The sequence below is a fragment of the Heterocephalus glaber genome, unplaced genomic scaffold, assembly GCF_053883595.1.
Source record: "Heterocephalus glaber isolate CG9 unplaced genomic scaffold, H.glaber_assembly_v1.0 deba00001429, whole genome shotgun sequence".
NCBI classification, from domain to species: Eukaryota; Metazoa; Chordata; class Mammalia; order Rodentia; family Bathyergidae; genus Heterocephalus; species Heterocephalus glaber.
In genome coordinates, this window is record NW_028258294.1 from 25731073 (window position 1) to 25796201 (window position 65129).

Below are 65129 nucleotides of genomic sequence, written 5' to 3' on the forward strand. Positions count from 1 at the left end.
TTAAGTTCCTAATGCTAAACTTATTTATTCTTTATAATGAAAGAAGAAATTTGACAAAAAATATCAATATAATTTACCATGATATTATTAACCTTTATCTCTCTATAAGAATTTCTCCATGCCTTTATTCTTTTCTACTCTCCTGCTCCCTCCTGTTTCTTCAATGTCCCATCCCCCCATGTGCTCCTCACTCTCTCTTCTCTCTCTCCACCCTGCTTTCTTTCTTCCCTTTAATCTTTCCTCTTTCCTATTCGCTTCCTGCATAGTTCCTGTTTATATAATTAAATTCATTTGTATCTGATACATAAAATTATTGAAAGTATACATATTAACGAGATACCCTATAATATTTCAGTGTATGTGCAGATTATATAAGTTAAGCCAGATTAAAACATATGTATCTCCTAAACCACTTACCATTTATTTATGGTGAAAACTTTCCAAATCCTTTCTTCTAGGTTTTTGAGATATGTAGAACATTATTTTCTACAGTTATGCTATTCTGCAATAACACACTAGAACTTCTGGCTCCTATTTCACTATCATTTTAGTACTGCACAATTTAGTACTGATCAATCTCTCTCCATTCATCACTGCCTCTATTCTCTTCAGCCTCCGTAACCACCATTCTACTTTCCATTTATGAGATTAGTTTTTTAGATTCTTCATGAATCTACATTAATCATGTGGTATTTGTCTTTCTGTGCCTGACTTACACCCCTTAACATAATGATCTCCAATTCTATCCACAAATCTATTCATAAACTCCAACTGAGGTCTACTATTTTTGATTGTTGGTTGTTGTTGTTGCTGTGGTTATTGTAAATATAGCTAGTTATCTCTGTAGAATGTGGGATCATAGTTCTCCAAGACTGAAGAAGAACTCTTCGCTTGGATTTCAGTGGAAAAGGAGACCTTTTTTTCAGAATCATGACTTTCATCAGTTATCACACAGAGTAACACAGGACCAGGAAGTATGTTAAACTGAGCACAAGCTTTTGAAAGCAGCACATGTGCTCTGTGATTACCAGCAGTAGCTGCTGAAGGCACAGGTGAAAATCTTTGAAAGTAGCTGACATCCCAAGAAATCAAAGCTAGAACATCTGATAACAACTTTTTAAACCTGTATTCTTTTATTTGAATTATTTGACCCTTTGATTGAGTTCGGTCATCATACCTATGTAATATTTTTCTCTTATTTTGCATGGTGCTATCTATCTTGCTACTATGCAAAAATAATGAATAATAATTAAGGAGATTAATGTGGCAAAGCTTTTAATTGTCAGTATTATTTATATAAATCCAATACAGTGCACATGAAGGTCACTGTGGCTGTATGGTAGTGTTTCAAATGTGTAGACTAGGGTTATTAGTGATATTTAAATGTTGTTATGATAGTAACTCAACATTCACATATAGAATGCAATTTAGAATTTGAGTGCTTCCATCGCTTAGTGACAAAGGATTCAAGTCAGATGCCACTTCTCAGAATCCCTGTTCTGATTTCAGACCTCTGCAACTTATAGAAAGCTCTTATCAGCCATCTGCCCTCTCACCTTAGCTCTGGGAGTTATTGTTTGATGAGAGATGCCTGCCAGCATTTCTTTCTCTTAATTTGTGTCTCTTCTGCTCCTCACTACCCTGGCTACAGAATCTTTATTTACTCATCCTAACTTACCACCAGTTCTTCAACACCCACCATTTAAATCAATATCCTGCTCTTGACATTCAGAAGATCCAGGCTATGGCAATTCAGCACTCTTCTACCTTTTTTGAAAAGCTATTATCTCTGTCAGGAGCTTCAGTTGTCTACTTTGGTACTCAAAAGCTGAGCACTGAATTCTTCCCTTTTGAAGTTTCACAAGGGAGTATGTGTGGCTAGTCTTGTCAGTCACCAAGACTAGATTGGAAGGGATTGTGCAAGTGACATCAGAAGACAAAGCAACTGGTGCTCAGTACACTATCCTCTTTTATATGCATATTCGAGTCCTTCTCCAAATACCAAATGAACACATACACACACACACACACACACACACACACACAATGCTACCCCCAAAAACAGGTTTTCTAAGCTTACTTTGTCCTTCTCAAAAAGGAAAAGGAAAGGAACTAATACTTACTAAGTGCCTGCTCTATGTGCCAGGCCCTTTTCTAGTGGCTTTTATATACATTACCTCTTATTTTTGCCAAGGATGAGAAAAGAACTTCTTTGCATGTTGTCCATTAGTACACTGTTGCTAAATTTTCTCTTCCCTAACCATGGAAAAGAATTCTAACATTTACCAGAATGTTTCTGAGCCATAGCTGCTAATAACTTGCCTTCCGTTTATCATTTCCATTGGCCTTTTTCAAATTTCCACCTGGAATTGGGGACAGGCAGAAGTTATTCCAAGAGGATTAACTGACCCTTTGGCCAGGTGATTTGGAAGAGAGCAGAGCACCCCAGCATCACACCAGAGCTGACCCTCTAGTGTGAGGTCAGTATGGTTTCAGGTTAGACTCTCGAGCTACCTCAGAGTTATGAACATAACCTTAATTACAAAATTAATAAAATTATTAAGAATGTCCTCTGGCCCTTATGTTTTATGTTTTTAATTCATTCAAGACATATTTCCTATTATGCACTAGAATGCAAAGTTCATTGTTTATACAGTAACTTCCTTTCACAAGTTTTTAGACTTTTGTGACAGTCCCAGGTGTATATACTTCATATAAAAACAAACCATTGACCAAAAACTTAAGTTTAAATTTTCAAAATTTTTATTAGTACATGTTTGCTATATAAAATCATTGCATTTATCTTGGTGAGTTTGCACATGTACATAACACATCTTAATTCTTTTTATTTCTCCTTCCCCTCCCCTCTCGGATCTCATGGTCTTCTTCCCATATGCAAAAGATCTTCCTATTTCCTACTACCCTTTCAGGTGGTACCTTGGTCCACTAAAAAAAAATGTATACACACTTCAGGAAAAGAAAAATAACATGATGCTTTTCCAATAGATGGTGTTACCCTCCTATGCAGGGGCCTTCAGAATGTCGTATATTGCCGAAACCCACTACACTGCCGACCATTAGAGAAGAAATTGAAAATGCCTGTGCATCAATTTTAATAACCAAGGTTACCCAAGCAGCAGTTCGCTGTACTGTAAATGTCTGGAAGATAATGGCCACTGATTTGAGCCCCTTTTGTAATTGTAGAGTCTAAAGGTAATTTGTATTAATCTCATGATGTGTCTATAAATCTAGTATTAAAATATTTATAAAAGTTTTTCTTTTCCTGAAGTGTGTATACACTTTTTGTCAGACTCTGTATATATAATTAAATCTGTTCCTCTAGGGAAAGTAACCATAACTGATACAATGAGAGATATAGGTCTAGATCAGTGGTGTCAAGCCTAAGGCATGCGTGGTATTTGTTTTTCTTTTAAGACAAATGATGTTAATATATGAGTTGTTTTTTTCTAAACTAAAATTTCAGTATTCAGGTTTAATTTCAGTGTTGGCCCTTTTCACTAAGTAAGTGAGTTTTATGTTGCAGCTGGGGCACTCCTCTCTAAAAGGTTCGCCATCCCTGGTCTAGATTCAATCTCCTGCATATATGTAGCCAGTTTTCCTAGCACCATTTGTTAAAGAGGCTATCTTTCTTCCAGTGTATATTTTTGGCCCCTTTGTCAAAGATCAGATAGTTGAATGTGCTTGGGGTTGTTTCTGCATCTTCTGTTCCACTGAGCTGCATGTTTGATTTTTGCACCAATACCATTCTGTTTTTATCACTGTAGCTTTGTGATATAACTTGAAATCCAGGATTGTGATGCCTTCTGCTTTGCCGTTGTTGCCCAGGATTACATTGCTGTTCTGGGTCTCCTTTGGTTCTATATGAATTTTAGGATTTTTTTTGTAGTTCTGTGAGGAATGCTGTATTTTGATTGGGATTACATTAACTCTATCAGTTTTGGTAGTAGGCCCATTTAAACAAAAACTTCAAACAACTAATTCTTTTCATCACTGCCTTCCAAGATACACCAAAGTTCTTTTTCCACTGAATTTTTTCTCCTTCTGACTTAGTTTTTTAATTAAAAACTAGATGAATTGCCAGTTTTTCTAATATAATATGATAAAGTCCCAGCCTGTCTTGAACCCTTTGTACACTCGGAAGCATTCAGGTCAGACATTGGAGATCAGTAAGCTGAAGTGTCCATCTTACCTTTTAGTCAGCAGAGATGAAAAGAGCATTGCCTTTTCTGGGGGAGATTTCATGAGACTTTCCTTAGTTTCTCATTTGAATATCCTATGATGCCTTCTTCTAATATCTTTCTAAGTGAATGAATGAATAAGAGCTAACATTAGTGAAAACAAAAGATGGGATTGATGTTTATTAATGTTTCTGATAACATTTTAATCTGAGGTTTAGAATTACAGATGCTTCCTTATATTTATCTTTTTTGCTTAAATTCTTTTATTGGTACATTTTAGGTATACAATACATTCACATTTATCATTGGGTGTTTGTACTTGTACATGACGTATCTTGGTTCTTATTGTTTCCCCATTACCTGTGTACCCTTCACCCCCTGCCCCCTCCCTATTTACAAAGACTTTGTTTCCATTTTTTCCTTTTCTCATAGTTTTTCCTTTCCCCTCTTTCCTTTCCCCTTCCCCTCCTACTTTCCCTACTCCATTGGACCTTTTGTTCCTATTTCAAATGATCAATTATTCATTTTAATTGTTTTAATCCTTATTTACACTTTCAGTTTCTCACATCAGAAAAACTATTTGGTATTTTCACATGTGTGTCCTATTTATTTCATTTAAGAGTATCGCCTCAGTATGCATCCATTTAGCTACAAATTTTTGTAGTTTCTCATTCTTTATGACTGAGTAGTACTCCATTTTATTAAAAAATTACATCTTCTTTATCCAGTTTCCAGTTGATGGGCACTTGGGCTGTTTCCAAGCTTTAGCTATTACAAACTGTGCCACTATAAACATGGGTGCACATATATTGCTGTAGTATGATTCTTTTAGTTCTTTGGGGAAGATATCCAGCAGGGGAATAGCTGGGTCAAATGGAACCTCTAGTCCTAGTTCTTTGAGATATCTCTATACTGATTTCCACAGTGGCTGCACCAGTTTGCATTCCTGCCAACAATGGAGAAAGGTTCCTTTCTCCACACCCCCGCCAGCATCAGTTATTGGTTGATTTCTTGATAGCAGCCATTCTTTCTGGGGTGAGGTGGAATCTCAGTGTTGTTTTCATCTGCATCTCTCAAATGACCAGTGATGTTGAACATTTTTTCATATGTTTATTTGCTTCTTTTACTTCTTTGTCTGAGAAATGTCTGTTCATTTCAGATGACTATTTTTGAATTGGGTCCTTGAATTTGAGGGTCTGATTTTTTTCAGTTCTTTATATATTCTAGATAGTAGTGCTTTGTCTGAGGTACAGCTACTGAAAATTTTTTCCCATATTGTAGGTTGTCTCTTCACACTATTGGTGGTTTCTCTTTTTATGCAGAAGCTTTTTAGTAAGAAGAGATCCCACTTGTTGATTCTTTGTGCTAGTTCCCATGCTACTGAGGTTTTGTTCATAAAGTCTTTTCCTATGCCAATGTCTTCAAGAGTTCTACCTAACTTATCTTCCAGCAAGTGTTTCTGTTTTAATATTTAGATCTTTAATCCACTTCAATCTTAGTGCATGGTGATAGATATGGGTCTAGTTTTAATCTTTGGCAGGTTGAAATCCAGTTTTTCCAACACCATTTATTAAATAGGCTATCGTTCCTCCAATGTGGGTGGTTGGCTCCTTTGTCAAAGATGAGGTGGCTGAGTATGTCTGGAGTTGTTTCTGCATCTTCTAATCTATTCCACTGATCCTCGGTTCTGTTTCTTTGCCAGTACCATGCTGCTTTTAATCACAGTAGCTTTGCAGTATAGTTTCAAGTTGGGGACTGTGATATCTCCTGCCATGTCTCTGTTGCCTAGAATTGCTTTTGCTATTCTGAGTCTCTTCTTGTTCCAAATGAATTTTTGAATTGTTTTCTCTAGTTCTGTGAAATATATTGTTGGAATTTCAATCAGCATTACATTAAATCTATCTAGTAGTTTTGGAAGTATGGCTATTTTCACCATATTGGTTCTTCCTACCCAGGAGCAAGGGATGTCTTTCCATTTTCTTATATCCTCTTCAATCTCTTTTTTCAGAGTGCTGTAATTTTCAGTGTAGAGGTCTTTTGCTTCCTTTGTTAAATTGATTCCTAGATATTTCATTTTTTTGGATGCAATTGTAAAAGGAATTGTTTCCCTAATTTTTACTTCCTTATATTTAAAACAAATGTCAGTCAACAAAGAGTTGTTGCTCTGCTTTGAGAAACTTGTGGGATTCTATTAATCATGGTTAATGATTTTTAACTTCCTTAATGATGCAAGGAAATAATTTTCTTAGAAATCTATACCATAATTAAAATAGTCTCTTGTGTACTCATGCTAAGCAACTATAAAAACATCTTCCTACTTTCAAATCTTGTGCAGTGATGCTCTGTTTTACTGTGGAAAGTCTTATAAAAGTATGTCATCATCACCCAAAACTTTCAGTATGAGTTTGTGACTACGAAATAATGAGACTGACTTTCCATTTTGTCACTTTATAATCATATTTTCTAAATTGCTTCTAGACTTCATAAATTAATAGTGAACATCAAGCAACTTAGAGCAGAGGAGTAGGAAGACATAAAATATAAAGCCAGAATCAGTCAAACTGGGGAAGTTACAGTCTAGTGTGCTAAGGAAGCCACAGAGATTTAGAAATAAAAGATCCTGGTTTAATTTCTGGTTCAGCCTCTTAAATCCTGGGTTATGTTGCTTATTTAGATTTTTTGTTTTATTATTTTGTTTTGGTTTTGGATGGGGGCAGTTGTTTTGGTTTTTGGTTTTGGTTTGTTTTTTCCCCTTGTGAAATAGAAACAATAGGAATAAAAGTGTGTGGGAGTAAGAGTTCACTCATTAATGAATTAACTCCTTTATATACGAGACAGCATTTAGCATTATTCCAGCCACATAGATGGTACACAATAAACTTTCCATCCTTTTTATCTCCATTTTTACATCTCTTCTTTCCTTTCCTGAAACATATGTAGAGTTTAAGAGTTACAACAATGTTTTATTTCAATCCAGAGAGATAGTCTTAACAGAACAACAGAGCTCCTGGCAAGTGGTCGGATTGTTGGAACCAGGTGTCTGAATGAATGGTGACATCCTACTTGAGAGAGGGCCAGGCCAAGTCAAGCCACCAGTCTGGCGTGTCGGCATGAGTTCTATTCCTAGGAGATAACCTGGCAGAACACGGGCAGGGCCTCAGTTTAAAGAACACAGTGATATTAGATAGAAATCACAATTCTGTGGACAAGGATCAGGGAAGAATGGCAAGAATGTTTTAAAGCATTTGAAATAAAGTAGGTTTTAAGCACAAAAAGAACCTCAGCTATGAGAATTCCAGAAAATGGAGAAATTAGAGAAAGAGTTTGGACCCCAACTATGGGAGCTAAAATATCCCAATAAGACCTGACTGGTGACTGGGTGCACAACACCAAGTCACACAATGAGAGCAGGACTGAGCCTGCAGGTGGAATTCAATGGAGTGGAAACGACATAGGCCTGAAAAATATTTGTTCAGATGCTATTAGAAGCCTTCCAAACAGATTTAAATAGAAGTATTGTATCCTGAGATCATATTGTGAAAAATGAAAGATAACAGTGAACCAGCGCTTGGTGTGGAAATGTATCAGTCATATTTTAACAAAATAAGTGAAGAAACATTTTAATTTTCACGGAAGGAGAGGATAAGTTGCATAACAAAGGATAGCAAAGAGGGGTTCTTGGAAGAAAGTGGGGATTTGGAGCTATTTGGGAAGCATAACAGAGATATGAAGTAAGTAGTAGTTTTTAAATGTGAAATGTAGGTTGAAAAAAGTGTAAGATTAAATAACAACAGATTTTAACTAATTTGTGTAAGAAGGACAAAAGGTTTGATCATTAGGAAAAGATCTAAAAATTAAGGTAATTCAGACATCAAATAGCATAATATATGATAAATTGAGTATAGCACAACCACAAAAGAATTCAACTTTAATTTTTTCTAGGTCTGATAGCAACCCTGCATTTTTTTTACAGCAGCTGCCATCCTCACATCCTTCACATTAACTCTTTAGAAAGAGACATTTTGGCAGGGAGATGAAAATAATAAATAATACATTCTACAGGGCAGGAGATTTAGCTCAGTGGTTCTGGCGCCTACCTCACAAGTGCAAGGTCCCGAGTTCAATCCCGGGTACCTAATAATAATAACAATAATGATAATAATACATTATGCATATCTCTGATCTCAAAAATACTAGCTCAATCACATTCTAGGCTAACTTTGCACTCATTACTACAAAAACTGATGCAAGAGCTATGCGTGTTTATGTACTAATTGTTTAGGAAAAATGTATTTATGAAAATGATAATCAATTTGTAGTAGAAGTAGTATGCCTGTGTTGAAAAATAACTTTTGAAATGACTGTTTAAAGAAGGTAAGCAATTTCTTGGTGAAAGGATTTTTATTCTGTTTTACTTTAGCCAAGTATGTGAAATAAATTCTGTTCAAATCTACTGGGGCTTCCCACTTGGACTTCATAAATAAGTATGTGAGCAGAATGTTTGTCTGGATCAAGAAGAAAAAAGCATTAAACTGAAATTTGAAGACAAAAGTTTTCAACATAAGCCCCATAAACTTAAAAGTATGATTTTTGTCAACTCATTTAACCTCTCCTTTCTCTAATGTCTTCATCCTACCACTCTGGTCCTCTGCAAACTCAAATTTAACAGCTTGTGCCTAAACCATCCACTTGACCCTGGCATATAACTGATATATTGAACATTTTCTATGAATTCAGAGAAATTGTTAAGCTTTCCATTTGCAACTTGTTGAAAATAGAAATCCCATAAATTAAGATATAAATGTATTAACTCTTTTACACTCTATTAAACATGTAAATAATGACTTTGATTTTTATTATATATAGTATATCAAAATTTTGTGAAATGATTATGCCCAGAATAAAAGCTAGGACCTAAATAAATTAAATAAGGGGATATTGCTTTCAATTATAAAAGTCCATAGAAACCTATTAAAGTACATGAATTGATTTTATATTATTTTTTAAAGCATGATAGACTTGCAACTGTTGACAGATAAGTGCAGTAGGTAGAACCCATACTTATATCTTGCACAGTTTCTTTTTGTTTCCTTTCTGTAAGCATAACTTTTTAGTTTATACCTTCAAATACACAAAGAAAGAGAGAAAGACTCCAGACATTTCAATAACATTTTTGAAAGATTAAAAAAATAGAATAAATGATAAATAACAACAAAGGAAAAAAAACTGAAACCTCAGGGCTTGTAGAAGATAATGCAAAAGACTAACCCACCCAGGAAAGCAGAAATTGGGACTGGAAATAGGAAGAATGACTATAAGTCTGGAGAAGTAGATCTCAGAGTCCAGTTTGTATAACTGGGCAACTTGACCTCCCCAACTCCAGCTGAAGATAGGCTGTTCATTCTCTAGAGATCTTGAAATCGGAAGGTCTTATGCCAGCAACCCAGGCATGGTTGAGGATTGAGATAAAAGCAAGATTCAGGGGAAAGTTTGCATCCCTTCCTCTGCTCTCAGAATTCTGCCAGCCAGGTTTGTACCAGCCAACCAAGAGAAAAGATATGCAAATCCAGACTCTTCTGCTTTCCTAAGAAATAACTGCATCTCTGCCTAGTCAACCTGAAGGAGCCCCCCTCTCTACCCACTGTGCCTTCTTTCCTTTTTTGCAGTTCCTCATTTTCAAAGGTGACAGCAGGCATTTAAAGAAAATCTCTAGAAATAATATTTTTGCTTATAAAAAAAAGAAACAAAGCTACCAGGCAAAGAGGAGGAAACATTTTTAATTAAAAATCATAATTATCTAGGTATAGTAGCACACACATTATAAGCCTAGCACTCTGGGAGGCTGAAGCAGAAGGATTTGAGCCCTGCCTGGGCAACTTAGTAATTTAGTAAGACCTTGTCTCAAAATTTTAAAAAAGTACTGAGGATGTAATTACTCCTCAAGATCATTGTAAACCGTGAATTGTAAACATGTTTTAATAAAACAAAATAAAAATTTAAATAATAGATGTAGTTTGTAATTTAATAACTTATAGAACTTGTATAAATTAATGTCTTAGAACAGAGTCAATTAAAAAAATCACACATTAGTGGTTAAAGAAAAGAAAAGAGGGCGCTGAGGATTTATCTTAGAGCAAGGGTCCTGGGTTTGATCTGAGTCCCAGGGAAAAACAATCTACAAAGATAAAAACTTCTGAAAATAAAGGAATGTCCTAACTAATAAAGAAAAGAAAAGCTGAAACATAATATTGAGGAAATCTCCCAAAAAGGAGAATAGAGGAACAAAGAGAACAAAGAAAATGTGAGAAAGTTAGAGGATCCGCTTGGGATATCCAAAAAGAAAACAAAAGAACTAAAAGAAATTATCACCTTGTTAATACAAAAAAAAAAAAAAATCACAGAATAAAGAACACACAACTTTGAAAATTGAAAGAACCTACAAATGTCCAGTACAATAAAAGCTGAAAATAAGAAATGAATCCTAAAAGTTTTGAGTAGCAAAATATGAGCCACATGAAAAGAATTGGGGATTAGAATGTTCCCAAGCATCGTATAGTGACTCTGAAGGCAAAAACTTGGAAGAAATGGTTTGAAATTCTGAGGGAAGTTATTTCCAAATTAGAATTTTACATTAAACTAAATACTAATCAAGTATACATGTAGAAAAATAATCTTGTTAGACTTGTGATTTTTCAAATGTTTTACTTTTCCTTACACCTTTTGTCAAGATGCTGGTAGAGAGCTAGTAATTTCTCAAAGTGTGATTTTTAAAGTAACTAGTCAAAACAATATTTGAAAAAGTTCATATTTTCAAGTTAATTATACTCCTAGAGCAACATATTAAAGTATCCATTTTATTCTTTTTCTACTACCAACAGTATTATACCTCAAGTTTTTGATGTTCAAATTAGCATTGCTATTTCAGTAAAACGGAACATTTTCCACATCTGTTAACCACTTAGATATATTTCATGGTATATCACTTTTTTGCTGAATTTTGTATTAGATGGACTTTCATATCTTTTTGTGAACAATCACCATGCACTCTAACTGTTATAGGATTTGTTTTTCAGTACTGTGGTTTGAACTCAGAGCCTTCACACTGAGCTACATCTCCAGCCACCTGGTCCCCCTTTTTTATTTTGAAATAGGTCTTACTAACTACTGGGGCAGGGTTCAAATTTGTGATCCTCCTGTCTAAGCCTCCCAGAGTGTGCCACTCCATCTGGCAATAAATACCAGGTTGTTGTGTTTTCTTATTAATTTAAGATTTCATTGATTTGGGGTTTTCCAGATGGATGCATCCATGTATATTTCAGTGTTCTGAATAACATCAATTGACTTCTTTTGGAAAAGTAACCGGCTTGCACATTTTCTGAGAAGCTGTATAAGAAAGAACATGAATTTATTTAGGATGTTCCTGACATGTACTCGAAGATATTTTAGTCCTTTTCACACCTGAAGGTCTATCTTTTTTTATACCAAATATTATTTTGTTTTTCCTTTTTCAGGAATCTGTTTTTGTCTCATTATTAACTTTTGTTTCTCTATACTTAGACATTAATATTTCACTAGGCTATGTCTAAATAAACCAGCACCTGAACAACAAAAAGGTATATTCAAAAGTTTCTGAACTAACCAGCCCTGGTGATGCAAACCTGTAATCCTAGCTCTCAGAAAAACTAAGGCAGGAGGATCACAAGTTGAAGCCTAGCCTGGGCAATTTAGCAACTTAGCAAGACCCTCTCTCAAAATAAAAATAAAAATTTCCTGAGGATCTTGCTCAATGTGAAGGCCCAGGGTTCAATCCCCAGTACAGCCAAAAAGAAAAAAAATAGTATAGCCACAGAATGGAATGCAGTATTAATTTATGAAACCGCTCTTCTTGAACTTCTTTGTTCTCCCCACACTCTCTTAAATATTGACATGGCAAATCCCCTAGTCACAGAAACTCTCTTAGCAACAGAGATTTCTTACCTACCCTATGCCTGTAATTCAAGCTGATTTTCTTTCTAATCTATTTACAATTTCAGCAAACTTCCTAACCCCCATGGTAGACTCTAGAAAATCCTGTTTCAGGAGTAGTGAACAGATTTGGTTGGTTTCTCTCTTTTTCACTCCCTCTCATTGCCCAGCACATTGCACAATGTCTGGCACACATTATGGTAATAAATATTTCTTAACTAGAGAATGAGCCAATGCTAACTTACTTCCTGTATCACAATATTGAACATGACTATTGAAAGATTTTAATGGTGAATAGTTTCCACTTCTGCTCTCTAGAAGCTCTAGTTTTTTCTGAGGAAATCTCTAAGGACGTATCAACTAAGGTCATTTATCACAATTCTTTAGGTGAATAGGAAACATCATCAATTAGAAACTAACATCTTATGAGTTAGTTATTCATTCCAGAAGCCATCAGTATAAACCAAGAAACCAGTAGTATAGCACTATGGTTAAACGTTCTGACACTGAATTGGGTACAAATTGCATTTCTGCCACTTACTCGCATAAATTTTTTAACTACAATATACCTCAGTTTACTCTTCTGTAAACTGTAGTAATATTTATTTCAGAGCGTTGTTGAGAGCAGGCCAGTGCTAGGGTAAAGAAAGCTAATAGATATATGAAAAATTGCCTCAAACCTCTTCGGATACTATTTTCAAAAGCAAAACAAAACAAAATTTTTAAAAACTGAAGATAAGTACTGTTGAGGATTTGGAGCAATCAGAACCCTTGTTCACTAATTTTGAGACTGTAAAATGGTATAACCACTGTATTAGTCATCTTTCCTGTCACTCAGACAAAATACCCCACAACTACAACTTAAAGAGCAGAGATTTAATTGGGGGACTCTGTCCTAGGCAATCTGGCTCCAAGACAGAAATATCATGGTGGGAGGGCATGGAAGAGCACAGATGTTCAGTTCATGGCAGCTTGATAGCAGCACTAGAGAGAAAGGAAGTCAGGGACTAGACATGGTACCCAGTGTCACACCGTAGTGATCCACCCAGACACACCCAGCAGTGTGCTTTACTAATCTTGAAGTGGCTCCCAAGGCAATCAAGTTGACAACTAAGCTTCACCATCACAACCATTATAGAAAATAATATAGAAATTCCTCAAAAGCAAAAATAGAATTACTATGAAATCCACCAATCCAATTTCAAGTATTTATCAAAAGAATTGAAATTATGATCTCCAAAAGATTTTCATACTCCCATGTATATTGCATCAACATTTGTAATAGTTAAGATGTGGAAACCTGCATGGATAAAGAACTTGTGTTGTACAGTATACATGCAATGAAATATTGTTCAGCTTTGAAAAGAAAGGAAAACCCACCATACCGAAGAGCATGGATGATCTTTAGGACGTTATGTTAAGAGAAGTAAGACAGTAACAAAATGACAGATACTCCATGATTATGCTTATAGGTGGTATCTGAAGTATTCAACTTCACAGGTGCAGAGAGAACAATAATAGTTTCCAGGGGCTTGAGGGAGGGAAAATGGAGAGTTGCTGTACAATGCAAAATAAAGATGTTCCAGAGATCTGCTTATAATAGTTAGCAATAGTATATTGTATAGTTGAAAATTTGTTCAGAGGATAGATCTCATATTGTGTATTTTGTTTTTTGGTACCGGGGATCAAACTCGGGACCCTGTGCTTGCAAGGCAGGCAGTGGAACCACTGAGCTAAATCCCAGGCCCTCATATTGTGTTTTTACCATAATAGAAAAAGTAAACCCCAATGGGTCATAAATCTAAATGTAAAAGTTCTAAAACTGTTGAATAAAAATCATAAGAGTAAATCTTCATAACTTTGAGTTAGGCAAGGCTTTCTTACATACATACTAAAAGGTATTTTGTCGGAGTGAAATGAAATGACCCAATTTTAAAATTGGCAAAATATCTAAATAGACATTTTTCCAAAAAAGATATACACATGGCAAAAATCATGTGAAAATACATTCAGTATCATTTGCCAACAAGGAAATTCAAGTGAAAAGCATAATGAGACAGTATTTTACATCCTCTAAGATGCCTATAATCAAAAAGATTGAAGATAATAAATATTGTCAAAAATATGGAGAGTTTAGATTTGTGTTTGTGGCGATATAAAATCTTCAGTCACTTTGGAAAATAATCTAATAGTTCCTAAAAATGTTGAACACAGAGCTCTCATTGAAATTGACATAACAATTTCACAGCTAGGTATCACCAAGAGAATGAAAACATATGTCCACATGGATGGTCATAAACATTATTTATACAAGTTATAAATTGGAAAAACTCAATATATATCAATTGATTAATGGATAAATAAAATATAGTATATCCTTTCAATGGAATATCATTCAACAATGAAAAATAAGTCCTGATAGATGCCACAAAATGGTTATTATGATTCAGATCTGGATTCTACTCTCAAAGCCTGTGTGTTGACAGCTTGAACCCCAGGGTGGTTCTACTGGAAAGTGGATGTGGGGTTAGGAGGGAGGTCATGCCTTAGTCATTTGGGGCATCCTCCTGAAGGGGACTGTGGAACCCTGGCTCATTCTCTTCCTCTTTCCTGGCATGAGATGATCAGTTTGCTCTACCACATGCTCCCCATCATTGCTGCTTGGCTCACCCACTAAATTCCAAAAACAATAGGTCCACCCAGTCTTGGAGTAGGACCTTCAAAATGATGAGTCAAATAAACATTTTGCCTTCCTAATTAGCTCAGGTACTCAGATATTTCTCTATAGTGTTAGAAAACTAACACAATGGATGAACTTTGAGAACACTATGCTAGGAATAAAGGCTAAGAATAAAGGACCATTTAAGGCCTCATTTTATTTATATAAAATATCTAGAATAGGCAGATCTGTATGGAAAGAAAATAGATCAGTGGTTGCCTAGGGCTTGAGAGTTTGAGGGGAAATGAAGAATGAATAAAGAGTTTTGGGAAGGTGATAAAAAATATTTTGAAATTGATGGTGATGTTTGTCTAACTCTGGGAATATAATAAAGGCCATTGAATTGTACACATGAAACAGTTGGACCATGCTGTCCATGAATTAAATCTCAACAAGGCTATTAGACAATTTAAGAAGGCACTCATTTTCAGGGCCATAAAAGTGTAGGATCAGCAGAAGACATCTTCTCAACCCTCAGACTGAGCACACGCCTTTATATTTTCTGCTTTTAGTTACTTCACTCTAGTCTTGGCCCTGTGCAAATTAATGAAATATTACAAGAGCGCCACTGTCACAAATAGATAGATCAACTAGACAAAAAATAAGTAATGAAATACTAGAACTCAATCGAACTCTTGAACAAATGAACTTAACAGATGTTTACAGAGTCTTCAACCCCACAAAATCAGAATACATATTCTTCTCAGCTGCACATGGGTCATTCTCAAAAATAGACCACAAACTCACTCATAGAACATGTTTAAGTAAGTGCAAAGGAATTGAAGTTATCCCCTGTATATTATCAGACAAGTGCGATGAAATTGGAGATCCATAGCAAAAGAAACTCAAAAAAATTCATAAATACGTGGAAATTGAACAACACACTTCTGAATAACCAATGGATCACAGAGGAAATTAAAGAAGAAATCAGACAGTTCCTTCCATTAAATGACAATGACAATACATCATATTGGAATCTATGGGACACAAAGAAAGCAGTCTTATGAGGGAAATTCATACCAGTGAATACGCATATTAGGAAAACAGAATGAGTCCAATTAAACAACCTGATGCTGAACCTCAAGCTTCTAGAAAAAGAAGAGCAGGACAACCCCAAAGCTCATACAAGGGAGGAAATTATAAAGATCAGAGCAGAAATCAATGCAATGGAAACTAAGAGAACGATACAAAAAATCAATGAAGCCAAGAGTTGGTTGTTTGAAAGAATCAACAAAATTGACAAACCCTTAGCCAACAGTATCAGAAAAAGGAAAGAAAAGGCCCAAATCCATGCAATTAGGAATGAAAAGGGTGAAATGACAACAGACCCAGCAGAAATCCAGGTGATCATCAATACCTACTTCCAGAACCTATACGCCAATAAGATGGACAACACAGAAGAAATGGACAGATTCCTAGATACATATGAATTACCAAAGTTGAAGGAAGAAGACCTAAAAATTCTGAACAACCCAATATCAACCAATGAAATTGAAAATGTAATTAAAAACTTATCAACTAAGAAAAGCCCAGGCCCTGATGGCTTCACTGCTGAATTCTACAAGACATTTAGAGAGGAACTGCTGCCACTACTGTTTAAACTCTTCAATGAAATTGAAAGGGAAGTAATACTCCCTAATTCATTTCTGGAAGCAAGCATCACCTTGATCCCCAAAGCAGAGAAAGACCCAACCGAAAAGGAGAACTATAGGCCAATCTCACTAATGAACGTAGATGCAAAAATCCTTAATAAGATACTGGCAAACAGAATGCAGAAGATCATCAAGAAGATCATACACCCTGATCAAGTGGGATTCATCCCAGAGATCCAGGGATGGTTCAATATACATAAATCAATCAATGTAATACACTGTATCAATAGAGCCAAGGGCAAAAACCATATGATTATCTCCATAGATACAGAAAAAGCATTTGACAAAATCCAATATGCATTTATGATAAAAACCCTACAAAAAATTGGAATAGATGGTCTCTACCTCAAACTGATAGAAGCCATCTATGAAAAACCAACAGCTAATATCATACTAAATGGTCAAAAACTGAAATCCTTCACACTAAAAGCAGGAACAAGACAAGGATGTCCACTATCACCACTCTTGTTCAATATAGTTCTGGAAACATTAGCCATTGCAATTAGACAAGAGAAAGAAATAAAAGGAATAAAGATAGGAAATGAAGAAGTCAAATTGTCATTATTTGCAGATGACATGATACTCTATATAGAAGATCCCAAGAACTCCACCAAAAGTCTTCTACACTTAATAACCAAATTTAGTCAAGTAGCTGGTTACAAGGTCAATACACAAAAATCTATAGCTTTCCTCTACACCAATGACAGACTCACTGAGAGAGAAATAGGGCAAATAATTCCTTTCACAATAGCATCCAAAAAAATGAAATACTAGGAATCAACCTAACAAAAGAAATCAAAGACCTCTTCTCTGAAAACTATGGCACTCTGAAAAGAGAGATTGAAGATGATATCAGAAAATGGACAGACATCCCCTGCTCCTGGGTGGGAAGGATTAATATAGTGAAAATGGCCATACTTTCAAAACTGCTATATAGATTCAATGCAATTCCAATTGAGATCCCAGCAGCATACTTCATGGACCTTGAGAAAACAATCCAAAAATTCATTGGGAACAAGAAGAGACCCAGAATAGCAAAAGCAATTCTAGGTAACAAAGACATGGCAGGGGGTATCACAATCCTCACCCTGCAACTATACTACAAAGCTATTGTGATAAAAACAGCATGGTACTGGCAAAGAAACAGACCTGAGGACCAGTGGAACAGATTAGAACATGCAGAAACAATGCCAGACACACTCAGCCATCTCATCTTTGACAAAGGAGCCAAACACCCTCACTGGAGGAAAGATAGCCTCTTTAAGAAATGGTGCTGGAAAAATTGGGCTTCAACTTGCCAAAGATTAAAACTAGACCTATATCTCTCACCATGCACTAAACTAAAATCAAAATGGATTAAAGATCTAAATATTAAAATAGAAACTCTGAACCAGTTGGAACAGAGGTTAGGTAGAACCCTTGAAGACATCGGTGTAGGAAAAGAGTTTATGAACAAAACCTCAGTTGCCCATGAACTAGCACAAACAATCAACAAGTGGGATCTCTTCTTATTAAAAGGCTTCTGCACAGCAAGAGAAACCACCAGCAATGTGAAGAGACAACCCACAATGTGGGAAAAAGTCTTCACCTGCTCTTCCTCAGACAAAGGTCTACTATCTTGAATCTGTAAAGAATTTAAAAAGATCAGACCTCCCAAATTTAAAGACTCAGTCCAAAAATGGGCATCTGAAATGAAGAGCGATACTTAGAAGCTTGCTAAGTGTGTTGCTATGATTATTAAATGTCAGGAACTTGTCAGTAGCTGGACATACAAAGATAAAAAAATATATCAATCACATGGACCAGGCCTTGTTCCAAACACCTGTGAAGATGAGATAATTTCCCAAAGTGTATATACTTATGTGTGTAAGTGGCATGGCTTGCAAAAAGTCTACATACAGCCTAACTTCAGAACCACTATGTTAAACTGCTTTATACTAAACAGTATAAAGAAATTAGATACTATAATATGATGCCTTAAACTCTTTCAGGAAGATACCTAGAAGGGGAATAGCTGGGTCAAATGGAATTTCTAATTTTAGTTTTGTGAAAGTCACCATACTGATTTCCATAGTGGTTGTACTAGTTTGTGTTCCCACCAAGAATGTAAAAGGGTTCCTTTTCCCCCACAGCTTTACCAGCATTTGTTATTATTTGATTTCTTCATGATGGCCATTCTTGCTGGGTTAAGAAGGAATCTTGGTATTTTAATTTGCATTTCTCTAATGGCCATTGATGTTAAACATTTTTTTCCATATATTTATTGGTGATTTGTACTTCTTCTGAAAACTGTCTATTCATTTCAGTTGCCCATTTTTTGATCTGGTCTTTTATTTTGGGAAGGGTCTAATTTGAGTTCTCTATATATTCTAGTTATACACTAATAAAAAGAAAGAACAAAAAAGATACTATTTATTTTAATTAATAACACATCATCTACCATAAAGATGTTCATCAAGTCTATAACATCATAACATAGTAATGATAAAAATTCCATTGGTGTACAGAGAATTATAAGTCTGAATAAGTTTCTCTGGAGTTATGCACAAGAATTCAAAAAGGGTTAATTTCCCCTTCAAATAACCCCAGGCTTGATGATGAAAGAGTTTGCTGGCTGGAGAACGTAACAATCATTCTAGGCAGGATTAAAATGAGCAAAGGCAAAGACTAAGATCCAGAGTGTCTGGTTCAAGGGACAGAACATGTTGCTACAGACAGATGCAGATGCTCAGAGACATGCTAGGGTGGAATTGGATGTGAAAGGTTTTCTAGACTAGACAAAAATCTGAGCTCTTTCCAGAAAGCAAGTGAGAGCCAGAGTCTCTTAGGCAAGAATGTAGCATTTTCAGATAAGAAGTGGTAAAATCTTTCAAAAACAAATTATATTTATTTCAATAACAAAAATAGACAAATACTTTGTACTCTTCAAACCATAGTTTAAGTTTCCTGTTTTCTTGTTCAGGGATGTTCCTTAACTAATACAGGAATTACTGACTTTGAAACTCCTTCCTTTAAAACCTTGAAAAAAGACAATGTTTTCCCTTTGGATAGCCATAACAATTGCTTTCATGATTTCTTTTATATAGTTAACAAAATATTGTATTTTTTCATTTAAAATATGCCCTCAACAAAACAAAGAGCATACCTTTTCTTGTGCCATTTGCTGAAGTATTCCATTTCAACTCCCACCTTACCACAGATCTTGGTTTCAAGGATCACTTAAGAAAAATTAGTTCAGGGTCAGGAGCATTCCAGTTTTTCCATTTATTCTAAACCTTGTGGAAGAAACACATTAGCTGAGCAGACGGTTCTTTGGGGTGTTTTAGGGTGAGACCTTTGTTTATCTGTTTAGAATTTCTGGCCTGCATCCTTGGCTGCAGATAAGCCAGGAAGTGAAAAACTATTTCTGTCAAAGTGACTCATAAACAACAGCTGAATACCCAGGATGTGAACGCACCATCTCTTAACAGCATCTGACCTTCTGCCACTAGTGTACTGCATCGTCAACAATATACTGCTGGTTCTGACTCTGTTCCCTTGCTCTGGTCAGCTGGTGCAGAATAGACACAGAAATGAGCTGTTTGCACCAAGTGTTGAAGGGAAATTTGTGGTCATTGTTCTCTTGCTCCTGTAGCAACTGGTGTTTCTTGGGAGGATGCCCTTTCTTTGCCTTCATTGTTAAGCATTAAATCTCATTACCTGAAATTTGTACCAGAGCTGCTTCTTACAACCTGAGATGCAGAAGGAAGCTATGCAAGAGACAGTAATTCATTTCACAATTATTCATAATGGCTCTTTTTTCATCACTTAAGGATATAAAATATTCTTTGAGAAGGAAATACGATGATTTTATGGATTAATAGATCACTGGGATATGGATAATAACAGGAAGCAAGGAGTCAAGAATTCTTCAAAGTTTTTGGTTTGTGCAATGGGAAGGTTGGAAATTATAAAGCATTTGGAAGCTCAGTGAGAAAAGAGAGAAAAAGGGTGAAAAGATATGCCATGGTTAAATTGTGAAGTACCTTGTGCTTCATGCTAAAGAACTTGAATGTTGTCTTGTGGGCTGTAGGATTTAGGCATACAAAATAGTTTAACAAGCTTTGTGTGATCTAAAACTAACTCTGGAAGCACATGCAATACAGAATAAATGGGGTAAGCCTAGAAGATGAGAGATATTAAGACAATATTATAAGAAGCCAGGTGAGACTTGGTGAGAGCCAGAAGACAGTGAAGATGGCAGGCTGTTCCTAGTGTCACTTGGCCTAAAAGTGAGGTCACTATAGATTCACTAAGGAAAGGAAATAAATGACCTTTAGGACCAAGCAATAGTAAAAGAACAAACCCTTAACCAACCGTATCAGAAAATGGAAAGAAAAGGCCCAAATCCATGCAATTAGGAATGAAAAGGATGAAATTACAATGGACCCAGCAGAAATCCAGAGGATCATCAATACCTACTTCAAGAACCTATACACCAATAAGATGGACAACACAGAAGAAATGGACAGATTCCTAGATACATGTGAACTTCCAAAGTTGAATGAAGAAGACCTAAAAATTCTAAACAACCCAATATCAATCAATGAAATTGAAAATGTAATTAAAATCCCAGGTCCTGATGGCTTCTCTGCTGTATACTGCAAGACATTTACAGAGGAACTACTGCCACTACTGTTTAAACTCTTCAGTGAAATTGAAAAGGAAGCAATACTCCTAAATTCCTTCCTGGAAGCAAGCATTACCTTGATTCCCAAAGCAGAGAAAGACCCTACCAAAAAAGAGAACTATAGGCCAATCTCACTAATGAACATAGATACAAAAATCCTTACTAAGATACTGGCAAATAGAATGCAGAAGATCATCAAGAAGATCATACACCCTGATCAAGTGGGATTCATCCCAGGAATGCAGGGATGGCTCAACATACACAAATCAATCAGTGTAACACAGTATATCAGTAGAGCCAAGGACAAAAGCCATATGATCATCTCAATAGATGCAGAAAAAGCATTCAACAAAATCCAACATGCATTTATGATAAAGACCTTACAAAAAATTAGAATAGATGGTCTCTACCTCAATTTGATAAAAGCCATCTATGAAAAAACAACAGCCAATATCATACTAAGTGGTCAAAAACTGAAATCCTTCACACTAAAATCAGGAACAAGGCAAGGATGTCCACTATCACCACTCTTGTTCAATATAGTTTTGGAAACATTAGCCACAGCAATTAGGCAAGAGAAAGAAATAAAAGGAATAAAGATAGGAAATGAAGAAGTCAAATTGTCATTATTCACAGATGTCCTGAGACTCTATATAGAAGACCCCGAGAACTCCACCAACAGTTTTCTAGACTTAATAACCAAATTCAGTAGAGTAGCTGGATACAAGGTCAACACAAAGAAATCAATAGCTTTCCTCTACACAAACAGTACATTTCCTTTTAGTGCTAAATAACATTATGTTATCTTGATGAACCACAGTTTATTCATTTACGTACTGAAATACATCTTGGTAGCTTCCAATTTGGGCAATTATGAATAAATCTTCCATAAACATTTGTGTATAGGTTTTGTGTATACATATATCTTCAACTTATTTAGAGTAAATACTAAGAGTGTGATAATTATAATTCCTGGCTTGTATGGTAGAGTATGTTAAGTTTTGTGTAGCCAAATTATTTTCTTGAATGACTATTCTATTTTGTATTCCACCCCACAGTGAATGAGTTTCTGTTCCTGCACATCCTTGCCAGTATTAGGTGTAGTGTTTTGGATTTTGGCCATTCTAATACATGTGTAATGGTATCTCAGTATTGTTTTAATTGCAGTGTCCCAGTGATACATGATGTTGAGCATCTTTTTATACATTTCTTTTCCATCTGTGTATCTTCTTTGATGAGGTCTATGTTGAGCTCTTTCTCTAATTTATTAATCAGATTTTTTGTAGAATGTTGAGTACTTTGTACATTTTAGATATGATGAAGAGATATCTGTACTCTGATGTTTATTATACCACTATTCACCATAGCCAACATCTAATAGAAATAAACCTAAGTATATATCAAAAGATGAGTGGATAGGGCTGGGGATTTAGCTCAGTGGCACTGCACCTGCCTTGCAAGCACAAGGACCTGAGTTCGATCCTTGGTACCAAAAAAAAAAAAAAATGAATGGATAAAACTGTTGTACATTTATGTGCATGTAAATAAAAATAGAATACTTTTCAACAATAAAAAAGAAGGAAATACTGTCACTTATGACAATGTGGATGAACTTGGAGGATATTTTTCTAAATGAAATAGCCCAGGGAAAGAAAGTAAGTATTGAATGATCTCAGTCATATGTACAATCTAAAAAAGTTGATTTCGTAGAAGTCAAGAGTCACACAGTAGTTATCAGAAAATAGGGAGAGTAGGAGAGAGATGTTGGTCAAAGGAGGCAAAATTTCAGTGAGTCGGGAAGAATAAGTTTGAGAGATCAAAATATACCACGTGGTGGCTATAGTTAGTAATATACTATATTCTTGAAAATGCTAAAAGAGTGGATATAATGTATTCTCAGCCATATTAAACAATGCCATGTTAATTGGCTAGATTTAGTCAATCTGTAATATATATATACTTCAAAACAATGTTGAATACAGTAATTTCGTGCTGTTTTGCTTGTCAGTTGAAAAACAAATAAAATTGGTTTGACAAAGTTGGATTAATGTCATTACTCTTTTTCATTGTTGCTTTTGTTCTTTGTTACTCAGTTGGTAGAAAAAGCAAATGTGGTATATTCATCAATGGAATATTGTTTGGGAATAAAAAAAGAATGAAATACTATGCAAATACATATTATAATATTTATGAGCCTTAAATACATGCTAAGTGAAAGAAGCCAATCACAAAAGATCACATGTTGTATGATCTCGTTTCTATGAAATGTTCAGAATCAATATATCTATAGAGTCATAAAATCTTCCTGGAATTGACAGGATACGAAAATGACTAGTAATGGTAAATATTTAAGGGGAGAAGTGATAAAGTATTCTACAATTGATTACAGTAATGGTTGTGAAATTCAGGGAACATACTAGAAAACATTGATTCCTACAGTCTGAGTGAATTGTATGATATGTGGGTAACATGTCTACAAATTTGGGGGGTTGTTAAAGAAAAATGTTACATCATAACCCAACTTGGTCACACATCCAAACAATTTCTCTGATGAGCACATCTGCAATAGACAAATTTTGGCAAAATAATATCTTTCACATTCTTCTCTGTTTTTAGTCTATTTAGTTCTATTTTGTTAAAAATTATCTTGACCTATGTTTTGATCATATATTGCTGCATAACAAAATTTTGGGCTTGAAATATGTACTATTTCAAGATGTTTTGTGGGTCAAATGGGGTCCATGGGATGTTCTTGCTTGGAGATTTTTATGTGGTTATTCTCAGACATAGGCTGAGTCTGAGATTTCCATAGGTCTAGCAGTGTTGGATATCCTGGAGGACTCACTCATACAGCTGGCAACAGATGTCTTGTCAACTGGGAGCTGAGCTCTGGGTGTCAGTTAAGAAATGACTTGGCTTCTCCATATGGTCTGGATTCTTAACAGCTTGGCACTGGGGTTCCAAGGATGTGCTTTCCAAGAGACATGAATATATGCTGCAAGGTTCTTTATGACTTAACATCTGAAGAACCAGAATACTACTTCTGCCTTTCATTGGACAATTCCAAAGGCTAGTCTGAATTCAAGAAAAGACAAACTCCTCTTTCTCAATGGTAACAGTCAGAGAACTTGTGAAAATATTTAATTGATCACAAGTCATTTCATTGATTTTGCCATTCACTAATGGGTCACAACCTGTAGTATAAAAAATATTGGTCTAATCTGATGAGATAATGTCTCTTTTTGTTTTAAAATTTCTTGAATCTGAGAATTAATTGGATCTCATGTCAGGCTATTGAGGGTACTAATTTCTTCCAGTTGAAAATAAGTAAAGTGAAGAGCCAAATACAAGCAGTCTAATGTCTATGGTCAGGTTTCTGCACAGAAGGACATAATACTGTCTATTCTCTATCTCTCTTGTACTTCTTTTAGGTCCAGGTAAATTTAGGATAAATGATTTGCTAAAAGGCCATGTATATTGTGTAAAGGCATGTATGAAAGTCAGCAATGACCAGCCTTGGGAAGTGCTGTGTTTGTGTTAGAAGGGAGTCAACAGATTGTCTTAATCACTTTCTTATTGCTAGGACAAAATACCTGACACTCAACTTAAAAGAGGAAAGATCCATTTTGGCTCAACAATTCAGGATTTTCAGTCCATGTTCAGCAGACTTAAATGCAAAAAGAGCATAGTAGAAGGACATAGCAGAAGAAAAGCTGATTAGGTCATGGTGGCCAGGAAACAGAGCAAAGAGAGGAGCTGGGAACAGAGATAGGTCCTTCCAAGTCACAACCCCAATGGCCCACATCTTCCAACCAGTCTCCACCTCCTAAAAGCAAGTCAACTGTACTGCCTCCATAATTCAATCTCTAGAATTTTGCTGAGCCTAATCACTGAAGAACTGATTTGCAAGCAGAGGTAAGCTGCATCAGGAAGGTATCTAAGTCAATCCCAATTGTGTAAATGGTTAACTGCCACATGAACATAATCACTGGATGAGAAAAAGAAAATAGCATTCTCTTTCTGTAATTTTATTCTGTTGTGTGTAATGAGATGTTCCTAAATGGACAAACTTCTAAACGACCATGTCATTCCCCAGCTCTGCATAGCAGGAAGAAGAATTTAAATATGCAAAAGCTGTTCTATTTCACGGTTGCATGGATACCAAGCAGATGGGTAGATGAACATGAAACTGTTCTTTTTAAACATAGAACCCCTGTCAAAACAAGCCATTTTCATCTGACTATCCAGCTACAGCACTACTTTATCCCAGAGAGACATTGGATGAGAGAGAATGTGCTACTGAGAGAGGACTGTTTAATCTTTACAATCAAATTAATATTATAATTATAATGCTGCTCCCAATATAAACTTTGAATTATAAACCACTGTGGGTGAATTCTGGATACTGAAGATCTTTGGATAATATATTTAAGCATGCTTAATAATTCCATCATCATTTACTAGCAACCCATATGAACTCCAAGATTCAATTTTTAAACTATAAAGTGGGATATTATATTAATATTACCTTCTAGGGTTTTGTGTAGGTCAACTAAAACATTTGCAAAACTTTTTGCAGTCTCTGGCACATAGCAAATGTTCAATAATTATAAAATTGATATTATTAATTTTGTTATCATCACAATTACCTATTCTTCTGGAAATTATTTTATTTTCCCCCTTCCCATTACAGTATATTATCAAATGTTGTATGCTCTTCATTTTTTCTTTTCAGCCAATAAAAATGTATTTTCTCCCATAAAATCATTGCTTCCCAGTAGGCCAAAGGAAAGAAAACTCAAATGTCAAAGGAGATAATATCTGAAAGCTCCTTTCATAGGAGGCTGCTTTCTCACCCTTTTCTGCAGCCAATCTCTCAGAAGTTGGTGTGGCCTCAAGACTTGTTAGACCATCCCTTTTTTTTCAAAATTGTATTCCACTTATTTAACCAATATTTTCTTCATTGTATTGGTACATTTTAGATATACAAAATGATCACATTCACTGTAGGGAATTTGTACCTGTACATAATATATCACATTTCTTCTTTTTTCCCATTCCCCTCCCCACTTCACCCCTCTTATTCTCCTTATTCACAAAAGCTTTGTTTCCATTTTTTTCCCTTCTATTCCTTTTTTTCTTGTTGCCCTTCCTTCTCTTACCCCCTCTCCTCTCCATTGTTCCCCTTGCCATATGAACTTCTTCCCATTTCCCAATATCTATTATACATTTTGGTTTTTATTTACACTTTCAGTTTCTCACAATAGAGAAACAATGTGATATGTGAAGATAACTCAAAAAAATAGGACTAGAGGTTCCATTTGATCCAGCTATTCCCCTTCTTGGTATGTTCCCAAAATAATCTAAAGGATCATTCCACAGCAATATATGCACATTCATGTTTATAGCATTTGTAATATCTAAATCTTGGAAACAGCCCAAATGCCCATCAGCAGATGAATAGATAAAGATGTGGTATTTTTATACAGTGGAGTACTACTCTGCTATAAAGAAGGGTAAACTTGACACATTTGTAGGTAAATGTGTGCACCTTGAGACCATACTCTTAAGTGAAATAAATCAGACACATATTTAAATAATTAAGACTTTGTGATGTCTGATGATGGTATTGTGCACTCTTAGAATTTATGATAACTTAGAGTTCAAGTGGCTCCTTTCCTTTCATATCCCTTTTACTCATCACTTACACCCAGCCCCCTGACGCTCTAACTTCCATGAATTCCCTACTACAGAACTTCAGCCAGATGGCTCCCCAGCCTTTGTCCCAATGCCCATGCTCCTTGTAAAGCAGACCATTTCCTTTCTAGACATCTCTCATTGTTGCAGACTTCTGTTTTAAGCTGAGCCCAAATCTCCTTTCCAGTAGTATTCTTTCTTACTTCTTGAGTATGAGAGAGAAAAGGAGTGAGTCAGAATACTTAGACACACCTCCAGTGAATGTATATCACTGTGAGATGGGGACTCTCTGCACTGTGTTTGCTTATCTCTGGCCTGGGGCTCTGAGAAGGCAGGAACCCTGTCATTCATTTTATACCCTTGGAACCTGGTGCAGGTCCTGGAGAGGTTTCAGTATTTAGCAGATGTAACTGAGTGCACTACTCAACCAATTGTGACCTCACCTATTTCATCCAGCCTACAGTCTAATATTTTATTTAATAAAATATAATAAAGGATTTTGAATATTGGGGTGAAATAAGATTACTGGTACTTCAGAATTTCCCCAACCTACCAACATACCGGAAAAACAAAATGAAGTGTGTTTGGCAAGATAGTCTATAAATATACACACACAGACTTTTTCCTCAATGTAAAAACAATCCATTCTTCTTGCAAAAAAGCTTGAGAAATTCAAAAATAATATAAAGAGGAAACTAAAACTTATCATAATCGTATTACCCATATATAATCTGTTATTCACTGCTCTATATCCTCTTTCAGTCTTTTCACTAGATATATTTTACATAGCTGACATGATAAAATTGTATTTGTAACTTTGTATTCTGTTTTACTTACATTTTTGCCATAGTTTTCTCATACCTCCTGATAGTTTTTGCAAATGTAATACATTGCATCAACTATAGTGATTTGTTTAATGGAGTGTCTATCAGATTGTGTTCTCAAAGTCATAGGGCTTTTCAAAGTTGCTTTTATAAAACTCACTGCAAAAAGCCAAGAAGAAGCCAGGTAAGTAGACACACCTTAAATTTTGCCATCCTTAGCACAAATTTGTTGAGTATCTTAAATATTAAGATTCTCAGTGAGATTCTGTTTAGTGGAAAAGTCTTCCAATAGATTTTCTCAAAAGTTTAAAAATCACAAATTTAACATTCCTATATTGTTTGATATTATTGGTATTTCTAGATTTTTATAATATAAATAATTCTGAGGTTAATTTATTTTACTTATTTACATTTCTGAGAAGTTTCTTAAAATAGAAACCTAAATTTTGAATTAACAGAGCCAAATATGAAAATTTTATGGCCTTTCATAGGAAAAGGCTTTATGAACAAAACCTCAGTAGCATAGGAACTAGCACAAAGAATCAACAAGAGGGATCTCATCTTATTAAAAAGCTTCTGCACTGCAAAAGAAAACACCAACAGAGCTAACAGACAACCTACTGTATGGGAAAAAAATTTTAGCAGCTCTACCTCAGACAAAGGACTACTATCTAGAATATATAAGGAATTGAAAAAAATCAGACCCCCCAAATTCAAAGACCCAATTCAAAAATGGGCCTCTGAAATTAACAGACATTTCTCAGAACAAGAAGTAAAAGCAGCAAATAAATACATGAAAAAATGTTCAATATCACTTGTCATTCGAGAGATGCAGATGAAAACAACACTGAGATTCCACCTCACCCCAGAAAGAATGGCTGCTATCAAGAAATCAACCAATAACAAATGCTGGTTGAGGTGTGATGAGAAAGGAACCCTTCTCCATTGCTGGTGGGAGTGCAGACTGGTGCAACCACTGTGGAAATCAGTATGGAGATATCTCAAAGAACTAGGACTAGAGGTCCCATTTGACCCAGCTATTCCCCTGCTGGGTATCTTCCCAAATGAATTAAAAGAATCATATCACAGCGATATATGTGCACCCATGTTCATAGCGGGACAGTTTGCAGTAGCTGAAGCTTGGAAGCAGCCCAGTGCCCATCAACTGGAAACTGGATAAAGAAGATGTGTTTTTTTTAATAAAATGGAGTACTACTCAGTCATAAAGAATGAGAAACTAGAGTCATTTATAGCTAAATGGATGCATATCGAGGCCATACTCTTAAGTGAAATAAATAGGATACACGTGTAAATACCGAATAGTTCCTCTAGTGTGAGAAACTGATAGTGTAAACAAGGGTTAAAATGATTAAAATGAATAATTGATAATTTGAAATAGGAAAAAAGGTCCAAAGACGAAGGGGTGAAGGGAGGGCAAGGGGAAAGGAAAGGAGGGAAAGGAAAAACTATGAGAAAAGAAAAAAATGGAAATGTCTATGTAAATAGGGAAGGGTGGAGGGGGTGAAGGGCTCACAGGTAATGGGGAAAAAATAAGAACCAAGATACATCATGTACAGGTAGAAGCACCCAAAGATAAATGTAAACAAATTGTATACCTAAAATGTACCAATAAAAGAACTTAAGAAAAAAAAACTTATGGCCCTTAGTATATATTTACACTTTGCTTTCCAATTATACCAATTCATGCTCCTGACAACTGTAAGGTAACACTGAAGTCTAGCACTGTTATAATCTTTTTTCAATCATTTGCTATTAAAAGGCAAAAAAGTTCATTAAGCACTTTAAATTGCTTTAACTTTGTTACTAAACATCTTCTTTATATTTTATTGATATATGTTTGCAATACATAATATTTACATCCATTTTGGGGAGTTGATACGCACACATTTCACATCTTAATGGTTTTTACTTCACCTCCTCCTCCTCTAATCCTCTCCCCCATCTCCGGGTCCCCTTCCCATCTCAACAAAGTGTACCTCCCTGTTTCCTGTCATATCTCTTTTATTTAGCTCTATTTATATTTTAGGTTTCTTCTATAATGAAAAACATCTTGAATAGTTTTTATCTTTATTACTCTTCTGCATTTCTTTTGTAAATTCCTTTCCTCTACATACCCTTTCATCATTCATCTGTGGACTTTTAATGTATTTCTTTTTTATTTATTTATATGGCTTATATATAGTCAGAATAACATGTTGTCCCTCAAAGTTGTGCCAGAAAGTTTTTCCTCTTTATATAGCTGTCTTTACATAAATAAACTTTATTAAGGTACAACTTGAATATAATATAATTCATGGATTTTGAAAAATATATACACCAGAGCACTTATCAACATACTAAAGATAGATTATTTGCATCACACAAAAAGTTCTTTCATATTTCTTTGCTATAAAATCCCCTTCTACCCACATCCCCAAGGGAAGCTTTTATTTGATTTATTTTCACTACTGATTAGATGGATCAGAAAGTAGAAAGTACATACTACTTTGTATCTGTATTCTTTGATTCAGTATATTTTGTTATTCAGCCATGTTTCTGCATGTATCTATTGCTCATTTTTTAAAATTCTTGAATAGTATCATCTTGTCCAATTATACCAGAGTTAATCCATTTTCCTGTTTGATGATATTTTGGCTATTCTGAACAAAGCTGTTATGGATGTTTGTATACAAGTTTTTCTGTTAACATATGTTTTATTTCTGTTGGCTAAATTTCTGAAATAAAAATAATTATATGGTAAATGTTCATTTAATTTTGTGAAAAACTGCCAACTTGCTTTTCAAAGTGGTTTTACCATTTTACATTCCCAGAAGCAAATTTAAAAGTTCCAATTATTCCACATATTTTCCCATACTTTCTACAGTCAGCCCTTTTAATTTTAGCTAGTCTAATGTGTGTGTAATAGTATGAGATTGTAGTTTTAATTATTTTTTCTCTAATGACTAGTGATATTTTCATGTATACAAATGAACATTTGTACATTTTTTTCATTAAATATCTATTCAAATCTATTACCTATTTTATTGATTTTTCTTTATTGTTGCAGTGAAGACATTTTTGTATATTCTACATGTCTTCTATTAATATTACATATATATGTAAAAAATATTTCCTCCATTCTGCGACATACATTTCAGTTCCTTAAAGCTGTATTTCAACTAACAAATTTTTTTCATTTTTATAAATTCTACTTTTCCATTTTTTCCATTTATGGCTCATGTATTTCATGTCTTCTCTAAGAAATCTATATTTATCCCAAAATTATGAAGACATTCTCTTATGTTTCATTTAAAAGTTCTACAGATCTTGGTGTTTGCATTTAGCTCTATGATTCATAGAGTTATGACAGGGAATAAGAGCTAATTTTTGGTAAATATAAACAATTATTCCAGAAGTATATACGCTTCATACAATTATCCGTTTTCTATACAATTAGTTGTATACAAAACCCAATCACCATATATGTGTCAGTGTAATTCTAAACTCCACAATCTGTGGCCTATATGTGTATGTTTAGACAAAACCACACTGTCATTACTTTAGTTTCATATTAAATCTTTTTTTGTTTGTTTGTTTTGGTACCGGGGATCGAACTCGGGTCCTTGCGCTTGCGCAGCAGGCGGCGAAACCACTGAGCTAAATCCCCGGCCAGTTTCATATTAAATCTTGAAATCAAAAACTACAGATCCTCCAATTTTGTTCTTCTTTGTTAAAGTTGATTTAAATATTCTAAATCTTTTGCATTTTTGTTTAAATTTTAGGATTAACTTGTCAAATTTTATACACATATACATACAAAGTCTGCAGTAATTTTTATTGAGGTCAAATAATGCTTATAGGTCAGTTTGAGCACCTTCCAATCCAACCATAAACGTAGTATATCTCCTTTCTCACCTCATAAAAATGAATTTTAAACTGTTTCCACTTGCTTTTCTCCTGAAAGATTTCACATTGAATTGATACTGTTCATTCATTCTCTATTTGATAAAATTAATCAATGAAGTCATATTGACTGAACATTTCTTTGTGAAAAGATTTTTTATTTTTAAATATAGATTCAGTACTTTTAATAGATATATAAACTATCAGGTTTTTAACTTCTTTTTTTGCAGTAACCAGCCACAATTTTTTACTGGTGTATGTCAAGGTTGACACACACAAAAAATATTCAGATACTGAAGGTTTTTGTTTACTAACTTCTTGAATTCTCTTTGGTAATATTTGCCTTTCAAGGAATTGGTCCATTTTATTCAGGTTGCCAAATTTACTGTCATGAATTTACTCATAATATTTCCCTGTTATCATTGCAAGGTCTATAGTTCTATACTGCTATCTTTTCTTTTGTTCCTTATCTGATAATTTGTGACTTTCTTCTTTATTTCCATTTATTCTTGACCAGATGAATTACAAGTTTGTCAATGTTATTATTGTGGTTTCATTGCTTTTCTCTGTTGTCCAACCTTATTATTTCTGGTGATACTTCTTTTTCTTAAGTCTGCTCTGAATCACTTTTTGATCTTTTGGCTAAGATCAAGTGTGAAGTCTACTTTGATATTAATATAGCCACTCATGGTTTTTGATTTTGCATAATATATCATTTTCATTCTCTAATTTTATACTAGTCTTTTCTTTATGTTTAAAATGTGTTTCTTGTAGACTGCATAAAGTTGTGTATTTTTTATACACTCTGATATTCTCTAACTTTTCAATAGAGTGTCTTTATAAAGTTCAGTGTGGATATAACGACTCAAATACAGTACAATAAGGTAAACTTAAAAAGTTGAGAGACTAGCTTATTCTGAATTAATATATGTACCCAAAATGATGCAATCATTTCTTAGTTTGCTTAGCATATATGAGTATTACATAACTGCATTTTAATTAAGATAGTGTCTACCAAAGCTATCAAGAACCACGATAAACTGCACATATCTTAAAATCACCAAGTTTTTTCTAGCATTTTATTTTTTAAAATTAATTTATTGGTACATTTTAGGTATACAATATGACATTCATCATTGGAAATTTGCACCTTTACATAATTTCTCTTGGTTCTTATTTTTCCCCCTTGCCTGCCCTCCCTTCAACCACTCCAACCCTCCCTATTTACAAAAGCTTTGTTTCCATTTTTTCATTTTCTCATATTAATTCCATTCCCTTCTTTCCTTTCCCCAATCCCTCCCACTTCCCCTTCCCCTTTGCCCCTTTTCTTCCTATTTCACATTATCTATTATACCTTTTAGATACTTATTTACATTTGCAGTTTCTCCCTCTAGAGAAACTATTCAGTATTTACACATGTGTATCCTATTTATTTCACTTAAGAGTATCACTTCAGGGGCCGGGGATTTAGCTCAGTGGTTCCAGCGTCTGCCTCTCAAGCGCAAGGATCCGAGTTCGATAAGAGTATCACTTCAATGTGCATCCATTTAGCTATAAATGTCTCTAATTTCTCATTTTTTGTTTTTTTGTTTTTTGGTACCGGGGATCGAACTCAGGCCCTTGCGCTTGTGAGCCAGGTGGTAGAACAACTGAGCTAAATCCCTGGCCCTAATTTCTCATTTTTATGGCTGAGTAGTACTCCATTTTATTAAACATACACACACACACACACACACACACACATTTTCTTTATCCAGTCCCCAGTTGATGGGATATTGGGCTGTTTCCAAGTTTTAGCTATTACAAATTGTGCTGCTATGAACATGGGTGCATGTATTTCACTTCGCTACGATTCTTTTAATTCTTTGGGGAAGATACCCAGCAGGGGACTAGCTGGGTCAAATGGGACTTCCAGTCCTAGTTCTTTGAGGTATCGCCATACTGATTTCCACAGTGGTTGCACCAGTCGACACTCCTACCAGCAATGGAGCAGGGTTCCTCTTTCCCCACAGCCCCGCCAGCATTTGCTACTGGTTGATTTCATGATAGCAGCCATGCTTTCTGGGGTGAGGTGGAATTTCAGCATTGTTTTCATTTGCATCTCTTGAATGACCAGTGATGTTGAAAATTTTTTCATATGTTTCTTTGCTATTTCTACTTCTTTGTCTGAGAAATGTCTGTTCACTTCAGATGACCATTTTTGGATTGGGTCTTTATATTTGGGAGGTCTGATTTTTTTAAGTTCTTTATAGATTCTAGATAGTAGACCTTTGTCTGAGGAAGAGCAGGTGAAAATTTTTTCCCACATTGTGGGTTGTCTCTTCACATTGTTGGTGGTTTCTCTTGCTGTGCAGAAGCTTTTTAATTAGAAGAGATCCCACTTGTTGATTGTTTGTGCTAGTTCATGGATAACTGAGGTTTTGTTCATAAAATCTTTTCCTACATCAATGTCTTCAAGAGTTCTACCTAACCTCTGTTCCAGCCAATTTGGCGTTTCTATTTTAATATTTAGATCTTTAATGCATTTTGATTTTAATTTAGCGCATGGTGAAAGATATAGCTCTAGTTTTAATCTTTGGCAATTTGAAACCCAATTTTTCCAGCACCATTTATTAAAGAGGCTATCTTTCCTCCAGTGAGAGTGTTTGGCTCCTTTGTGAAAGTTGAGGTGGATGAGTGTGTCTGGAGTTGTTTCTGCCTCTTCTAATCTGTTCCACTGGTCCTCAGGTCTGTTTCTTTTCAGGTACCATGCTGTTTTTATCACAGTAGCTTTATAGTATAGTTTCAAATTGGGGGTTGTAATATTCCCTGGCATGTCTCTCCCTCATGTCTCTCATTCTCCTAGAGTTGCTTTCGCTATTCTGGGTCTCTTCTTGTTCCAAATGAATTTTTGGATTCACTTTGTGAAGTATGCTGCTGGGATTTCAATTGGGATTGCATTGAATCTATACAGCAGTTTCGGAAGTATGGCCATTGTCACTATGTTGATTCTTCCTACCCAGGAGCAAGGTGTATCTTTCCATTCTCTTATGTCATCTTCAATTTCTCTTTTCTGAGTACTATAGTTTTCACAGAAGAGGTCTTTGATTTCATTTGTTAGGTTGATTCCTAGGTATTTCAGTTTTTTGGATGCTATTGTGAAAGGAATTGTTTGCCCTACTTCGCTCTCAGTGAGTCTGCTGTTTGTGTAGAAGAAAGCTATTGATTTCTTTGTGTTGACCTTGTATCCAGCTACTTTGCTGAATTTGTTTATTAAGTCTAGAAAACTTTTTGTGGAGTTCTTGGGGTCTTCTATATAGAGTCTCATGTCATCTGCAAATAATGACAATTTGACTTCTTCATTTCCTATCTTTATTCCTTTTATTTCTTTCTTTTGTCTAATTGCCATGGCTAGTGTTTCCAAAACTATATTGAACAAGAGTGGTGATAGTGGACATCCTTGCCTTGTTCCTGATTTTAGTGTGAAGGATTTCAGTTTTTGACCACTTAGTATGATATTGGCTGTTGGTTTTTCATAGATGGCTTTTATCAGATTGAGGTAGAGACCATCTATTCCAATTTTTTGTAGGGTCTTTATCATAAATGCATGTTGGATTTTGTTGAATGCTTTTTCTGCATCTATTGAGATGTTCATATGGTTTTTGTCCTTGGCTCTATTGATATACTATGTTACACTGATTGATTTGTGTATGTTTTACCATCCCTGCATCCCTGGGATGAATCCCACTTGATCAGGGTGTATGATCTTCTTGATGATCTTCTGCATTCTATTTGCCAGTATCTTAGTAAGGATTTTTGCATCTATGTTCATGAGTGAGATTGGCCTATAGTTCTCTTTTTCAATTGGGTCTTTCTCTGCTTTGGGGATCAAGGTGATGCTTGCTTCCAGGAATGAATTAGGGAGTATTGCTTCCCTTTCAACTTCATTGAAGAGTTTAAACAGTAGTGGCAGTAGTTCCTCTCTAAATGTCTTGTAGAATTCAGAAGTACTGCCATCAGTGACCGGACTTTACTTAGTTCATAATTTTTAATTACATTTTCAATTTCATTGATTGATATTGGGTTATTTAGAATTTTTAGGTCTTCTTCGTGCAACTTTGGTAATTCACACATATCTAGAAATCTGTCCAATTCTTCTGTATTTTCTATCTTATTGTCATATAGGATCTCAAAGAAGGTATTGATGATCCTCTGGATTTCTGCTGGGTTCATTGTAATTTCATCCTTTTCATTCCTAATTGCATGGATTTGGGCCTTTCCTTTCCTTTTTCTGATGAGTTTGGCCAAGGGTTTGTCAATTTTTTTATTTTTTCAAAGAACCAACTCTTGGCTTCATTGATTTTTTTGTATCGTTCTCTTAGTCTCCATTGCATTGATTTCTGCTCTGATCTTTATAATTTCCTCCCTTGTATGAGCTTTGGATTTGTCCTGCTCTTCTTCTTCTAGAAGCTTGAGGTTGAGTATGAGGTTGTTTAATTGGGCTCACTCTGTTTTCCTAAGGTGTGAATTCACTGCTGTGAATTTCCCTCATAAGACTGTTTTTTTTGTGGTCCGTATATTCCGATACGTTGTATTTTCATCGTCATTTAATTGAAGGAACTGTCTGATTTCTTCTTTAATTTCCTCTGTGACCCATTGGTTATTCAGAAGTGTGTTGTTCATTTTCCATGTGTTTATGAAATTCTTGCAGTTTCTTTTGCTATTGATCTCCAATTTCATCACACTATGGTCTGATACTACACCAGGGATAACTCCAATTACTTTGCACTTACTTAAACATGTTCTATGAGCAAGTATGTGGTCTATTTTGGAGAACAACCCATGTGCAGCTGAAAAGAATGTGTTTTCTGATTTGGTGGGGTGGAATACTCTGTAAATATCTGTTAAGCTCATTTGCTTTAGAGTTTGATTGAGTTCTAGTATTTCATTACTTATTTTTTTGTCTAGTTGATCTATCTATTTGTGACAGTGGGGTATTGAGGTGCACTACTATTGTATTAGTGCTTATATGATTTTTCATGCCCGTTAGTATTTGTTTTATATAGTTGGGTGAAGCAGTGTTTGGTGCATATATATTTATGATTGTCTTCTCTTCCTCTTGGATTGTCCCCTTTACAAGGATGTAGTATCCTTCTTTATCTCTCTTAGTCAGTATTGGTTTGAAATCCACTTGATCTGCAAAGAAGATAGCTACTCCTGCTTTTTTTTTGGTTTCCTTTCACACAGAGTATTGTTTTCCACCCTTTAACTTTCAGTCTATGAGTTTAATTTTGAATTAAATGTGTTTCTTGTATTCAGCATATTGTGGGACCTTGCTTCATGCCTCATTCTGCCAGTCTATTTCTTTTAATTGGTGAATTGAGACCATTAACATTGATGGTTATAACTGATGCATATTGACTTATCATTGTCATGACTTTTTCTTTTTGTTGGATTCTTCCCCTTTGTGTTTAATTTCTTGTCATGTCCAGTGGATTCATTCTGCTGGGCTTCCTGGAGTTGTGATCCTCATTGTCTTTTTCCAGGATATAGTTTAAAAATTTTTGGAGTGCTGGTTAGGTATTCATGAAGTTTCTCAGGTGCTCTTTGTCTTGAAAGTACCTTATTTCTCCATCAATTTTAAAAGATAGTTTTGCAGGGTACATCAGTCTGAGTTGGAGGCTGTTTCCTTTAGGACATGGAATGCATCACTCCAAGCTCTTCTTCCCTTGAGGGTTTACATTGAGAAGTCTACTGTGATTCTGATGGGCTTTCCTTTGTATGTGATTTGTTTCTTTTCTCTAACTGCATGTAGAATTTTGTTCTTCAGTTGGGTTTCTGGAATCTTAACTTTTATGTGCCTATGTGTGGGTTTTTTTTAATCAAGGCTAGTTGGAGTCCTATATACCTCACTTTTCTGTATGTCAAGTTCTTTTTCCCTGGTTGGGAAGTTTTCTCTCATCACTTCTTTGAACAGTTTTTTATGTCATTTGCACTCTCTCCTGTTTCTTCATTGACTGTTTCTTCATCCTCCTCAGCACAGGGAGCAGCTCTACCAGCCCTTTACATTACATGTCATGCACTATAACAATTCTTCTATCAATTATTATTGTCACATTATTTTAAATTAGTCAAATTTAAAACATCTATTAAGTGAGTCATTCTGATGTTAATATTCTTGAGTAAATTATCTTCTTTGTGACTAACAAATTTTGTCAGTTATCATTTATAGAATAAATTATGTTTCCATTGCTTTACCCTTTTATTTATACATTTGAGTTTATATCTGAGTTCTTCCTGTTTTCTAGTGATGCTTTTATCCAGTTGGTTCTGTTTCACACCAGTTCAATTTTTATAGTCTTGTTATCATTTTTACATCAGGAAAAATAAGTCTTTTTCATTAGTCTGTTTTTTCAAAACTACTTTTAAACATTCTTAATACTTCTGTAGAAGTTTCAATTTATTGTGATTTTTATTGAAATGATATTAACTAGATAAATTTTAAGGGTAGACCTTTTTGAAATGTTAACTGCACTCATATAATGACAATATGGTTTTCTAAATATTTAAGTCATCTTTTACATTACTTATTAATATTTTGCTTATTTACTCCTTTATGTTCAAATTTATTCTCATAAGCATGTGCACAGGTAGATTATATCTTGTTGCAATTTTATAGGACATTGTTTTCATTGTAGTTTCCATATGTTCACTCTATGTGAAAAGAATATTCACTTTTATGTATTTATTATATATTATAAATATTATTTGCTGAGACATTTCTTTTTTTTTTTTTTTTTTTTGCTGAGACATTTCTTTACAAACCTAAACAAGTGTATTTTATTTGATATTTGTTGATCATCTCTCCCTGAAATAAAAAGGGAGTGATATGTTTTAGTTTTTTGTTTTTTGTTTTTTTTTTTAAACAAAAAAAGGTGTTTGGGGGGGTTTTTTTGCAGTATGGGGGATCGAACTGAGGACCTTGCATTGCTAGGCAGGCGCAGCACCACTGAGCTAAATCCCCAGCCTGGTAATCATGTGTTTTAAGACCCACAGTACCATATTCATATTTATAAACTATGTGTTTTTTTAAAAAATGTGACCTAAAACTTTCAACTAAATCAAGCTCTAGTGCCTTATTGAGGCTTCTGGGGAGGCCCTTTCTACCACAGTACTAGCCTGTCTTTCTGGGCTCACCCCACATCATTCTCCCCTACACACTCTGTTCCACCTACTCAGACATTATAATTCTTTCATAACTTGATCATACCTTTTTGCTGCCTGTGAAACTCTTTCCTATGGGATCCATGAGGCATATATATTCCTTATCTGAAGACTAACTCCAGTATCACTTCCTATCTACATCTGTCCCTGACCACATACACATATAGAATTAATTTCTTTTATGTGTAGTCCCATAGCAGTATATCCACACTTTCACTATAATACAGGTCACATCATATTGCATTGATTTTTTTCATGTCTCTGTCTCCCCTAAAGAGGGTATGACTTCCTAGAGAGCAGGATAAATATCTCACTCATCTTTGTAATCTCAGTAGTCAATATATTTTTGTAGAATAAATACAGTAAATGAGATGACTTGTAAGCTACTATTTTCCTGGTTTGTATAAAATTAGTGAGTTATTGATTCTGGAACCAACCATATTTTCTACTTAGAATTGTGGCATCCTCCCATTTCTATTCATTTGAGCCATCTGACATTCTCTATGATTTCTTAAAGATTATCACTCACAGTTCTGAGATCACATCTAAAGAATTTTCTAACCTATTAAGTAACATATCTGGTGGTAGAACTTACATTATTTTGGATTAGAACTCTAAGTATCTCTCTTTTTATTAGTACGTGTTTGTTGAGTGAAATCAATGAGGCACACAAGCTTAAATACGCTATGGTATCCCTCATTTGAGTAAGGCAAAGTACAAAGAGAATAATAAAGGATGGAAAGCCGGAGACAAGGGGATGGATCTCCTCCAAATGGGAAGAGGCCCAAAAGATCAAGGATGAGGGGGAGGGGAAAGGATAAGGAGAATAAAGATATGTCACGTATCGCTTCTCGGCCTTTTGGCTAAGATCAAGTGTAAAGATATGCCATGTACAGGAACCTAATAACCTCAATGAATGTAAACACACATGCCATAAATATGAGCTAAGATTGATAATATCAACTAGAACTCTAAGTATCTCTTAATCTCTTCCTACCCTTATTTTTGGATTAGATATCTTGTTTGATATGTGGAATTTTCCCTTTTTTAATAGGAAAACTATCCTCTAAAATGGAAGGAAAAATGGAAATTCAAGACCATTATTTATTCAGCATATATTTCCTGAGGTATATAACTCCTGAGCATTATAGTTTAGGTGGAGTGGTAAGGACAAATAGCAAAATGTAGGCAAAGACATGGTGCCATGGGAAAGCAGAAAGGACAGCTTTTGGTCTGGGAAAATTTAGGAACATTTCTTAGAGGTGGTAGATCAGGCTTCAATTTGCAGCCTGGGAAAATACAGGAAGAAAAATATTCCAGGAAAAATAATTCAACCTTTCTTAATTGAAATTTTAAATTTTAAAAACATTTCTGTTCATAAGGATTTTTGTCATTGAATAGTGATCAAGTAACATTTCAAGAAAATCTAGATATTTTCCTAATATTTTGTGTTTCAGCAAGTAATGCCTCCAACCAATCATTTGCCCATCCTAATATTTATCCTTGATACTCGTTTTCCTTTTTCTCCAGTCTCTAGTCAATCACCAAGACCTGCTCAATCTAATTCCTAAATAGCTCTCAAATCTGCCCAGTGTTCATGACCTAAATTGCTACCACCCACAGCTACCACTTTTCCCCAACCGCTGGTAAATGACCACCTAGCCAATCTCCCCACACCTATGTTTTCTGTCTCCAAACCACCTCCCACACTGGAGCCAGAGTTGTCTTTAGTAAAATGTGCATCTGTCAGCCCTTGGCTTAAAATCCTTCAGTGGTTTCCCATTGTCTTAAGAGTGAGCTATTGTCTTTTCTTCTTTACATGCCTCTATGTTTTTTTAAAATAAGTGAACATAATTTTTAAACATGCAAATTGTTTGGAAGGCAGTGAGTAACAGGAAAGGGATCCTACCCTTTAAAGTAAAAGAGCCTAGGTTTGTTTCCAAGGTCTGTCACTTAAAATATGTGTGACCTTGAGCAAGTTATTTGGCCTTTCTGATCCTCTTTTTTCTCCCCAGTAAAATAGAGATGATAATAATCCCTATATAACATTCTGTTGTAAAGATTAAATGAGATAATAAGTGCAAATATAATTTTAAACTATCACCAATTATGTAAATATTACTTAGTAAGAGCATTATAACCTACTAAGAAACATCCACCCTCTGATAGATACATACATTACTTAGGCCATCATGAGATAATACTTGGAAAGAGCTTGCATTCAATTATAGAAAGAAAATTTTTTCTAAAAGTTATATTTAGTATGTAGGACATAAGACCATTCAAGGCAATGAAAAAATTGAACAAAACACAAAATATTTGAGGAGCAAATGGGTACAAGATTGATCATTTACTTCTAAAGAATGTGGTATTGTACTATCTTTTTTCTCTTAATATTTTCTATTTGATGACTTCTTTGGAATATAGCATGTTACTGATATTTTAGAATTAGTTGTCAAGATTTTCATATGATTGTCAATATTTTGGCAAGGCTTTATTATTTTCCTCTAAAGGGCTATTTTAAAAGATTTGCTACGTTCCTAATGGTGACTTAATACTATCAAAGGACAGTTTTTTAAAGGACTAATCCTCAATTTAATAATGAGATTCACTTAGGTTTCACTTAATGGGAATCAATTTTATGACTTATAAAGAAAACAAAAAAATGTATTTACTTCATCAAACAAAACAAGTGTACTTGGAAAACCGTTTTTCCTCTATGTGACATGAATACCAAGCAGACTGAACTGATGAAGCAGCATTTAGCTAACTGTGCTACTTTTCCTCTTTTATATTTTCTCTGCGTTTAATTCAGGTAACAGTGGGAAGCTAAAGCTTGGCCATTTGCCCACATGCTTGTGCAGAAGCCTTTTTCACCGCAGTGAAGGAGCTCCTCTGCTGCCACCCAGTGCTTTTTAGAGAGTAGTACAGGCTTCCTCAGAGGAGCTCCTTTGTGTTTAGCTCGGAGGGTGGGATGAAGGGAGCTGCAGGCCGGGGTGGCAGAAAGCTAAAACTTTTGGAGATACTTTTAAATCTATTACCTTAATTATTAGTGATATTGAGTCACAGATACATCATATGGGCTTCTAAGCTCAGTGTTTCAGGGAAAGTTGTAGGAAATTGCTATCAGGGACATTGAAGCTCCAAGAGATTCTTGAACTTGTGGGGAAGGTTGCCTGTAGGGTGACAGAGAGTTCAGTTGAGAGCACAGAGGAAGGGATCTAAATTGAATTATGTGTGCACATTTGCCAAGCCTACTTCTCTAGAAACAGTATTATATATTCCTTTTAGTAGCTCCTCACTGTTCAGCAAAATTATTACATTTGTCGATAAGAAAGATACGCCTTTTTCTGTGCTTTCTATCTTCCCTTTCCCCCATCTCACCACCTACTAGAAGAGCCCCTCTCCAGACAAGTCCAGGCATGGTGCCAATTCCTTGATAGCAGTTAGGGTCTCAGCCAACCCTACCAAAAATGCCTTAAGAGGTCACCTGTCACCACCAGCCTGAGTCCTTTGGCTTTCATAGGAGTCACTTGAATACTTTACAAAGACCCAAGGGAATTTCATGTTCAAAAAAATGATGAAGGAGCTTGGGGTTGGCAACTTTTCTTTTTTTTTTAATAGTCTATATAAACATTTAAAATTGCCCCAACTGTTACAAAGTTGTTCAATCCCAAGATGATGGAAGTCATCTTTGATGTTTTCTTCTCTCTTATTCCTCTATTCTTCACTACTTCCACTCACACACACACATACACAGTCAATCTTTAAATCCTGTGAGACATGGCTCCTATGAGTCTCTCAAATCCATATACTGTCTCTATTTCCATTGACAATGTCCATAACATAAATAGACACATTAACATTAGGTATGATCATCATTTACCCTCCTAATTTTTCTCCCCATATCCAATATTCATCTAGCAGCTGGAGTATTCTTCTCTAAAAAGGTAAATTGAAGGATGTAGCAGTGCACACTTAGTCTCAGCACTCTGGAGTATGAGACAAAAGGATCTCGAGTTTGAGGACAGTCTGTGCTATATAGTGAGACCTTATATCAAACAAAACCAAAGTAAACTAAATTATGTTGCAGTCTTGCTTAATTTTCTTCAATGATTTCCTGAAATTTTAAAATAAATCCCAGATATTTTAACATGACCTCAAAACCCCTATGTGATCTTAACTCTTGGTCCCCAAATTGATCTCCTGCCAGTTTACTCTACCTGTTCCTGCATCAAGGGCCCCAAACTTTTCTGTTTCTCTAAAGGACCCAGCTCCTTGTCACTTCAGGGCCTTTGAACATACTGTTCCCCTGTGCACATTTTCTTCATAGTCTGCTCACAGTCTGCATTTCTTTACTGCTACACTAATCACAAATAATTTTTATAATTTATTATTTAACATCTCTGTCTGAGCCCAAATTTTAAATTCTATGTAGTCAGATACCAAGTCTTATTCACTTCTCTCCTCAGACTAAAACATGCAATTAATAAAAATTCACTGAATTAATGAATTAATTAATTATTGCCTTCTACAATTTTGAGTTGTTTTAAACATGCTTCCTGTTTAAAGAAACAGTAAGCTCCTTACAGGCAAATAGTCATCAATTTTATTGGGAACTAATTTTGAACAACTGCAGGGATGACTCGGACATGAATTTACAACACAGTGGCAATAGAGCATGTAAACAAGTCAGTGCGAAACAATATTTAAAAGTGCCATTTGCAATAAGAACGTATTTCTTTGGAAATACAGTGAAGAAGGGGGTAAATGCCACTTGGCTGAGTCCGGGTAAGATGAATTGAACGCAAGATTTTGAAGCACAGGGAAGAAGTTACAAGTAGCAAAAGCATGAAGGGCAACCAAGGAGTGGAGTTGGAGATGTAAGAATGCAATAATTTTAATGGAGGGAAATGACATGCGATCTGTTTCCCCATAGGACCTCCCACAACAGATCATTAAATACATACAGTAAACACTGAATAAAAACTTGTAATCTGGTTTTGAAGAATGGTCAGAAATGTGGAAGTAATAAGGAACATAACTTGCTAAAGTCAGAATAAGAGAGCAGATGGAATGAGCTTCCTTCCATCATTAATATTCAACAGCATTGAAACAATACTACTTCAAGGAAACACTCAATAAGAAGCTGTTTCTGGCGCTTCCTTTCATCAAACCAGTTTATATTTGAAACCTCTCTGGAAGATCCTCAGTGCCTATTGAAGTTTCACTCACAGCATTACACCTAAATTTCCACCCAGTGAACACCATTCTCTAGAAGTATCTTTGAGACTATTTTTTTTTCTGGTTTCCAGTGCTGCAGGACCGAGAGGAGGATGGGGGCTTTCTCTTACTTCCGCGCAAACACTTCCAAGCCAGGTCTCAAGCCCCATCCTTTGAAGGTGGAGTCCTGCTTTCCCAAGGCCTGGTACTTCTCCTTGTCCTGCTTTTGACCATGAATAATAGGTATCAGATTTCTCTGCTCTTGACTCTTATTTCCTGAATCAAAACATAAATATAGATAGACAATTAGTGCTGAAAAAATCTTTTCCCACTCTAAATCTCTTATGCTTAGAATTGAATTCTAAGAAGCCAATCCTTCATTATTTCTCAGTCTTAGGAGAACTGGAGATGTTAGCAAAGGATTTCAAATTATTTATATTTCAAGAAGCAAAAATTTTAATCCCACACATGCTTTCTCAATTGCATAAATAAGATTCAAGGAAAATCACTGTATTGCTGTTTATGGAAAAAACTAAAAGAAAGGAACATAATTATGTAAAGCTTCTTTCTCTAAATTAGCAGATTATGCTTCTAGTAGTAGGCAAGGATGAAGAAGAAATTATAAAAATTTGGGGCTTATGTAATGATTTTAAATGAAGATAAATCATTGAAAACCATAGTTCTAAATAGGTTAAGAAGTTCTGCAGCTTTCATACCTAAGACTTCATTCTTTTGTGTGGTTTGGTTCTTGCTTCTATGTTTGTTATTAGTAGTAGTATAATTCATTACAGAAATCATAATATGCACTGCACTATAAGCTAGACTATCACATGAATGCTTTGTTTATATCTATATGTGAATTATATTTCTGGGCCTAAGAACCTTAGGGTAAGAGTCAACATAACTGCATAGATACTAAAGCACACTCCCTTTCAACAGAAATGTATTTTACAATATTAAGCCAGGCATGGTGGCAAATGCTTGTAATCTCAGCACTTGGGAGGCTGAGGCAGGTGGATCGCCATGAGTTCAAGGCCAGCCTGGTCTACATAGTAAATTCAAGACAAGCCCAAACTATACAGCAAAACCCTGTCTTAAAATAATACAAAACAAAACAAAACAAAAAAACAACAAAGAATGTATTTTACAATATTAAATAAATTTGAGAGGAGAAGTTGAGGAAGGCAGGAGCCTCCCAGCCTGAGATAACAACTTAACATATGGGATTGAATTAGATTGAATGTCCCAAGCATGAGTGCCTGGCCAGCCCTGCCCATCTGGCTGTACTACTTTGGGCAAATCCCTTGAGGAAAGGTGACTAGACCTAGGAGAAGATGACTACATGACTCCTTCTAGCTTCAACCTACCAGCTTATGCTTCCAATATTTAGTCTAGAAAATACTCCTATAATCAAGATTTACCCTTCATGTGGAACCATTGGCTAAGATGGAGGAACATTTTAGTGATTTAAGATGCTATTCAGTTGTAATAAGAAAGTAATTTTGTTTCTGCCAAACATTCTGATTATTATAATTTTTCTGCTGAGTCTTATTTTTAAAAGACATTATGTGCATCAAGACTGATATAGCCTTAAGGAATTGTAGAAATTTTAATATCTGTTGATGTGGATGAGAAACTAAAATTTCCATATTTAAAATTGTGAGGTGACTTCTAAAGGTGTAACATTAAACTGCTGTCAGAAATGTTCAATATTTTCTCATCTACATACAATTGTTTCTTGGTAGCTGAAAGCCCAATCTGATTTGTTAGGGTACATTTTAGGTACATTTTCTACTCTTTCCCCAAGCTTTCTACAATGCCTGTGCCAAAAGCAAGATGATGAAATTAAAGAATTTCTTATGTTCTGTCTTTGTGTGTGTGTGTGTATTGGTGTGTGTTTGTGGGGCAAATAGAGAGAGACAGAGAGATCCCTTGAAGGGATAATTTTAAAATATGTGAGTTTTAGTTAATGACACATGTAAGAAGAATATTTATAATGAGAAGCCCAATACAAATAATCTTTTATTCAAAGATTTTTCCGGGTACATTTGTGTGTGTGTGTGTTGTGTGCGTGTGTGCATGTGTGTGTGTGTGTGTGTGTATTTATATGCAGCAGTTGTAAATCCAAATGTCAGGATTGATTTTTTTTCATCCAGTAGCATGAGAAAAACTGAGAAATACTTAAATCTACCTTTGCCTTCTTGGGCCAAATACACTTTTAAAAAGAAGACAATTGAGATATTATGATGAAATTCAGTGAAATCTTTCTAATTTCTATTCACAATGTAAATGTTCTATGAAAATGACACAAGACTTGGGGGGATATCATTTCTGAAAAAAACTGTAGAGATCATTTGCAAAACAAACTAGCTGTTGCTATGCTTATCTCATATTTTTGTTGCATTCTTTTTTCTCTGACAGATATAACCACAGTTCCCAGCACTTAGGCTTAAACATTTATTTATTTAGGGCTCGCTAAAAATAATAAATACCCACATGAGCTGAGCGTTGTGGCACATACCTGTAATTTCAGCACTTTGGGAGGCTGAGGCAGCCAGATCAAAAGTATCAGGGCCGTGTGGGCAACTTAGTGACATAGCAAGACCCTGTCTCGAAATAAAAAATAAATAAATAAAAATTCTTAAATGTAGCTCAGTGCAAAAACCTGCAGTTTAATCTCCAGTACGATAGATAGATAGATAGATAGATAGATCCCCAAGAGTAATTAGCAAGAACTACTTTATCAAAGTAGGTTCTTGTTTTGCCCAGCTAGAAAGATGAAGACAAGTGTTGATTCTTGTATGACAGATCCAGCTTTTCTACCTGAGTCTATATCTGAAGGAAACCAAGCATGTAAAATAGGTATCTGCTTATTTCTATTTATTGCAGCACTATTTCTAATAGTTAAGGCATGGAGGAAGGGAGAATGGAGAAAAATGTTTTCATCTAATTTGGGAAAAATAAGCAAAGTAACTTTTATGTTCTTGGGTTAAAGAAGGAGCATGAAAATAAGAAAAGTGAGTGTTTATTGACTATCTACCATTTTTTTCTCATGAAATCTTTGGCTGTAGCTGACCTAAGTGTGGCAAAGGCATCATCAGCATTTTTGTTTGAGAGTAGTTTGCACGCCCCCCTTGAAAGTTAACTTTGTCAGTTTTATTATTATTATCGACATTAATTATACAAACTAGAAGAATTCATTGTGTTATTCCCACAGGTGCACACATCATGCATTGATGATGTCCATCCATTCCCCTTTTCTCCTTCCTCTGTCCCCTTCCTAGATCCTATTAATCTTTCTTCTACTTTCAGATATTTTTTGAATAAGTTTCCATGTACAAGACAGAAGATGTGATATTTGTCTTTCTGTGTCTGGCTTATTTTACTTAACATTATGTCCTCCAGTTTCATCTTTGCTACAAATGACAGGATTTCATTGTTCTTTATGGCTGAAATATATATATATATATATATATATATATATCCTATTTTCTTTATTCATCTGTTGACAGGAACCTAGGTTGATTTCATAACTACTGTGAATAATGCTGCAATAAATACAGCTATCTATTTTACATCCCTGATTTCCTTCAGATACATACTCAGAGGTGAAATAGCTAGATCAAATAGTAGTTCTATTTTTAATTTTTTGAGGTACCTCCATACAGTTTTCCACAGTGGCTGTACTAATTTACATTCCCACCAAAAATGTATAACAGTTTCTTTTTCTCCACATCCTTGCATTTGTTATTTTTGGAGGGTTTTGTTTGTTGATTATAGCCATTCTGACTGGTATTAGATTATATCTCACTGTAGTTTGAATTTTCCCTGTCCTGGTAGCTAATGATATTAAGTATTTTCTTACATTTATTGCCCATTTGTATTTCTTCTTTTGACAGTGTCTATTCAGATCATTTGCCCATTTTAATTGGATTACTATTTGGTGTTTTTTAGTTCTTTATGTATTCTGGATATTAACCCTCTGTCAGATAAATAACTAGCAGAGATTTTCTCCCACTTTTTAGGTTCTCTGGTTACTCTATTGATTGTTTCCTTTGTTGTGTAAAAACTTTTTAGTTTATCATAAACCCATTTTACAATTTTTGGTTTTATTTCTTGTGCTTTTGGCATCCTGTCTAGGACTGCCTGATCATAGACTAAACCCTCTCAAACTGTGAGCTAAAAAAAATAAGTTAATCTCAGTTATTGATTATAGTAATGGAAAGCTGGCTAACACCTGACAAGCAGTAAGCACAATGAAGATGAGCTCCAGTCATCATTGCAGCACTATGTTTTTCAGCTCAGGGCTGTCTTGATGTCTCATACATCCTCTAATGGTATTTGGAATTAAAAATTAAAGATTGTGGTTTGGAAAAATCACACTAAAGCAATGGTAATTTCAAATCATGTTTTATCAAATTATACCTAAATCCCACTCTGCTAACTAGGGTGGCAGTCATTTCCTCCCTATCCCCTCCTCTCAGTGCTACATAAGAATCACCACTCTAAGGAAACATATTACCTTTACCTGATAGGGTGAATTACAAAGTGTCAAAGCAATGACCCCCTGAATAGCACAATAACCTATGTACATTTTCCAATGTAGGAGAAATAGCAGAAGAATAAAACTTCTGAAGAAGAGTAAAAGGCATGTGGGTAAATGAGCCACTATGAACCAGGACTCAGACCTGGTAGACACTTTGGGGACCTCAGTCAAGTGGTAAAGCCAGAGCCGTCACTGCCTCCCCAGTACTCCAGAACAATCCAGAGACAAGGATTCTAAGACATGAGTTGAGTTAGGCTAAGCCTGGCGAGGCTGGACTAACTGCCCTAGACAATTTTAACTTCTCCTCGGTGCTTGAAATTTAACAGCCTTTAATTTCACATTTAGAGATCAGAGCCTAGGATTATTCCTACTGGGAAATAATTTCACAGAAAAATATGAATCTGATATTAAACCACAGATATTGATAAAGGAAATAACCCTGAACTCTTAATATGTATATAATGGGCTGTTCACAAGAGAATTGGGAAATTTGGCAGCACAGAGGATAAAAAAAGTACTGAAGCAGAGGCTGAGAGATCAAAGGAAAAGAGGCACCTCACATATGTGCATTTGGATAGTTGTTTATCAGTCATAATCCAGGTTTCCCTCTGAGTCTGTACAGGTTGATTTATTTCATAAATCTTAAAAATGCATTATGAACACTTATAAATGATGTCGCCAAGTGGCTCCTGGAACTAAGAAAAGCCTTTATTTGCTTTAGCCTTGATTTCTTCGTTCAGCATCACAGGCTCCAACCACTAGAGGGAACTGCTCCATCGACTGTATGATGAACTGACCAGACTTCTACGTCCTTATGGCTGTGGTAGAATATCATTTCATATTAATTCCCTCAGAAGCATGAATCAATCATCAATCCAATCATCTCTCCTTCAGGACCTGCAAAATATATTGTCTTGGCTTCAGAGATCCATGGATGGAAATATTCCTGTTTACCAGGATGAATTCTCAGACTGTTCCTTTCTGTAGCCCACCTTGTAACTCTGCATCCTGTGCAGTAGAGGTGGTACCCTCCTGGGGGTGAGTAGTAAACTGAGAGGGTTCTCACAGGTACCATAATCCTATCAATAAGCTGGTCAAAAATATGACACTCTCCTTCCTTCCTCCAAAAGGAGCAAATTAATTTCAAAAAAAATCACTAGGTACTTGATTACATAAAACAGCACCTGGGGAGGACACTGGCTCAGTAACTTCCAGTGGTTCAAATGGCTGCTTGTGCTCTGCGCCAGATAACAGCACCCAGATCTCACACGGATGACCAGGAAAAGGAACTCATAAAACCAGCATGTCCAATGAGCAAAGAAGAGCAAAGCTGAATAAAATTTCCTTGAAAAAAAATTAAAAATTTCTGACTGGCTTCTATGAACAGTTTGCGCTGTCAGGCAAATTTTGCTTTCTTTAGTCCTTCAAAGTTTTACCCACAAACTCACAAGAATAAATCAATACAATGGGAGTAAAACTAAACATTTATAGATCATGAGAAAAAAATGAGTATCTTTGCTCCTAGAAGTTTTGAGATTAAGTATCTTTAATAAATAAGTTATTGATTATTATTTCTGTGTTTCAAACTCTTGTCCTCTCATTCAGCATCTGCTTTTCACCAGAAATTGTTTAAGATACTAAAACATGTATATGGAGGTCTGGTAGTAAATAAAGGACTACTTTTATTTTGGAGATTTTATTTGCTTTTTAAATTAAGCTTTTTATCATATATCATTGTAGGTTTACATTCAATTGTAAGAAATAATACATAGGTCCCTTTCCCCTATGTACCTCCAATACTAACACCTTGCAAAACTGGTGCAATACCAGAACCAGGATATTGACAAAGATACAGACGTTGTCATCACCACAAGGATATTTTATGGGGCCCAATTATAGGTATACCCACATTTCTTCCCCCTTCCTCGTCTCTATTCTTGACAACCACTAATCTTTTCTCCACTTCTGATATTTTATTTTTTGAGATTGTAGTATAAATGGAATCAAATAGTATACAAACTTTGGAGATTGACTTTTTAGCTCAGCATAATTCTCCTGAGATTCATCCAAGTGTTTGTAGATATCAGTAGTTCACTCTGTCTTACTGGTGAGTAATATTCTATAGTATGGATGTACCATAGTTTGTTTAACCAATCATTAAATGACATCTGAATTGTGTCCAGCTTTTGTGCAGTACAATGCAGATGATACAAACATACAGGTAGAGAAATATAAGTATTCATTTCTCTGCAATAAATGTCCAGGGGTGTAATCACTGGGTCCTATGGTAGTTGCATGTTTAGTTTTTAAAGAAACTGCCAAAGTGTTTTCCAGAGAGACTATCATTTTTATTACCCCCAGCAATATTTAAGTAGTCTAATTTCTCTGAATCCTTGCAGTTTTATTTTAACCATTCTGGTAGGTATGCAGTAATATCTCATTATGGTTTTAATTTGTACTTTTAATTTGCATCTTTCATGTGTTTATTTGCCATCTTATTTATTTTCAGTAAAATATCTTTACATCCTCTTTACTCATTTTCTAATTTGGTGGTTTGAGTTTTTGTTGTTGAGTTTGGAGATTTTATAATTATATATTCTCAAAACTAGTACAGTAAAACCTTGGGTTGCAAGTAACTTGTTCTGTGAGTATTCCGCAAGATGAGCAAACATTTCCAATAAATTTTAACTTGATAAATGAGTGATGTCTTACAATACAAGTATTATGTGATGCCAAACGTCACATAATCACAACTGAGCCCTTATCCCGCCCCCCCAGATTGTGGGTGATCACTGAGGAGGAGAAAAAGGTGAAGGAATCCCTCACTTCAAATGAGATAATGGAGATGTGTAAAATGTGGGAAACAGTGCAAAATTTTGTAGAAAAGCACCATCTGAATAAGGCTGTAACACTGCAAGTGATGAATCTGTTTAATGGCAATGCAATGTCACATTACTGCAAAATCTTCAAAAGGAAACAAAAGCAAGTGTCATTGAATAGGTTCCCTGTTAAAGGTGCATGAAAAGAAAAAGATTCCATTGAGCCAATAGATAACATCTGATTCCATTAGTGATAGTGAAACTTATCCTACACAATAATCCTCCTCTCTCTTATCTCTTTCACACCAGATAGGAAGATTTTCTCTTTGTTTATTATTAATTTTATTGGTACTTTTTAGGTATACAATATAATGACATTCATCATTGGAAATTTGTACCTTTACATAATATATCTTGGTTCTTATATTTTCATCATTCCCCTTCCCTCCCTTCAGCCCCTCCAACCCTATTTACAAAGACTTTGTTTCCATTTTTTCCTTTTCTCATATTAATTCCATTCCCTTCTTTCCTTTCCCCAACCCCTCCCACTTCCCCTTTGAACCTTTTCTTCCTATTTCACATTTTTCTACCTCACCCCAGAAAGAATGGCTGCTATAAGAAAATCAACCAATAACAAATGCTGGCAGGGCTGTGGGAAAAAAGGGACCCTTTCCACTGTTGGTGGGAGTGTAGACTGGTGCAACCACTATGGAAATCAATATGGAGATACCTCAAAGAACTAGGATTAGAGGTCCCATTTGACTCAGCTATTTCCCTACTGTGTATCTTTCCAAAGGAATTAAAAAATCATACCACAGTGATATATGTGCACCCATGTTCATAGCAGCACAGTTTGTAATAGCTAAAACTTGGAAATAGCCCAATTGCCCATCAACTGGAGACTCAGTAAAGAAAATGTGGGATTTTTTAAAAAATTGGAGCACTACTCAGCCATAAAGAATGAGAAACTATAGACATTTATAGCTAAATGGATGCACATTGAGGCAATACTCTTAAGTGAAATAAATATGAAGATTTTCAAAGGTAATTATAGGTTAATTTGTTTATTGTTCTTTATATTTTATTTTTTTGTTATTTTGTCTTGTATTACAGTATTATAATTATTTTTATGTGAATATTTTTGGGTTGTGGAAAGAATCATGTGCTTTCATTATTTCTTATGGGGAAATTCACTTTGATATACAAGTGCTTTGGATTACAAGCATATTTCCAAAATGAACTATGCTTGCAAACCAAGATTTTGCTGTCTATTAATGAGAATGGTCTCAATTTGCTAGTCAAAGATGCAGCAGAATGGATCAAGAAACACAATACAATGATATATGTTATATACAAGAAACACATTTAACAAAGAAATTAAAAGAGAAGCATCATGCCCAAACTTATTCCTGGAAGCAAACATTACCCTGCTTGAAAAACCAGAAAAGGACCCAACAAAAAAGAGAACCATAGACCAATCTCTTTAATTAACATTGACATAAAAATCCTCAACATGATACTGGCAAACAGGATGCAATGAATCATCAAAAATATCATATATTATGACCAAGTAGGATTCATCCCAGGGATGTATGGATAGTTCAACATATGCAAATCAATAAATATAATACATCACATAAACAGAAGCAAAAAAAAAAAATCACATGATCATCTCAACTGATGCATAAAAGGCCTTTGACAAAATCCAACCCCCATTCATGATAAAAAAAAAAAAAACCTTTAAAAAATAGGTATAGAAAGACCCTATCTCAATCTGATAAAAGCCATTTATGACAAACCAATTGCCAACATCATATTAAATGGAGACAAACTAAAAGCTTTCCCTCTAAAATCAGGAACAAGGTAAGGATGTTTGCTATCACTACTACTGTTCAATTTGGTTCTCAAAGCATTAGCCAGAGCAATCAGGCAAGAGAAAGAAATAAAAGGGATACACATAGGAAAGGAAGAAGTCAAAGTACCACTATTTGCAGATGACATAATCCTATACATAGAAGAACCAAAAAAATTGCCCTTGACACCCTCAGGCAGCACCTATAACTCACTAACGAAGATGAGTCACATTCCTGAGCAGCAGAATGGCTCCACGCCTGAAGTGAGGGTACAGCCTCTTCAGTTCAATCAGGCCCACATCTGTCTCCTCATGAACACTGCCCTATATATTCTGCACACAGTACTCTACCCTTCCACAGCTCCTCAGCCTTTGAAGACACTGGCTGGAGCCAAAATGAGAGGGCAGAGCTGTGTTCTCATCAGCTCCCAGGCTGGAGCAGCTATGGTATGTGCAGGTAACATTTCCTTTGTAGCCCCATAGCACTCAAGACTCAGTGCACAAAGCCCAGAACTGCCTCCATGGTGTTGGGCTGCAGAAAGAGGAAGAGGCCCTTCCTTGTCTGGAGTCACTGTGGGAAAGATGAGAACTCCCTCAACATAAAGGTTTCTGTAAGACCTTGAACTCAAAAGTGTAAAGACTAAGTCGGGAGCTCTTAACTTCTGTCCAAAAAATTCCACCAAAAAGCTAATAGGATTAATAACTAAATTCAGTAGTGTATCAGGATACAAAGTTGATACACAAAAATTACTAGTGTTCCTGCACACCGATAATAAACTCACCAAGAAAGAAATTAGACAAACAATACCTTATACCATAGCATCAAGACAAATTAAATACCTTAGAATTAATTTAACCAAGGAATGAAAGACCACTACATTAAAACTATTGTATTTTGAAAAAGCAGATCAAAGAGGACATCAGAACATGGAATTGTGTCTCCTTTTCCTGGACAGGCAGAACCAATACAGTCAAAATGGCCATACATCTAAAATTTATATACAGATTTAACAAAATCCCAAGCAAACTACGAATAGCATTCCTCACAGAACTAGAGACAACAATCTTAAAATTCATATAGAACCACAAGGGACCTAGAATAGCAAAAGTAACCTTGTGCAACAGAAGCAAGGCAGAAGGAATAACAGTTCAGGACTTCAAGTTACACTACAGAGCTAAAAACAGCATAATATTTGAGGGGGGGGAAGGATCTATGGATCAGTAGAATAGAATAGAGGATGCAGAAACAACTCCAAGCACATTCAGCTACCTGATCTTTGACAAAGGAGCTAAAATCTTGTTAGAGGAAAGATAGGCTCTTTAACAAAAGGTGCTGGGAATAATGGCTATCCACATGCAGAAGACTGAATCTAGACCCATATCTCTCACCATGTAGTAAACTAAAATCAAAATGGATCAAAGATTTAAATATTAAAACACAAACAATCTGCTGGAAGATAAAATAGGTCAGACTCTTGAAGACATATATGTAGGCAAGGACCTTCTGAACAGAACCCCAATTGCACAAGAGATAACACTAAGAACCAACAAATGGGATCATATCAAATTGAAAATCTTTACACTCCAAAGCAAACAACTAACAGAATGAAAAGACAACCTACAGAATGGGAAAACGTTTTTTACCACCTGTGGACACTAAGGTAAAAGGTTTACAGGGACAGTCAGCTATAATACCTAGAAGCCTCCAGCTGTTATCCGAAACCGGTGGTCACCTAGATTCCAGGAAAGGTGGAGCTGCACATGACTGAGACCATCACAGACAGAGACAATGCTTTCCTGGAAATTAAACCATCTCTCAGCTATAAAGATCGCAGAATTATGTCACCAGGACTGAGATAATCATCAACCAGACCCTAATCCATTAGGTAATCCTTAAAAACTGGCCTTTTGTTTTATAAGTGGGCTAGTTTGAACTTCTATATCAGAGTGTGCCCCCTCCAGCCACCTAAACTGGAGTCCTCCCCTATCTTCCCTTAACATTTTAATTAAAGGTTTTTTTCTTTAAAATTTAAAAAACAAAAAAGGAAGAATTGTGTATTTATGCCTTATAGGCTCAGGAGTTATATAACCATCCTACTTAAAGACTGGATCCTTGAACAGGCTTCAAAGGGCATCTAGTACAACTCACATTGTACTGAGAGGAACTAACTGGGAAATGGAGGAGCAGTTATCTCAGAATCTCAGAGCTGGTTACTAACAGCTGAAACAAGATTCCATACCTCCAAGACATGTGAACATTCAAAATCAAGAGCTACTTTCATCCATAGTAATTGATGGTGGGAAACCCTGGGTTCAGTAGATGTTACAGCTTCAGGTTTAAAAATATACATAATTCTCTGTTCCTGAAGCAAACCAAGCAGCCATCAGTGACTGCACCATTCCCTTAGCTTTTTGCTCTTGATGGTAATTTTCTTTGCAGTGACTTTCAGTTTTCTGCAGTGCTAGCCAGTCGTGACTGGTTGTGGCATCTCTAACAAAACATATTGGATTCTGTTGTGAAGTCCCATGGTTGCATTACAGAGCTAAAAATAGAATTACGTTGTGTCATCTGATATTTTCAGATGATCAGCTACACTACTCTCTGTTCTAAAATTAACAGAGGTGAGTGAATTTTTAAATTCTTTTCTTTGAACAGTCCAACTCAGAAACAATAGTCATTTTACAGGCAGACTTGCATTCAACTGTATATTCTCAGCCTATTACTCCTAACACATTTTCCCTCATTACTTTTCTCTAGCCATGTTCCTTTGCTCTTTTACATGTATTTTAAAATTTTATCTGAGATAATTATATATTTTTGTAACCCAGGTTATAATTTTCTTGCTTTCACTGGCTTCAGCTAAACTTTTATTTACACATATTCAAATTATTTGCCCTAATATTATGTACAAGGCAAAATGAAAACTAGAGGGAAAAAATCCTGCTGTTGAGGATATAAAGCACCTTTCACACAATAAGTAATACATTTTTAAAGACTAGCTGTGCATAGGGAGGACATCAAATAGACATGTAAGTGGTGCATTTTTTTTTTACCCTGTCCATGTGGATATTACCTAATGTAAGGTCATGACAAAGCTTAATATAGTGAGACAACAGTGAGAGTCAACTTCGGTAAGATGAGGGAGCACATCTTTTAATAAGTTTTCAACTAGCTTTTCACCTAGGTGAAATAACCACACTAACATCTCTCTGGCAGTGAGGGGGTGGCTCCTGGAGATTGAACCCAGAGCCTCGTGTCTGCTAATCTCACACTCTGCCCCTGAGTTGTACCCCATGTTCCCCCTGATAACTTTTTCAACTGAAATACATTGCAATGTTACCTGCTCTAAAAACACTAGTAAGAACCTTTACAACTTACATAATAATACTCACTTAGAATATGAATAGTTACTTGAAAACCTAAAGCAATCCAAAACCAAATTTAAGCTCAGACCCTGGATAGCCCCTTTGTTCTTGGCAAAGTATAAAATGAACAGAACTCATCCCTTTGTGTCATACACACAATTCAGGGGCTGGCTTGGACAATGTTTGTACTATAATATGTAATATCATCTAGAATATAAGTCAGAGTAACCAACAATTTCTTTCTTTTATGATTCTTCCTTTAAAATTACAAGTTCCAATTCATGTTAGATTTTTACTGATCTGTACTTTACCTCTCTTTTAATGTCTATATTCCTTGGCTTTCTCTAATCAAGGAAGTGAATAGATATCTTAGCAAGAGAGGGCTAGAGGAAGGCTGCAAGCATTGTACTATGCTTTGTTGAGTAGGTTCAGAATACTTTAAAATATATTATCATAAAAACAGATTGACACCAATAGCATGATTGCTGCATGAATAATCCTGGAGCTAGAAAGACTGTCCAAGGCTTCTTTATTGTAAGCATTCATTATGCTCACCACAGAAAACAAGTGCCTTCTGGGAATTTTTAAAATAAATCTCAGTTTTCTCTTGTTTATATTTCTTGGTTTCAACATAAGATATCTAAAAGATGAAAGACACTGACTATTCTGGCTATGGGGATAATACAGAATGTGGTCACTAGTGATTTATGCAGTAAGTTAATGGAAAAGTTACATATGTAATGAAATATTGGTGAGCTAGTCCTCATTACCATCATAATATTTGGCACCAAACTGTAATAACTCTGTATGTGGATGCCAAAGAGCATTTTAACATTATTTAATACCCCTCAATGGTACTAGATGAAAAGAAATATGTTAACCCAAATTTACATAAAAGAAAGAGTCATAGAGATTAAGAAAATGACCTTGAATTTTTAAAAAATTATTCATGAGCCACAATATGTCAAGGATAAGATGAAATGAGCATGCATAGACTCCCACAACTGCTGCTATATTCTACATTGCCTTTTGATGGAACAGAAGCCTTCTAATAGGGGCTTCTAATTTCTATAGATGTTTTCTCTTTCACTCTTCTGCCCTGTTCCCTCAGCACTAATGAATTCAGTATTAATTTGCAATTGATGATTGAAAAACTAAAAAGCTTTCTTCAATTCCTTTGGGGGAGAAACCAGTTCTTTCTTTTTTTTCTTTATTTCCCCCATAGATATTTAATTCAGCTTCATGAAATGTACAAGTGAAAATGGAATGAGATCTTGGGTTGGGTGAAGTTAAATAGGAGGCTTCTTTGTGCCATGAATTGAATCTTTACAGGACTGGTGTACATTGTAAAACTTCAAGAAGGAAATATTACAAGTGACCATAAATACCTGTTTTTTGGCTGTGTTAAGCAGAATAACAGCCTCCCAAAGATGTCTATGTCTTAATTTCCATAACTTCATGTGGCAAAGGGGAATTAAGGTAGAAGGTAGAATTAAGGTTGCAAATCAGCTGACCCAAAATAGCCGGGTTAGCTAGGCGTGGTGGTGCACACCTGTAATCCCAGTTATTTTGGAGGCGGACACAGGAAGATCTCAAGTCTAAGACCCATCCAAGCAATTTAGCCAAAGCTTATCTCAAAATAAAATTTTACAAAGGGATGAGATGTGGCACAGTGGTAAAGCACTTGCCTTGCAGGCATATGGCCCTGTGTCCAATCTCTAATACCAGAGGAAAAAAATAGTGAGGTTATCCTGGGTTATATGGGTGGGACCCATGTAATAATAAAAGTTCTTATAACTGGAGGGAGAAGTTATCAGAAGGGAGAAGAGGGCTATTTTCAGAATGATGCAGTGTAAGAAATACTCAATCAGTCATTTCTGGTTTAGAAGATGACAGGAAACAAACACCAGCATCTGGGGAAGCAGGAGAAGGGGAGAAAACAGATTTTTCCATACAGCCCCCAGAAGGAATGCAGCTCTACTGACACCTAGATTTTAGCCCACTGAGATTCATCTCACCTCCACAACTGTAAGATAATGACTTTGGGTTGTAGAAAGCCACAAAGTTCATGGTAATTTATTACAATAGCCATAGGAAACTAATACTGTGGGATACCTGTTAATATCCTATGAACATCTCTCAGAATTACAGTTCTGAGTTACACATTTTTAGGGAAATGCTATTCTTTCTGGAACAGAAGCCCGTATCACACTGGTAATCAATACATATTATAGATTAAATAACTCAGTTTGATTATGTGAAAATTGTTTGTGATTGATTTTTAGACCATTCAATCTGTTTGTCTTTCTGTTTCACTATCAGCCTGCCTCTACATTTTATAATAATTCCTACCAACCATTTTGAATTATGAAGCAGAAATGTGTTTATTTTAAAAGGCATCTGGGTTTCTTCCATATTTTAGCCATTGTGGAGAGTACTATAATAAATGTGGAAATGCAAGTATCTTTTTGGTATAATTACTTCATCTCCTTCCACTCTATATATTCAGTAGTAGAATTATCGGAGCATATGATAGATTTATCTTAGTTTTTTGAAGTATCTCCATATTCTTTACCTTAATGGCTTTACTAACTTATTTTCCCATCAATCATGCATTAAAGTTTTCTTACCTCTGTATCTTCACCAGCCTTTATTTTTTGTTTGTTTTATTTTTTAATGATAAGCATTCTATCAGAGATGACATGATATCTCATTGTGGTTTTGAGTTGTATTTCTCAGATGATTAATGAGGCTGATCATTTTTTCATGTATTATGATCATTTGTAATCTTCTTTTGAGGTATGTCTGTTCAGGTCATTACTCATTTTTTTTTAAATGAGGATTTTTTTTCCCCATTGAGTTTATTGGAACATTTTTGGTATAAAATACAGTTACATTCATCATTGGGATCTTGTACCATTACATGAGTATCTTGGTTCTTAGTTTTTTCCCCTTCCCTTGCCCTCCCTTCACCCTCTCCACCCTTCCCTATTTGCAAAGACCTTGTTCCCATATTTTTTCCTCTTCTCATATTTTTCCTTTCCCTTTTTTCCCTTCCCATACCCCTCCCAATTCCCCTGCTCTTTTAGACCTTTTCTTCCTGTTACACAATATCAGTTATACATTTTTAAAATTACAATATTAAGATCTAGGAGACATTACCACAGATTTTACAGAATTTATAAGCATATAGAAAGCATATTACAAAAATCTGTTTTGAAATAAATTTGACAACTTCTAAGAAGTACCTTGGAAGACAAATTAATGAAACTAACTCTGGAGGAAATATAAAATTTGAATAGCACCTATTAAGGAAAGTATATTCATACCTTGAAAACCTATCTATATGACAACAGCAGGCTTATAAACATTTTAACTGATAAATTATATCAAACAATTAAAGCAGAAAAAAAAAGGAACACTTCTCCCCTCATTTTAGGAACTCAACATTGTGCTAATCCTAAAACTGGATAAAGATAATAGAAGAAAAAAGTATGAACATAGATAGAAATTTGTTGAACAAAACAAACTATTGGAAGTCAGATCTGGCAGTATATAGAAAGTGGTTTTGTTATAGGGATGGCAGAGTTGTTTCAGCATTGAAAGATCCACCCCCAAAAGTAATCATTTTAACAGAGGAAAGGAAAAAGCCATATGATCCTGTCACTAGTTGGAGAAAAAGTATTGGACTAAATTCTACAGCTGTTCATGGTAAAAGCTATCAGGAGACTAGAAGTAGAACAGAAACTTCTCAATAGATTAAAGACATGTACTCCATACTTCCAGTGAGAATGCCTTATATAAATGGAGAAGATACAATGCTTTCTCCTTAAGGTGGGGAACAAGGGCAGATATGCTTACTCTTTATCTGTCCATTAAACTTTGAAACCTAGTCCCCACCAAAATAGTCTGTCAATAAAAAGACACAACTAGGATAGGATTGGCACAGCAGAAGCAAAATCTTTATATGTAGATGAAATGATCATCTACAGAGAAAATACTAAGAAATCTCTAGGAGCCCCTAGAACTTGTACTTGAATTTAGCAGGATTAGAAAACACAAAGTATATATAAAAATTTAGGTCTGTGTATACTTGCTATAAATGAAGAATTGGATATTGAAATTTAAAAGTTATGTAGGAGTACAAAGGACCTAGAAAAGTTAAAAACAAAAACAAAAACAGTGTTGGAAGACGTTTAGTACCTAATTTTAAGACTTCTTCTAAAGCTACAGTAATCAAGGCAGTGTTGGTGTAAGGAAAGACATATAGATCATTGGAATAAAACAGAATCTAGAAATAGAACCACACATATATGGTCCACTGAGTTTTGAAAGATTATTTAACATTAGCATTTTATAGAATATAAACTCAATTCAAGAGCCGAGGAAGAGATAGTGTTTTCAGCAAATGGCACTAGAACACCTGGTATCCATATATAAAAAATTAACCTCAAGCCTTTATTTACATACATAAAAATAACTTGAAGGGATCTATGAACCTAAATATGAAAGGCTAAAACTATAAAACTTTAAGAAGAAATTATAAGGGAAAATGTTTATGAATTTAGGGTAGGCAAGAACTTCCTAGAACACAAAAAAACATGATGTATAAAAGAAAAAAATTGATAAATGAGATTCCATCAAAATTTAGAACTTTAAATGACATCGTTAAAATGAAAAGTAGTCCTTAAACACACCATATTTACAATGCATATAACCTCCGACCAGAATATATAAAGAAATCTTAGAGCTCATTAATAGACAACCCAATTAAAATGTAGACATAAGAGATGATAAATAGCCAGTATAGCACAAGGAATGGTGTGCAACTCTAGAATCAGAAAAATACTAATCAGTACAATAATAAGATTGAATTATACACTCATTAGGGAGATGAAGTCAAAAGTTTTAAAAGCCTTGTCATGACTTTTTCTTTTAGTTGGATTCTTCCCTTTTGCCTTTAATTTGTCACACCCAATGGATTCATTCTGCTGTGTCTCCTGGGGTTGTAATCCTCATTGTCTTTTCCTAGGATATTGTCTAAAATTTTTTGGAGTGCTGCTTTGGTATTCATGAAGTTCCTGAGGTGCTCTTTATCATGAAAGTATCTTATTCCTCCATCAATTTTGAAAGATAGTTTTGCAGGGTATATCAATCTGGGTTGGAGGCTGTTTTCCTTTAGGGCTTGAAATACATCACTCCAAGCTCTTCTTGCCTTGAGGGTTTGCATTGAGAAGTCTGCTGTGATTCTGATGGGCTTTCTTTTGTATGTGATTTGTTTCTTTTCTCTCACTGCTTGTAGAATTTTGTTCTTCTGTTGGATTTCTGGAATCCTAACTATTATATACCTATGTGTAGATTTTTTTGATTAAGGCTAGCTGAAGTCCTATATGCCTCACTTATCTGTATGTCAAGTTCTTTTCCCCTCCTTGGGAAGTTTTCTGCCGTTATTTCTGTGAACAGTTTTTTTATGTCATCTGCACTCTCTCCTCTTTCTTCATTGACTCCAATCAGTCTTATGTTATTCTTGTTTGCATCGTCTAGCAGCTGCTGAATTGATTTCTCCTGTTCCTTTACAATTTTAAAGCAATTTTTCTTTCCTCCTCACTAATTGCCATCTTATCTTCTATATCTGAAATTCTATCCTCACATTGGTTCATTCTGCTGCGCAGACTTTCCATGGAGTTTTTAATCTCTTGGAAATCTGTTTGTATCTGTTTTATGGATTCCATTTGTTTCCTATGTTGGGCTTCCATCATGTTCCTCAGATCCTCTATTTTTTCATCTGTGTCCTCTCTAGATTTATTAATCATGTCTTGCACCATGAGGAAAATCTTTGCTGTTATCTGAGTAATTATTTCTGATATCATTTTTCCCAGATCTTTTGTTGCCAGTTCAGAGAGTCCAGGTGGTTGAGTATCAGAGTGTTCCATCTGGTTTCCCTTTGGGGTTGCTGTAGGTGATCTGGAAGTCTGTTTTTGAGGCTTGTTTATGTGTTGTCTCATTTCCACAGTGGGGGAGGGGTGCTTCTGGCCCCCACGTGACTCAGCTTCTCTCCCCTAGAAGCCTGGGATGGAGGTGGGGAGCTTCCTTCTGGGTGCTGGGACTGGCTCACCTTCTCTGCCCTAGGAGCCTGGGATGGAGGTGGGGAGCTTCCTCCATTGCCCATTTTTAATTAGATTGTTTCTTTGGTGTTTAACTTTTTCAGTTCCTTATATATTCTGAATATCAATCCCTTGTTAGATGTATAGTTTGCAAATATTTTTCCCATTATATAGGTTGTTTCTTAATTCTTTTGATTATTTCATTAGCTGTGCAGAAACTTCTTAGTTTGATGTAATCCCATTTGTCAGTTTTTACTTTTGTTGCCAGTGTCTTTGGGATCCTATCTAAAAAGATCATGGTCTACACCAGTGGTGGTGAACTTATGTCACATGTGCTATTGTGTTTTTCCTTTAGGACAAAAGAAGTTAATGTATATGTTGTTTTTTCGAAACTTAAACCTCAGTTTTCAGGTTTAATTGCATGCTAGCACTTTGCCGTAAATAAGTGGGTTTTGGGTTGCAGTTTGGAAACTTGGTCTCTAAAAGGTTCACCACCACTGGTCTACACCAATGTTTTAAACTGTTTTCCTGTGTGTTCTTGTTGCACCTGCAGATTTTTAAATTTAAGTCTTTGATCAATTTTGAGTTGATTTTTGTGTATGGTGAGATCTAGTTTCATGCTTCTGCATAGCTATCTCCAATTAGAGCAGCACCCTTTAATGAAGAGACTGTCTACTCTACTGTATGTGGTTGGCACCTTTGTTAAAAATCAGTAAATTGAATGAGCATGGATTGCTCTATTTTGTTCCACTGGTCTGTGTGTCTGTTTTTATGTCAGTACCATGTTGCTTTTATTACTATAACTTTGTAGTATGCATCAAAGTCAGGTATTGTGATGCCTCCAATATTTGTTCCCAATAGGATCTCTGGCTATTCTGAGCCTTTTGTGGTTCCATGTGAATTTTAGGATTGTGTTTTCTATTTCTCTGAAGAACAACATTAGTATTTCAATGGGGTTTTTTTGTATTAGATTCTTTTATTGGTACATTGTAGGTATACAACACAATTACATTTCTCATTGGGAATTGTACCTTTACATAATGCATCTTGGTTCTTATTTTTTCCCCATTCCTAGCCCTCCCTTCACACCCTACACCCTTCACTATTTACAAAGACTTTATTTCCATTTTTTCCATTTCTCGTCATTTTTTCCTTTCCCTTCTTTCCTTTCCCCTGTGCCTCCCAATACCCCTACCCCTTTGGACCTTTTCTTCCCATATTACATTATTGATTATTCATTCTAATAATTGGTATATTTTAGGTATACAATATAATGACATTCATCATTGGAAATTTGCACCTTTACATAATCTCTCTTGGTTCTTATTTGTCACCCTTGCCCAGCCCTCCCTTCAACCCCTCCAGTCCTCCCTATTTACAAAGATTTTGTTCCTATTTTTCCATTTTCTCATATTAATCCCATTCCCTTCTATCCTTTCCCTAGCCCTCCCACTTCCTTCCCCTTTGCCCCTTTTCTTCCTATTTCACATTACCTATTATACATTTAGTCCTTATTTACACTTTCAGCTTCTCACACCAGAGAAACTATTCAGTATTTACACATGTGTGTCCTATTTATTTCACTTAAGAGTATTCCTTCAATGTGCATCCACTTAGCTATAAATGTCTCTAATTTGTCATTTTTTATGGCTGAGTAGTACTCCATTTTATAAAAAAAAAACACATTTTCTTTATCCAGTCTCCAGTTGATGGGCATTTGGGCTGTTTCCAAGTTTTAGCTATTACAAACTGTGCTGCTATGAACATGGGTGCACATATATCACTGTAGTATGATTCTTTGAATTCTTTGGGGAAGATCCCCAGCAGTGGAATAGCGGGGTCAAATGGGACTTCCAGTCCTAGTTCTTTGAGGTATCTCCATACTGATTTCCACAGTGGTTGCACCACCTACACTCCCACCAGCAGTGGAGCAGGGTTTCTCTTTCCCCACAGCCCCACCACCATTGGTTATTGGTTGATTTCATGATAGCAGCCATTCTTTCTGGAGTGAAGTGGAATCTCAGTGTTGTTTTCATTTGCATCTCTCAAATGACCAGTGATGTTGAACATTTTTTCATGTGTTTATTTGCTATTTCTACTGCTTTATCTGAGAAATGTCTGTTCATTTCAGATGCCCATTTTTGGATTGGGTCTTTAAATTTGGGAAGTCTAATCTTTTAAGTTCTTTATAGATTCGAGATAGTAGACCTTTGTCTGAGGAAGAGCAGGTGAAGATTTTTTCCCACATTGTGGGTTGTCTCTTCACACTGCTGGTGGTTTCTCTTGCTGTGCAGAAGCTTTTTAATAAGGAGAGATCCCAGTTGTTGATTGTTTGTGGTAGTTCATGGGCAACTGAGGTTTTGTTCATAAAATCTTTTCCTACACCGA

At 35.4% G+C, this 65129-nt stretch overlaps 1 long non-coding RNA gene across 2 annotated transcripts; it reads right to left on the reverse strand.

Moving 5' to 3' along the window:
- Positions 1–42903: 42903 nt before the first annotated feature.
- Positions 42904–55101, reverse strand: LOC101712425 (uncharacterized). Of its 2 annotated transcripts, none has more exons than XR_015451652.1 (4): positions 54967–55101; positions 49161–49497; positions 46576–46660; positions 42904–44330 (listed from the first exon to the last, which is right to left on the reverse strand). It is a non-coding gene; the product is annotated as an uncharacterized LOC101712425 (long non-coding RNA). The 2 variants fall into 2 exon arrangements; XR_001184222.3 differs by having other exon boundaries at positions 49156–49497; positions 54967–55100.
- Positions 55102–65129: the final 10028 nt, after the last annotated feature.